The sequence below is a fragment of the Strongylocentrotus purpuratus genome, unplaced genomic scaffold, assembly GCF_000002235.5.
Source record: "Strongylocentrotus purpuratus isolate Spur 01 unplaced genomic scaffold, Spur_5.0 spur5_scaffold_10, whole genome shotgun sequence".
In the NCBI taxonomy this organism is placed as follows: Eukaryota; Metazoa; Echinodermata; class Echinoidea; order Camarodonta; family Strongylocentrotidae; genus Strongylocentrotus; species Strongylocentrotus purpuratus.
In genome coordinates this window covers 14,406,803-14,461,559 of record NW_022145595.1, presented here as the reverse complement: position 1 = coordinate 14,461,559, position 54,757 = coordinate 14,406,803, and the positions used below count along the sequence as shown (strand labels likewise).

The 54,757-nt window shown below is 39.3% G+C and overlaps 1 protein-coding gene across 2 annotated transcripts; it reads right to left on the bottom strand.

The window, feature by feature from the left end:
• Positions 1-27,568: 27,568 nt before the first annotated feature.
• Positions 27,569-47,204, bottom strand: LOC575665 (ubiquitin-conjugating enzyme E2 D1). 2 transcript variants are annotated; one of them, XM_003723486.3, is made up of 6 exons: positions 46,553-47,200; positions 39,919-39,979; positions 38,077-38,108; positions 36,023-36,100; positions 34,318-34,423; positions 27,569-31,104 (listed from the first exon to the last, which is right to left on the bottom strand). In XM_003723486.3, the coding sequence occupies exons 1-6, from the start codon at positions 46,583-46,585 to the stop codon at positions 30,956-30,958; spliced, it is 459 nt and encodes a 152-aa protein (XP_003723534.2). In that variant the 5' UTR covers positions 46,586-47,200; the 3' UTR covers positions 27,569-30,955. The 2 variants fall into 2 exon arrangements, with proteins under 2 accessions (XP_003723534.2, XP_030835437.1); XM_030979577.1 differs by lacking the exon at positions 39,919-39,979 and having other exon boundaries at positions 46,553-47,204.
• Positions 47,205-54,757: the final 7,553 nt, after the last annotated feature.

Below are 54,757 nucleotides of genomic sequence, written 5' to 3'. Positions count from 1 at the left end.
CAACATAAAAAAATACTCTGGACGGCCATGCATTATGGCTCAAGGCATGGGCACACAGAAGATTTTTTTATGTTGGGGACCGGGTAGAATGCAATAAATTATTGAAAATTTATTGCATTTTCTTTTCTTTTTTTAATTTATGGAAACTGCCCCCTACCCTAGCCCCCTGCGTACAGTCATGGTTCAGTGACAAAGCAATGGCCTCGTAACTGTGAGGCCCCAGGATCAACACCGTGTCGATGTGCTATATTAGTGCCCTTTTGTGAGGCATTAATCCTCATTACTGTCATTTATGACTTAAGGGCATAGGTCCCCTGGTTGATAAACATAGTAGCATAATATACATGCTTTAGCAGTCACGCAAAACACATATTGTCAAATTTATTCAATACAATCTGAGACTGTATACTATATATCTAGATCTAGTATTTTTAAATTATTTTTAAAATAATTCCATAAATTGGGATAAAAAAAAATATTCCACCGTTATGAGCAACTGTATATGCTTTAATTGATGCCGCACAATGCACAAACACGATGGTCCGGTACTTCATCAGTAGTATTTGCAAACATTTCTCGAGTGTATAAACTGTGTCGTTATCAGGGGCGTCGCTAGATCTTTGTCAATGGGGGAGTGGGGAGGGGAGTAGAGGCCACCAATTACCGACAAAACGAGCAACCAATTACCGACAAATATATTATAGCCAATATCCAAATGTCTACAAATTTAACCCTATAAACCCGGGGCCAGGAACTAAGTTATTTTTCTATCTCCCCCCTCCCGCGCGAAGCGCGGAAACTTTGACACTTCATTAAATATTAGAGAAAGAAGACGATCCGTTGTACCGTTCTCGACTCTTAATTCTTGTTTGGATCCAGTCCCCCCCCCCCTACCGCGCGAAGCGCGGTAGTTTTCACGTTTCAATAAATTATTACTCTTAATCCTTGTCTGAATTCATTTTCGCCCATCTCGCGCGAAGCGCGGAAGCTTTGACGTCTTAATAAATTATTACTCTTAATCCTTGTCTGAATTCATTTTCGCCCATCCCGCGCGAAGCGCGGAAGCTTCCACGTTTCATTAAATTATTAGAGAAAGAAGACGATTCGTTGTATCGTGTTATTATCTGAATTTAGTTTTCCCCTCCCGCGCGAATCGCGGAAGCTTAGACACTTCATTAAATTATTAGAGAAAGAAGACGATTCATTGTACCGGTTCCGACTCTTAATCCTTGTCTGAAATCATTTTCGCCCATCTCGCGCGAAGCGCGGAAGCTTTGACACTTCATTAAATTATTAGAGAAAGAAGACGATTCATTGTACCGGTTCCGACTCTTAATCCTTGTCTGAATTCATTTTCGCCCATCTCGCGTGAAGCGCGGAAACTCTAACGTTTCATTAAACTATTACTCTTAATCCTTGTCTGAATTCATTTTCGCCCATCTCGCGCGAAGCGCGGAAGCTTTGACGTCTTAATAAATTATTACTCTTAATCCTTGTCTGAATTCATCTTCGCCCATCCCGCGCAAAGCGCGGAAGCTTAGACACTTCATTAAATTATTAGAGAAAGAAGACGATTCATTGTACCGGTTCCGACTCTTAATCCTTGTCTGAATTCATTTTCGCCCATCTCGCGCGCAGCGCGGAAACTCTGACGTTTCATTAAACTATTACTCTTAATCCTTGTCTGAATTCATATTCGCCCATCCCGCGCGAAGCGCGGGAGCTTTCACGTTTCATTAAATTATCAGAGAAAGAAGACGATTCGTTGTATCGTGTTCTTGTCTGAATTCAGTCCCCCCCCCCAAAAAAGATTAAAAAAATAGGATAATAACGTAAAGTTAACCTTTTTTAAAACAAAAACAAAAGCGCCCCTCCCCCCCCCCAAAAAAAAAAATTATTCACTGACCGGCTGATTCGGTGCTAAATTTTTCCTCAAATACTCGATCAAAAAAAGAAAAAAAAGAAGCGCTCCCCCCCCCCCCCCGCTTATTCGCTGGCCGGCTGAGTCGGCGCTAAATTTTGTATTAAGATTTGGCTCCCCCTCCCCCACCCCCCCCCTTGTCGACGACTGGCTCCTCTGCAGGCGTGGATCCACGGAGGGGGGGGGGCTGACGGGTCAACAACATCAAAAAAGAGTTGCAACTAATATTTTCTCACGGATTGGGCCCCCCCCCCCCCTCTTCCCGCCGGCTAGATCCGCCACTGGGTACATGTGCAGTGTTACATGATGTAAGTATGGAACGCCCGGCAGTGCTTGTCACAGTTGCTTCTGGAAGGATTTTTTTTTTACTAGTGTTACTGTTAGTGGCCACGGCCCCTTAGTGTCTATAACAAAACATATGCTCTTCCTGGCCATTTGGGAATGTGTCAGTTTGCAACAGAATGTGATATCACGAACATTTATACATCACTTCTATATGGAATTGAAAATAAGTCATGATTCAATTTTATTAGGGGGGGCTGGCGCCCCCCCCCCTAGCCCCCCCACCAGTACGCCAGTGAGTTCAGGCTATAGAGAACAAGTAACCTTGTTTTTTGTTGTATAATAGCATTCGCGCATACAAGCCACACTTTACAAAGAAATGCCAGACTTTTGAGAGAGATGTGAAAGGTATGTCTTCAATTTATTGAGGTTCAATCTAGACTCCTCAAAAAGGCTGCTCTCTACATATAACATTGATAGTGATATAAACATGACAGTTGTAGACATATATAAACATTGTCCAAGGCTATTATGACATTAATTTTGTTGCCCATGATGACCATTAACGGATTAGGGTTGGTGTCAGCATGGAAATTAAACATCCAGTAAAATACCTGTTTACAAGCACTTGGCACTTTTCTTCAAGAAACAGACTGTTGGCATTTACCGAAATTGTTAACTCTTCTAAATCAAATGTTCCTTCTTTTTTCTTTTATTAAACAACAGGCGCGGATCCACGGGCCGATTCTACCGGCCCGGCCCCCCCCTAGCCTCCCAAACCGGTAACAATTAGGATAGTAACGTAAATTTTATCTTTAAAAAAAACAAAAAGAAAAACGCCCCCCCCCCCCGACCTGCCAGTGACACAAATGCGGCATCAAAATATTTGTGCTTCTCTGACCGTAATTAAATGCCTAAAACCCCTGAGCTTCCTGGGGCTCCGCCCCCTGAACACCCCACACCAATTTACGCTCGCTACCCTCTACCTGATCGTAAATACTTTAGCCCCCCCCCCCCCACTTTGATGTTCCGCGGGGCCTGTGTATATAATATATACGCATACAACACTGATATTTATGATGTCTTTAACGTGACATATCTTCTTCTCCCCTTGCAAACGAGAAAGAAAACAAGGTCATTAAAAGGGATTAAGCGACAAATAATTATTGTGATTCTGATGCGAATATTTTGCTTGAATAACTTAATTGCTATTCACCAGAATCTTCTTTGTAAAAACAACTTTTACAAATCTCAGCAATGCTTACTGAGTTGAGACGTTCCATTCAATTTAAAATACTCATTAAAGAATACACTTCTCCTAATATGAAAGTGATCTTACAACACAGTGGCAGAATTGCATGGCTGAGATTTGTAAAAGTCGTTTTTACAAAGAAGATTCTGGTGAAAAGCATTGCTTATACCATGGACCTATTACGTAATAGGTCCATGCTTATACAAAAAAAATCCTTGCATCAATTTGAATCACAATGATCATTTTGTCGCATGATCCTTTTATTAAATAACCTTGTTTTCTTTTTTATTGCAGGGGGAGAAGAAGCTATGTCACGTTAAGAAATCATAAAGATCAGTTGTATTATGCGTATATACATAATTATGATAACAGAACAAAATGTTGATTATCAGAATGTCATTTTGGAATACCTCTATACAAATACCCGATCTAAATGTGCCGATACCACATTGTCTTTAGCCCGTATCAGTATCAGTATCAGTATCTGTTCACATTATAGGTGTGATAAACATATTATTTTGGCACACACCTTGGCCCGAACTCACAAAAATTAATGAGGAAGCAAATTACTCCTGTTTTGCCATTGGGCAGTGTTGATAATAATGCATGCTTGTTGTATTTCTTTAATATATCACACGTGAGACAAGTAAACGCTATATTTTATGTTCCTTATCATTACATCCACTCAGTGGCGTACGCAGGATTTTTTCAAATCGGGCCGAAAATTTCGCAACGACTCAGCCAGCCGCTGAATAACCGGGGCGGGGAGGGGGGGGGGGGGGGGGGGGGGGGGGGTAAGAGGACACTTTTTTTTTTATAATAAAAAAAAAAAAAAAAAGGGGGGGGTTTAGGGGGTTTTCCTCAAAAATACACACATAAAATTACCAAAGGGGGGGGGGTTCAACCCCCTACCCCCCCCCCTGCGTACGCGCCTGCATCCACTGTGCTTTCATTAATACAATCTCAGATGCATTTCAACGCCTACAATTTAAATCGTATGTGTACAATCAGCATGCAAGTAACGATGAACACAGAAAAGTATAAATCTATACGTGTATTTAGACTTATATTCAATACAAAACTTGTTTTTCAAATTTAAGTACGCCTACTGCTCGTAAAATTTTATTCACTTTGATATTGCAGTTTGTTTCATGATTTGCAGATAATGGCTGCTTTGCACACAGTCCCTCCAGCTAAACAGGGTGTGGCATTCTATGCGTCATTTCAAGAAAGAAATGAAGCACTATAAATTCCTCATGGGGAAAACTCGGTGAGCTGTTTACATGATTTCTCAAAGTACATGCAGTGGCGGATCCAGGGGTGGGCCGAAACGGCCGCGGCCCCCCCTATTGGCGAAGCAAAAAAAATTGAGAAGGAAAAAAGAGAAAGAAAAAAAGAAGGGAAAAAAAGGGGGAAAAAGGAGAAGATAAAAGAAAAGAGAACAAAAAAGTAAAGAAAAGAGAGAGAGTTCAAAAAAGAGGAAAGAAAAAGAAGAGAGGAGCCGGGGAGAAAGAAAGACAACGAAATGGCACTAAAAAATAGTGACAGTAACGACGAATAAGGGAAAGACAAGGGAAGGGGGTGCGTGAAGGCGGATGCATTGAGGGGAGGGGGAGGGGGAAGGGGTGACTGGCCGTATTCTTATTTTTAGGTTATGCGAAACTGGGTCGAAATTATGCTTCTTTTCAAAACAATCTTAGCATGCTTGTTCATGTTAAGCCGGAGTGCATGAAAAGGTTAGTGTAGAAACACTTCTGAAAAGGCCGCGCCCGGCCCCTCCAAAGAACGGCAGAATGGTAATCTATAAATTATGGGGTCATTCTTGATGGCTTTGGAGTCGTTATTAAGGAGGGGGCCGGCCCAACTCAAATGGTAGTGACCGTAACGATGGATAAGGGAATAAGGAGGAAGGGATGCACATGCAGGCGCGTACGCAGGGGGGGGGGGGGGGGGGGGGGGAGGGGGGGGGGGGGAGGGGGGGGAGGGGGGGAGGGGAGGGGGGAGGGGGAGGGGAGGGGGAGGGGGGAGGGGGGTCGAACCTCCCTCACATTTTTGTCAAGTTGTCAAGTTGGTCCTGATGTGTATAATGCGTAGACCAGGGGTTCTCAAACTTTTTCTTTGACGGTCCAGAAGCGATTTCTATGAAAGCTGTAAGGTCCGAAATGACACTTGTTAAATGAGAATTGTTACAGTTTAAAAAAACAGAACCGCTAGTGCTTCCACTCGTTTAAATAGAGTTTCCTGAAAAAGAACACCCAATATCCTGGAATTTGAAAGAATTTTCTTAAAACTTTCAAAATGCCTCTTACTTGGATTTCTTATTTGGATGAATCGCTATGAGTCTCAACTCAGTAAGCATGACTGAGATTTGTAAAAGTTGTTTGTACAAAGAAGATTCGGGTGAATAGCAGTGCTTATTCAAAAAAATAATATTCGCATCAATTTGAATCACAATCATTATTTGTCGCTTAATCCCTTTTAATGACCTTGTTTTCTTTCTCGTTTGCAAGGGGAGAAGAAGATATGTCACGTTAAAGACATCATAAAGATCAGTGTTGTATGCGTATATATTATATACACAGGCCAGTAACAGCTATGTAGCTTGTAAATTTGTAAGAGGGAAAATGCTGATTGGAATGATAATGATGAAATAGCAAATAATTGAGGAGTATCATACATGTAGGTACCAATTCAATGGATATTTGTATAAAAAAGAGCCCCCGTCAGTACTAAAAGAGCCCCCGTGAGAAGGCTCACGGGGGCTCTTTTTTTTTGGGGGGGGAAGAGCCCCCGTGGACAAAAAATTAATTTGAGCCCTGGCTATGACGTTTTAATATATATCAATTATTGAGTAGGCTTATTTTGCTTTCTAATGGATCCATACAACATGGCAGAGCTTGAGGGGTCTGGCAGAGCCTTTTCAAGAGAGAAATTGTCTTTAGGAGAAAAAAGAGGTTATTTCTAAAATGAAATGAAAGGACTCTTGTCAAATAGCCCTTTCATTTCATTTTTTCTCTCGAAATAAACTCTCTTTCTCTCTTATAGACGATTTTATGAGATGGAATCTTCAATCTGAAGCCTTTTTGTGCTCTTTGAAAATGGCACACTGAATGGGGGCAGTGCAATTTAAATTTCAAGGGATGGATTAGAGTTTTTATTGAGAGTCAAATAGCCCTTTCATTTCATTTTAGAAATGAACTCTAATACATTCCTTGATATTTAAATTGCGCCGCCCCTATTGTGTCCTCTTTTTAAAGAGCACAACAGAGCCCTCAGATTAGGCAGCAAGTAGCAAAACAAACCCGTAACACTGGACACAACATTCAATGGGATGATGCCCATATCATTGAGTTTGAAACGCACTTCTGGTCAAGAATGGTAGAAGAAGCATCTGCATAAAAAGGATGAATCCTTCACTGAATAGGGATTCTTGCGATACACTTTTACCTTTGTGTAAATAATAAAAGGTCCACGGGCGTGGTTGTTAGAAGCTTAAACTACATAAAACTCTCTCCAATTTTGCAGGGAGAGCCTTTGTCGGGAGTCTTTAATAATAAAAGGGATAAATCCTTCACTGAATAGGGATTCTTGCTATATGTTACCTTTCTTCGCTCCAGTGATCTCGAGGCAGCAGACAGCAAGAAATTGTGTAAATAATTTGCTGTTGCCGGGAGTCTTGCATGGGGCGGAGCCCCAGGAAGTTCTTGAACTTTAAAAAAAATTAGGAAATTCCAAATAGTCGTCATGAGCGATAGAAATTGTAATTTCCTCCTTGAGAGTCACATAACCCCTTTCATTTCATTTTAGAATTTAACCTCTCTTTCTCTCTTAAAGACAATTTCATATAACTTCTGTTTTCGTATTGTTGTACTTTCGTCCGCAGACTACTTAAGCACATATCGAGCCAACTCAGTCGGAAATGTAATATGTAGGCCTAAGTGTAAAGTTAAGTTTCATGTTCTTCCTTTTTTCTTTCTTTCTTTCTTTCTCTCCCTCTCTCTGTCTCTCTCTTTTTTCTCTATCTTCTTAAAAAAAAAAATTATGCTTTCTTTTCTTCTCATTTTTCTGTGTGTGACATGCGTTACGCGTACGTCTATCAATGTCTTAATAGGGTAGATTTACATTTTGATGTTTCCCTTTGTAGGTGCACCTTATATTCCAGAAAGTGCCCTATTTTGATGGTGCCCCCCCCCCATGTATTGATCTCGATAAAAATAACTTTCTCATTAATTCTATTTCCAATATATCTAATGCTTGCACTAATCTCCAATTTAAAAAAAAATCGTCTACTTTCTCTCAAGACAACATTATATAAAGGATTCATTAATGCAAGGCTATCACGCGAGTAATCTCTCAATTTCTAACTTCCTGCTTTCCTCATCTCCCAGTCTCCCTTGCTTCAATATTCCTCGTTACTTCCTTCCAATTGAACTCCAACTTAATTGATGTTATACACTGTATCTATTCTTCAACTACAGGTAGATGCAAATGTTACTCAAAATCCATTATATAAATCACACTCAGGATACAGCCAATCGACGAGAATTGCTTCAATCTATATTTTACATGTATCATTAATATATGGTTTTACAATGGCTATGGTGATGAGTTGTCTAGGTAACATGTTCATGTGTTTGTTAAATGTATTACCATGGTGCACCTTCTTGGTTACAAAAAAATATGTGTATGTATTAACGTAAGTTCGTGCCTTTACATATCACAGTAGAAATCAATGTTTTATATTTGATGCAGAATAATATTAATATTTGGAGATTAGAAACACAAACAGTTTCCATAACCGTTCAAGTGTTTCAAGAAAAAGTTAAGCAAACTTTCTCCTGGATGTAAATTGGAATTTTAAGCGGTTTCATTGGAATTAATCGAGAAATTCCCCTCGCTAGCGTGTAAATAAAAAATACGCCGGCCGGTGTGACCGGGCCGTTTGTCCTACCAGTTTCGTTTGTCCGTCGGACATAATATGCGGTTTTCTGCTCGCACGGATCGTCCGAGGGACGATCCGTGCGGATTGCTATCCGCGCAGTCTGTCCCCCCATTGTTTTACGTGTATATTTGATAAAAAGGAAGAAACTCGGCAAATCAATGTATTTAGACTCATTGTAAATCATGTGGTTGGCATTTTTTCTAGAAATTACATAATAATAACTCTTTACAATTTTTTAAAGCAAATGGGCCAGTCCTTTTGAAAGTAGAAGTGAATATTTTCTTTAAAACATTTATTCTATGAAGGCATACTCGTGATATTGGCCCCACATTACTGTTGTAATCGATTGTACGTGGCTTCGTACTTACGGTCAGATGAGCATATTTTAATACCATATTCATGACACTGGCAGGTCACTAATTGGCGTATGGTCCAAGGGGCGGAGCCCCCGGAAGCGCAGGGGTTTTAGACATTACAATTAAGGTCAGATTAGCATCCAGGGGCCAGCCTTAGGGCCCAAGATGGGGTCCAGGGGGCAGAGCCTCCGGAATTAGCTCAGGGGTATGGGCATTTAATTACGGTTACATGAGCAAAAATTAGAAAAAAATAATCACTTTTAAAGTTTATATTGGTGGGGGGGGGGGGGGATAGGAACTGGCTGAATACTTACACCTATGGTGTCGAGGGGCTCTTTCTTCATTTTTTTTATTCGGTAATAAATAAGGTTAGTTGTGTGGGTGTCACTCAGGCGCGGATATACGGGGGCGATGGACCCGCCCCCCCCCTCTTTGAAAAAATAGGAAATGAAAGGAAAGAAAAAAGAAAGGAAAGGGAAAAGTAAAGAAAGAAGGGCTAAAAACACGTGTCAGAAGTAGACCCATCAGGGCACTCACTTATCCGTATCAGGAGGAAAAAAACACGGGGGCTCGGGGTGAATTAGCCCCCGAAATGCCAAAAAGAGCCCCCGAAAGTCATAAAAGTAACCCCCGAAATGTTTAAAGTATTTTTTCTCTGATCCGTATATATGAAAAGGCCCTGGGGCAGCTTGCCATACTCCGATATTTGGGTCGTTTTCCGATCAGAACTAGCCCTAACTATCATTCCAGGATTTTTTGTTTCAGAACCTAAAACAAAGTTACCCAATCCCTTTAAGTTTAAAAAATAGACTTCATTGAACTGTAATTACGCTTAGGAATCGGGGGGAGGGGGAGGGGGATTGGGGGGGGGGGGGGCGCAGAAAAAAAATATTGGGGGGGGGGGGGGCTCAGAGATCATTGAGCCCCCCCCCCCCCAATATTTTTGGCGGGGCTTAGAGATATCATTAATTGAGCCTCCAATCTTTTGGTGGGGCTTAGATATCATTGAGTCATGAACCCCCTCCTCCCCAATGATTATATTCTAGGCATGAAACTCATGTATACCTATAATCTACAGACGTACCATTCAAATATAAACATTTTATAAATATTTATTTAGGGAGGAGAGAGGGGGGGGGGGCTCAGACATCGGATCTCGCTTATCATTGACCCCAAAATATATTTGGTAGATCTCGGATATCATTTAAACCCCCAAATATTTTGGAGGGACTCTAATATCATTGAGCCCCCCCCCCTTATGTTGGTGGGGCTCAGATATCATAAGCCCCCCCCCTCAAGTATTTTTGGTGGGGCTCGGATAAAATCACGGAGCCCCCCGATATTTGTGTGGGGCTCGGATAACATCACGGAGCCCCCCGATATTTTTGAGGGGCCCGGATATCATTGAACCACCCCCCCCCAAAAAAAAAAAAAAAAAAAAAAAAAATATATATATATATATATATTTCAGCCGGGCTCGGTTATCATGAGCCCCCTCCCCAATATTTTGTTCGTGCTGATGAGTTGAGGGAAGTGTATGCCGGAGATATTGCCTTTGTAGCATTAACTCGGCAGCTAACAAGCCTCCAAGACGTGTGCGACGATGAGAGTAAACCTATCAAATATACATTAAAACAATCTGTGAGATTTTCAACAACAGTCCAATCTATCAGAGATCATTCTCAGAGGTGCACATCCTTCTTCTCATTTACCTTACAATCCCGGTTACAACGGCAACTTGCGAGAGAACATTCTCTGTCTTGAAACGGATCAAAACTTCTCTGATAAGTACAATGACCCAAAGAAATCTCAACCAAAGCTTAATATTACACGAAATCTCGTAAAGATAAACTGAACTTGAAAACTATTGCCCAAACTTTGTTTTCAGGAATACAAGAAGACAGAACTTCTTTGGCACATTTGTCTGAGGCTGCATGAAAAGAAGAAAAGTCTGAAATTTTTCGCCGCGATGACATAGACGAGGAACAAAGAATTTATTTTCAGGTGCAAATTAAAGACAAAGACAAAGTGCCACATTTCCGTTTTTAAATATGTCCGATTATAGGCATGTGTGACAATAAAAGTTTTGTTTTTCACGTTCCTGGGGTATTATTTTTTCCAAAGGTGTTAAATGTGTGTTTTGTCATACTTAATAAAATAAACTGAATATCTTATAATTCAACGATTTCTTCAAGTAGGCCTACTTTTATTAATTTCTTCAACTGCTTAAAAGTAAGGCTACAAATGCTTTGTTATTGTAGAGCTGTAGTGTGAACAGGCTACTTAGTAATTCACATGTATAGATTGGTGCACATCATTATGCTTGATCATCCTCTCCTATCTGTTTGTTTTCATTCCTCTGCTAGTCATCCTTTATTTGCTACCTATGATATTTGAATATTCATTATTTCCTTTTATTATATAAATGATCATGTAAATCCCTATATATGCAAAATAAACCCTGGAGGTTTAAAGTTGTAAAGCCCATGGCAGTTCAACACACGCAATCATGAAATAAAGGTGTCTTCATCGAAGTGTCTCTGTAAGTTTAGAACCACGCCCTGTGCCTACCCGCTCAGGCCACTCTACATTCAGGGGCGTCGCTAAAGGGGGAGAAACTGAATTCAGACAATTAGGCTTAAGAGTAGAGAACGGTATACAACAAATTGTTTTCTTTCTATAATAATTTAATGAAACGTCTAAGCCTCCGCGCTTCGTGTGGGATGGGGAAACTGAATTCAGACAAGGATTAAGAGTCGAGAACGGTACAACAAATCGTCTTCTTTTCATAATAATTTAATGGAACGTCTAAGCTACTGCGCTTCGCGTGGGATGCCTTTCACCCATCCCCTCCCCCCACCTAGGGAGCGCTTTGCGCACTCTTTAAGTGATTCGCTTGCTCAATACCGCCCCTCCCTGAAATAAGATCCTATAGCTACGCGCCTGCATTAAAATATATAGCTATGATGCTTACTAAGTTGACGAAATAATTTGTATATTGATGTCGTCGACGACAATGACCATTTGCGCATAACAATTTAGCCTTTGGCCCCGGGTTTATAGGGTTAAATTTGTAGATATTGGAACATTTGATTTTGTCGGTAATTAATTGGTGGCTTGTTTTGTCGGGAATCGTTGACCTCTATCCCCCCCCCCCCCCACTGAAAAAGGACTAGCGACGCCACTGACGACACATCAGGCCTATACTTGCGTTTTGTGAGAGGCTCAAGTATCCGGGCCAGCTATTTATAGTTGAGTAAGTTTTGAAGAAAAACAAAAACGAGTACTCGCTCTCCAATCGGGGAATTTCGAATGTCATCACATATATGTTTTTTTCCTTTTAACATAATAATTGTTTTGCGACTCAACTCAGGCCTGACTAAATATAAACTTTTTCGTAAGGCAACAGACAAGTAATTTAGTCATATACCTGATTAACATTTGAAGATTTCCTACACTAGTGCCTGGCCGTGCGTGTTCCATATTTGAACACCAAGTTGCACCTGAAATTGCAACATGTGCATTATAAGCTCCAAACGCTTTCTTTCAAACAAATACACCAACAAAAAATCCCCAAAGCTTGAATGCATACTATTTCACAAGATGTAATTAAACAATATGAATTATATTAATGATACACTGACATGTACATGCAAATACATGATAATTTTTGCGCTTCTTGCTCCCAGCAAGATAGTTTCCTTCTACATTTAATTTTGTTGCTGTTATGAGTTTATGAGTTTATATTCATATTTTGTTATCAAACAAGAATAAATAAATGAATATATAAATACATTTGTACAATGATAATTGTAAATTGATGCAGGCGCGGATCCAGGATTTATTAGGGGAGGGGGCCCAACTTTTTTCTTTTTTTGCTCCCGAAAATTTGAAAATCGCGCCGGCCTAAAAGTTGCTCAGTGGGGGGGGGGGGGGGGGGGGGGGGGGGGGGGGGGGGGGGGGGGGGGGGCACATTTTTTTTTTTCCTCCCGAAATTAATTCATTAATTAATAATAACAAGACACAGGCGCGGATCCAGGATTTATTAGGGGAAGGGGCCCAACTTTTTTCTTTTTTGTTCCCGAAAATTTGAAAAACGCGCCGGCCAAAAATTCGCTCAGTGGGGGGGGGGGGGGGGGGGGGGGTAGTGAGCACATTCTTTTTTTTGGATCGTCAAAAAAAAATTCGATTTGCACCCCCCCCCCCTTGAGCGCCAGGGGGGGGGGGGGCCCAACCCCCAAAAAAGGTAAAAATCACGTGATTTTACATGATTTTTTTCTCAAGGGGGGGGGGGCGGGCCCCCCCCCCCCCCCCTGGATCCGCCACTGAATTGATGATAGAAGAACCAATGAAAATCGCAACTGATCTTCCCTAATTCCTTTTCTTTTCTTCCTCTTTGTTTTCTGTCTCTTTCTCTCCTCTTTCCCTTTCACTTCCCTTACTTCTCTCTCTCTCTCTCTCATTTAAGTTTGCTGAGGGTGGCAGGGGCCCTTCGCCCCCTCCCCCCGATCCACGCGATTTTGGTGGGATTAATCGCAACTGATCTCTGCTTCTTTTCACCCTTTTTTTCTTCTTCCTCTTTTGTGTTTCATTTTAGCTCTCCTCTTTCCCTTTCCCTTCTTTCTCTCTTTTTTTTTGGCGGGGAGGGGGTGGGGTGGTCGGGGAGGGGAGGGGGCAGAGACAAAGGCCTTTCTCCGCGTTACACATCTTGTTTGCAGAAAAATTGCAACTGATATTCCTTCTTTTCTTTTCCTCTTTTGTTTCTTTCCCTTTCCTTCCTTCTCTCTTGTTTTGCGCGGGGGGGGGGGGGGGGGGGACAACAGCATGGGCGGCAAGGCCCTTCCGGCCCCCAATCTCCTTCTTTTCGCTTTTCTTCTTTCTTCTTCTTTTTCTCTTATTTCCCTTTCCCTTCTTTTCCTTCCTTCTCTCTCTCTCTTGCTAAGGGGGGGGGGGGGGGGGTATAAATCGGGACAAATTGCAACTGATCTCCCTACCTTTCTTCTTCCTCTTTTTTCCCCCTTTCCCTTCTCTTACTTCTCTCTCTCTCTCTCTCACACATTTTAGTTTGCTGAGGGAGGCAGGGGCCTTTCGCCCCCTCCCCCCGATCCACACGAATTTGGTGGGATTAATCGCAACTGATCTTTGCTTCTTTTCACCCTTTTCTTTCTTCTTCCTCTTTTGTATTCCATTTTAGCTCTCCTCTTTCCCAACTGATATCCTTCTTTTCTTTTCATCTTTTGTTTCTTACCCTTTCCTTCCTTCTCTCTTGTTTTGCGGGGGGGGGGGGGGGGGTGAGGCAACAGCATGGGCGGCAAGGCCCTTCCACCCTCCCCCCCCCGATCTCCTTCTTTTCCCCTTTTTCTTTTCTTCTTCCTTTCCTCTTCTCTCTTCTTCCCTTTCCCTTCTTTTCCTTCCTTCTCTCTCTCTCTCTTTGTTTGCCAGGGGAGGGCAGGCGAAGGCCTTTCGCCCCCGATCCACACCGCGTGATGGGAAAAACCACAATTGATCTCCCGTACCTTTCTTTTCTTTCCCTTTCCCTTCTCTTCCTTTCTCTCTCTTTTAAGTTTGCTGTAGAAGGGGGGGGGGGACAAGGGCCATTTGCCCTCCCCGATCCCCAACTTGTTGGCGGGAAAACTGCAACTGATATCCCCTTTTTTTCTTTCTTTCCCTTTATCTCCTCTTTTCCCTTTTTCTTTCCCTTCTCTTCCTTCTCTCTTTCTTTTTGCTTGGGGGGGGGGGGGGGGGGGCAACAACCTGGGAAGCAAAGCCCTTTCGGCGGCTCCCCGATCTCCTTCTTTCCCTTTTCTTTTCTTCTTCCTTTCCCTTTGTCTCTTCTTTCCTTTCCTTTATTTTTCCTTCCTTCTTTCTCTCTCTTTCTCTCTCTCTCTCTCTCTCTCTCTCTCTCTCTTTTGCTGAGGGGAGGGGGGGGGAGGGGGTGGCAAAGGCCTTTCGCCCCCGATCTCCTTCTTTTCCCCTTTTCTTTTCTTCTTCCTCTTCTTCCTTTCCCTTACTCTCCGCTTTACCTTCTCTCTCTCTCTGACTCTCTCTCTCTCTCTCTCTTCATTTTTTTGTTGGCGGTTTGGGGTCAAGACCCTCTCGCCCCGCGCCCCCCCCCCCCTCCCCATGGACCCGCGCCGGGAAGACCTGTAGTGTAGTCCCTAGCTAGCTGGCAAAGCTGAATATCGGTTATCCAGTCGTTTCATTCATTAAGTATAATTATACTTGTATTAGTGGGGGCTGTTAGGGATATTTTGGTGCAGATTCTTCTAAAAGCACCAAACTTGCCCCAGAGGTAGATTATACCATACTATTACGATTTCTGCCGGACGCCAAGAAGGGCGCTCTCTGGGACTGCCATCTTGGGCAAATCCAAAATGGCCACTATCTGAGTTAAAGGTCAAGCGTAGTTCCAAAAGGAAAAGCGCTTGTATGATTATAGTTTATATATTTATAGGGTTTTGGGGGTCAGAGAATCTGATTTTGATGTTCTTTCATTGATTTGAGGTCTCCTTGGGGCTGCCTTACTCGTCATATGGTCAAATCCAAAATGGCCGCCATCTGAGTTACAGGTCAAGTATAGTTATGAAAAGAAATGGGCTAGTATGATAAAAGTTGATGAATTCATTGGGTTTTCGGGGTCGGATAATCTGATTATGATGTTCTTTTATCCATAAGCGAGTTCGTAATTGCACACTCCGCATGCGCCAAAATCGGGAACGAACTTTTACAAAGATTACATGAACATAAAGAGAGCTGAGAGAGGAACTGTAATTTGTTTTTGTGTGCTGGCCTTTCCTTTGTGAATGATCACATCTGACACATCAGTCACCGAAAATCATTTCTGAATGTCGGAATTGGTTCTTTATAGTAAACTTACTTGGAATCTGGTCATCGGTAAAGTATTATCGGCATTATCGTGATCCAAGTCCCCAAGGACTCGACCTTTATGTCTAGACGTTGCATAATGCAATTCGTATTGGTATTTTATTCCATCTCAGAGTGATTATAGACGTTATTTTTTAAGGATAATAAAGATAAAGCTGTCTGGGTTTATAAATTGATATTTAAATTGCACTGCTCCTACTTCGTGCTTTGTTCACACTCTCCCTGTTCTATAAAGGGTGTTTTCTTTATTTGATCATCAACAGAAGCAAAATGCTAGGCCACGAACTTTTCGAAGCGTGACCAGATTATAAGTATGCTTAAATGGGGTATTGATGTATGTAGAAAAAACAGGATTAAGATCCCATGCAACGCTTCGAAATTTAAAAGAAGAATAAGAAAAATAAAGTTGAGATTTCACCTTTATGTCTAGACGTTGCACAATGCAATTCGTTTTGGTATTTTAATTCCATCTCAGAGTGATTATTTCTTAAATGAAGTGAAAGGACTCTTGAAAATAAAATAGCCCTTTCAGTTTCATTTCGCACCAGAAAGCACGATCACATCACTCCAGTCATCCGCACCCTACATTGGCTCTTAATTCCCCAACGTATCCAATTCAAGATTCTTCTTCTCACGTTCCACATCATCCATCAACACGCACCATCATACCTGATTGAACTGATCTCACCCAAACAGACTACCGGCATGAACCTTAGATCATCATCCAGACCCCAGCTCGCACTTGGTCCTCGCACCCACAACCGCTATGGTAACAGGGCCTTCTCAGTCTGTGCCCCACTCTTTGGAACATTCTCCCCGCCCATATCCAGGACTCACCCACCATTGACATTTTCAAAAAGAATCTAAAAACTCATCTATTCCAAAAGCAACCCAAATAACTCTAAAATAAGTTCGAATAAATATTACCATGCCTTCATTATGTCTTTTCAAATTATTACTATTACTGATATAATGTGTTAATTTCCAAGGAATTTACATGTTTTGTTAATTTCTTTAGTAATATTAGTAATGTTTGATCTTCTTGGTAATTTGAGTAATGTCAATTTGTTAAGTTATGATAGAAATATTTGATTTTCTTGTTAATATAAGTAATGATAATTAGTTGTTATGTAGGTAGTATTTTGTTTTTTGGTAATTTGAGTAATGTTAATTCCATTAGTAATATCGATTTTGTTTGAAGTAATTTTGATTTGTGTACATGTACAGCGCTTTGAAACTTTTGTCACAAGCGCTATATAAATTTGTCATATTATTATTATTATTATTATTTCATTTTAGAAATAAACTCTAATCCATCCTTTGATATTTAAACTGCACTACTCCTACTGTGTGCTTTTTCACACTCTCCCTGATCTATAAAGACTGCTTTCTTTATTTGATCATCAACAGAAGCGAAAGGCTAGGCCACGAACTTTTCGAAGCGTGACCAGATTCCAAGTATGCTTAAATGGGGGCATTAATGTATGTAGAAAAAAAAACAGGATTAAGATCCCATGCAACGCTTCGAAATTTAAAAGAAGAATAAGAAAAAATAAAGTTGAGATTCAACCTTTATGTCTAGACGTTGCATATGGCAATTCGTTTTGGTATTTTATTCCATCTCAGAGTGATTATAGAAGTTATTTTTAAGGATAATAAAGATAAAGCTGTCCGGGTTTTTAAAGATAATGCGTCAAAACAAATCGAACAAGCTGTTTATTTCTTTATTCATGGTCTGTTTCTACTGTTTATGTATTTTCATTGCCAACCCTCGAAAACGAATTTAGTATGCATTTCACAGAGGAAGTTTGCATAGGAGAACTATATATATATATATATATATATAATATATATATATATATATATATATACATAATACATACATACATACATACATACATACATACATACATACATACATATATATATATATATATATATATATATATATATATATATACAAATTATTTATTGGGCTTATTTTGCTTTCTAATGGATCCGTACACTATGGCACAGCTTTAGGGGCCTGGAAGAGCCCCTACCAGGGGTTCCAGGGCGGAGCCCTAGGATGCTCTCGAGTTTATTTGACTTTCAAGAGAAAGTGTCTCTAAGATATAAAGAGAGGTTATTTCTTCAATGAAGTGAAAGGACTCATGAAAATAAAATAGCCCTTTCATTTCATTTTAGAAATAAACTCTAATCCATCCCTTGATATTTAAATTGCACTGCTCCTACTTCGTGCTTTGTTCAAACTCTCCTTGATCTATAAAGGGTGCTTTCTCTATTTGATCATCAACAGAAGCAAAATGCTAGGCCACGAACTTTTCGAAGCGTGACCAGATTCAAAGCATGCTTAAATTAAGATTAAGGATTAAGATCCCATGTAACGCTTCGAAATGTAAAGAAGAATGAGAAAACTAAAGTTGAGATTCGACCGTTATGTCTAGACGTTGCTTAATGCATTTCGTATTGGTATTATCTCCCGTCTGACAGTGATTAGAGACGTTATTTATATGGATAATAAAGATAAAGCTGTCCGGGTCTTTGAATATAATGCTTCAAAACAAATCGAACAAGCTGTTCATTTCTTTATTCATGGTCTGTTTTTACTGTTTATCTTTTTCCTTGCCAATCCTCGAAAACGAATTTATTATGCATTTCACAGAGGAAAGTTTGCATATTGATGAAACATATGGGCGCAGGCCAAGATTTAAACCCACTCAAGTGTGAATTTGGCGCATCTTCACTCATCTTCTTCAACTAGGAAATGGACTTCATTGTAGCCTTAGGACAGGATGGTGAATTAAAATTGATAAAAGAACATCATAATCAGATTATCCGACCCCGGAAACCCCATGAATTCATCAACTTTTATCATACTGGTCCTTTTCCTTTTGAAACTACGCTTGACCTTTAACTCGGATGGCGGCCATTTTTTATTTGGCCAATATGGCCAGCATGACAGCCCCAAGGAGACCTGCAATAGTGATACAAGCAACATCAAAATCAGATTCTCTGACCCAGAAAACCCCCTTACTATATAATTTTTTTATCATTTTAGCTCTTTTCCTTTTGGAACTACTATTGATCTGGAACTATCAAATGGCGGCCATTTTGGATTTGACCAATATTACCAGTATGACCCGAGAGAGATCTCAAATCGATGAAAGAATATCATAATCAGATTCTCTGACCCCGAAAACCCCATAAATATATAAACTTTTATCATACTAGCCCATTTTCTTTCGTAACTACACTTGACCTGTAACTATCAGATGGCGGCCATTTTGGATTTGACCAATATGACCAGTATGGCAGCCCCAAGGAGATCTTAAATTGATGAAAGAATATCATAATCAGATTCTCTGACCCCCAAAACCCCATAAATATATAAACTATTATCATACAACCGCTTTTCCTTTTAAAACTACGCTTGACCTTTAACTCAGATGGCGGCCATTTTGAATTTGCCCAATATGGCATACCCAGAGGGTACCCTTCTTGGCGTCCGGAAGAAATCGTAAAAGTATGGTATAATCTACCTCTGGGCCAAATTTGGTGCTTTTAGAAGAATCTGCACCAAACAACCCCTATTTAGCCCTAACAGCCTCCACTATATTGACTATGTATATTATGTGTGGACTAGAGTACGGACATTCGGTGCGGCAGGCGGACCATTGGTGCGAGACCTCTTCCGCATGGATTGTCCGTCAGACATTTGAGGCGCGCACCGATCGTCCGCTCTCGATCGATCTCTAATAGTCGGACGATCGGTGCGGATTACATTCTACGCGGTCACACCGGCCATACGTAAATGGCAGTGACGGTAACGACGAATTAGGAGGAAGGGGTGCATACGTGAACTACAAGCGTATTGGGGATGATCATACTATCATTTTAGAGTGTGCAATCTGGTTTAGAATCCAGCATAATATATTTATTAAAAAAGAGGTTCACATAAAAGCACTCATGATAAAGCCGCGCCCGGCCCCTACAACATCATTTTGGATTTTCATATGATGGGGCGGGTGGCAGGGGTAGGGGGCAAAGTTCGCCCCACTCTTCAAGTACTCCCCCCCCCCCAAAGGGCCACTTTTACTATGTAAAGATGTGCCCCTTCCCCTTTTTAACTCGGATAAGCGCACATTTCATTAACACATGTGCCCCCTTTCCTATCTGATAAGGGCTATTTAGAAAAATGAGGCCCTTCATAAATAAAAAGTGTCCCTTTTCATCTCTGGTAAATGACCATTTTTATATATGAAGTTAATTCGTTTCACTTCAGTGCGCTCTTCACCTCCGATAATTGCCCCTATTCGAATCTGAGAGATGCTCATTTTACCTTGAAAAGTACCCCTTCCCCTTCTGATAAGTACTCTTTTCATCTATGATGGGTGCCCATTTTCACCTTTGCTAACTGCCCTTTAATTTTGAATCGTGCCCCTTTTCCTTTCTATATAGGGACCTATCCCCTTTTCATAAATGCCCCTTTTCACCTCTGATAAATCAATTTCTGATGGATGCCCCTTTTCCGTCGACAAATGCCCATTTCCCATACTCATAAGTGCCCTATCTCATTTCTGGTGAGTGCCTCCTTTCAGGTGTAAGAAGTGCCCAGTTTGAACCTTTGATAATTACTCTTTGTACCTTGACACATGCTCCTTTTCTTTTCTAATAAGTGTCTTTAACCCTTTCGATATGTGTCCCCTTAACCTCTCATCATCGGGGGGGGGGGGGGAGCACGTGCCCCCCTAATCTGCTCATCATTAGTCTTGCACCAAATTTAAAGCGACTAAGAGTAATTTCCCCTAAAGCTCGCTCGCTCGCTCGCATTTATAGATGATACAATTATATGTCACTTTAAAACAAATGGTTTTTTAGTCTTCCGTGATGCTTATAACCCCATCATGATTTTTTTTTTCCCCTCTTTATAAGATGTAATTTTTTTACTCTACGACCTCACAGATCTTACATTTTTTCTCGCTCGCTTTGCTCGCTCGCAAATGAATATTCAGACAATCACACTTAGCCGAAAGTGTGATGCTTAAGCAATAACTTGTATGATATATAAGGAAAAACAAATATTGAAATCGTCCCTGATAATGGGATCACACTGAAAGGGTATATACCAATGTCTAAAAAAATGTATATTTTCGCTTTGAGATTTCGCTTTGTAGGTGCCCTTTTTGTTGGTGCTTTCCACTTTGGAAATAGCTCCTCCGCCCCTGCTTACGCATTAGCGCCAGCGTTAATTTCACGCTGGCGCGCACAGGGTGTGTGTGTGTGTGTGGGGGGGGGGGGGGGGGGTTCCTCTCTAGCTCTGAAGCTGATTTTTTTTTATACCTAGATTCGTGCGATTCGGTTAATACTTTTAGAGGGAGTCTGATGGGTGATGTGCGCCCCTCTGAAGCTGACATTTTTTTGGATTTTTTGAAACTGGATTCGTGCGTTTTGGTTAACAATTTTTTGGGGAGTCTGATTTGATTTCAAAACACCTGCAGTTAATGCGTGATGGTGTTGCAGCCTCTCTTTCCCCGAAAATTTAAAAATTACCAATATGCATTTGTTATATCTTATCTCGTATATTTTGGTGACAATTAACACTTTTCACAACATACATAAGCTCAAATTTCCGCTCACTCGCTTCGCTCACTCGCCAAATTATTAAACCAGGAAATAGATATTCGGGCAAGAGGCTTCAGCCCCCACTGATGGAAATGTCAAAAAAATTGCGCGCGAGCATAACTTAAAAACGGGGAATGTTGATATCGGACAAGAGATGTGACGTGAGCATGTCCCCTTTCCAAAATAATTGTGCCCGTTTGTAGGTACCAATACACTATTAAAGTACAGTGCTTCTAATATGACCTTGTCAGTATTGGTAAGTTTATATAACGGTCTGCGCGAATTTCGAATTTCCGGCCCCCCCCCCCCCTATTGGAAAATCCTGGATCCGCGCCTGACATGCACTATAATTTTAAACGAAGCATAATTATTATTGTATACAGTATTGGGAATTTTTGAAAATTGATTAGACAATTTATTACTCTAGCTAGTTTTCTTAATGTCCATGTGGACTGATCATAAACAGAAGATAACTGAGGATTAAGCACCTAGAACTTTTCTGTTTTCGAGAAAACGGTTATAAAAAGGTATTGGGTCTCAATATCAATTTATAAATGGGCAAAATCAACATTTTCAGAGGTAAAATTGCCCTTCCTCTCTCTCTCTCTCTCTCACTCTCTCAGCGCTTAAAATACACGGGGGCGATAGGCGATTCGCCCCCGTGAGCTACATAATCGCCCCCGCCAAGTTGCTCACGGGGGCGATTGCAAAATTAAAAATCGCCCCCGTGGAATTATAAAATAAACATCATCTTTTCTGTTATAACTTTAACACAAAATTGAGTTTCAATTTTCAAACCTTAAACCAATGAAATGGAACTTAGATTAGCGTGCAAGATTTCTCGTTCTATGAGTATTATTACCGATTCAGCTCGCAGTGCAGTGCCGCCGTCAGCAGTACTAGTGGTTATAGGCCTACTGCGCCGTTAGTAACGGTACGTGTTCACGCTGCCGCCCCATATATCTGCTGGAGCTGGAGGCGATCGCGCAAGGGCAGAAACATGGTCATCGAGAATTTTTTCGTCGTGAAAAGCGTAAACGCGCTGAAATCTGGTGATTTCAAATGACCAGCAAATATATAGTGAACCTCGACCAGTAAATTAATATTAGGGACTTTTAGATTTGCACGACGAGAACGTGGACTGCAACGTACGTGTGACCTCCTTTTAAGGCACTGCCAGTGCTTAAAAGGACGTCACATGATTGTGACTGCCAGTGCCTTAAAAGGACGTAACACGTCCACGCCCACGCAAATCTAAAAGTCTCTATTGGGAAGAGAGGAGAGAGAGGAAGACCAAGATGTCGTTGAATGATATGGTAACATAGGCAGATCTACGGGGGGGGGGGGGGGTTAGGGGGTTTAACATTTTTGCGCTTTTTTTTTTTTTTATTTTTTTTATTTTTAACTCTCACTTTCACCTATCCCAATGCATGATTACAATAAATAGAGAGAGAGAGAGAGAGAGAGAGAGAGAGAACCACCATCATTATGCAATGGTTCAGGGTTTGTGTAATGTACGTTTGAAATCATTTCTTAGCGTCTCAACCCTAAACAAATAGCGAAACTATTTTTGAGGAAAAGCATTATACTGAACTGAATATAGAATAATAACTTTATATTGGCTCATACTAATACTGATACGGGATAAAGACAATGTGGTATCGGCACTGTAAGATCAGGTATTTGTATAGAGGTATTCCAAAATGACATTCTGATAATCAACATTTTGTTCTGTTATCAATGTATATACGCATAATACAACTGATCTTTGTGATTTCTTAACGTGACATAAAAAATTATAGCTTCTTCTCCCCCTGCAAACAAAAAAGAAAACAAGGTTATTTAATAAAAGGATCCTGGGACAAAATGATCATTGTGATTCAATTGATGCAAGGATTTTTTTGAATAAGCAATGCTTTTTACCAGAATCTTCTTTGTAAAAACGACTTTTAAAAATCTCAGCCATGCAATTCTGCCACTGTGTTGAAAGATCACTTTCACATTAGGAGAAGTGTATTCTTTAATGAGTATTTTAAATTGAATGGAACGTCTCAACTCAGTAAGCATGGCTGAGATTTGTAAAAGTTGTTTTTACAAAGAAGATTCTGGTGAATAGCAGTGCTTATTCAAACAAATATTCGCATCAATTTGAATCACAATCATTATTTGTCGCTTAATCCCTTTAAATGACCTTGTTTTCTTTCTCGTTTGCAAGGGGAGAAGAAGATATGTCATAGTGTGGTAAGGTATGTCACTGAAACAGCTCCCGTAGGACTTTTGTGCAATTTTTTTTTGCATTTTTGCATTTTTTTATTCATTGGGGTCCAAGCTATCAAAAATTGATGGGGTTCAAATTTTCCCGAATACACCAAATTTCTCTATTGCGCTCTATATAAGCCATTTTGGCGCCCAATATGGACCCCCCCAGGAAATGAAGGAGGGGTCTGAAAATTTGAACCCCATCATTTTTGGCCAATTGGGACCCTTTTGAAGCCAAAACAGCAAAAAATCAACTTTGGCAAAAAAAATCATACGGGATTACATACCATACCGCACTACATCATAAAGATCAGTGTTGTATGCGTATATTATATTATATACACAGGCCCCGCGGAACGTTTATCAAAGTGGGGGGGGGGGGGGGGGGCTAAAGTATTTACGATCAGGTAGAGGGTAGCGAGCGTAAATTGGTGTGGGGGGGTTCAGGGAGTGGAGCCCCCGGAAGCTCAGGGGTTTTAGGCATTTAATTACGGTCAGAGAAGCACATATATTTTGTTGCCGCATTTATGTCACTGGTAGGTCAAGGGGGGGGGGGCTTTTTTTTTAAAGGTTAAATTTACGTTATTATCCTATTTTGTACCGGTTTGGGAGGCTAGGGGGGGGGGGGCCCGGGGGGCGGGCCGTTAGAATCGGCCCTTGGCTCCGCGCCTGTACAAAAAAGCAACAAAAACAGAATCGCCTCGCCGCTACGCGGCTCAGTAAAGAAAGAATGTAAAGGTTGCTCCGAATAATGAGGAGGAAATAATGTGCACAACGGGAAGAAATCGAGAGAATGTCATCAGGGGATGAAAGTCAGTAACAGCTATGTATAGCTTGTTAATTTGTAAGAGGGAAAATGCTGATTAAAATGATATTGATGAAATAGCAAATAATTGAGGAGTATCATAGGTACCAATTCAATGGAAATTTGTATAAAAAAGAGCCCACGTGAGAAGGCTTACGGGGGCTCTTTTTTGAGGGGAAGAGCCCCCGTGGACAAAAAATTAATTTGAGCCCTGCTCTCTCTCTCTCTCTCTATATATAGAGAGAGAGAAAGAAAGTGAGAGAGAGAGAGAGAGAGAGAGAGAGAGAGAGAGAGAGAGAGAGAGTGAGTGAGAGAGAGAGAGAGAGAGAGAGAGAGAGCTAAAATTCCCCTATTTTGTTATGAAGTGCACCGTCGGGCGCAAAGTGCCATATTCAAGTTGGGCAAAGTGCCCTATAGAGTCAATTAATATTCCTCTTTAGTAACGGAAAGTGCCCCGTAAGGAGCAAAATTCTTACTTCATGGATGCAAAAGTGTTTTTTAGAGCTGGCATTGAATCAGCCAGTTGTAGCTATTGCATAACACAAAGTCATGTACGTGTATAAGCACAGGATGCTTGGGAAATGCGAGGAGTCCGGGTGTGTTGCGTCTTCTTCTTCTCTCTTTTTTTTTTTTTTTGCGTACCTTTTGTTGTGAGTGATGTGTTCAAGAGTAAGTGTTTTCTATATAATAGGATAAACCGATAAGAACTTTAATTTCAATTTGGAAAGGGCGATAAACACAACATAGAGTTATCAAGGGGCTAAGCCCCCGGAAGCTCAGGGGTTTTAGGTATTTAATTACGGTTATATGAGCATCCAGGGGCCCTCTTTAAGGCCATTGACGTGTTCCAGGGGGAGGGGGAGGGCCCCCGGAAGCTCAGGGGTTTTAGGTATTTAATTACGGTCAGATGAGCATCCAGGGACCCGCCTTAGGGCCCTTGGTGGGGTCCAGGGGGCAGAGCCCCGGAAGCTCAGGGGTTTTTAGGTATTTAATTACGGTCAGATGAGCATCCAGGGGCCCGCCTTAGGGCCCTTGATGGGGTCCAGGGGACAGAGCCCCCGGAAGCTCAGGGGTTTTAAGTATTTAATAGCGGTCAGATGAGCATCCAGGGGCCCGCCTTAGGGCCCTTGGTGGGGTCCAGGGGGCAGAGCCCCCGCAAGCTCAGGGGTTTTAAGTATTTAATAACGGTCAGATGAGCATCCAGGGTCCCGCCTTAGAGCCCTTGGTAGGGTCCAGGGGGCAGAGCCCCCGGAAGCTCAGGGGTTTTAAGTATTTTATAACGGTCAGATGAGCATCCAGGGGGCAGAGCCCCCGGAAGCTCAGGGGTTTTAGGTATTTAATTACGGTCAGATGAGCATCCATGGGGCAGAGCCCCCGGAAGGTCAGGGGTTTTAGGTATTTAATTACGGTCAAATGAGCATCCAGTGGACCGCCTTAGGGCCCCTTGTGGGGTCCGGGGGCGGAGCCCCCGTAAGCTCTGGGGTTTTAAGCATTTAATTACGGTCAGATGAGCATTTTTTATACCTTATTTGTGACATTGGCAGGTCACTTATTTTTTCTCTCTGGCTTTCTTTCTTTTTCTCTTTAACATACTTTTTCAAAAAGTGAGGGCGGGGGGGGGGGGGGGGGGGGGGGCTCGAGCCCAGCCACTTTGCAGATCATGACATAAAGGCTTCTAAATAAGCGTATTTTTTGCCAGACTGTAATTTGGGAATTTCTATTTTCCAACAAACCTATAAAAAGGTATGACTTACAAAAAAATGGAGAAAAATACCGGAAAATCATGTCATAACAGCAACATTTGCTATCACTGGTATCGAATAAGAAATACATCCCCTCCCCCCCCCTCATTATTATCGTTACAATCATCGTCATCATCATCTTCATCATCATCATCATCATCATCCTTCTTTGTCTTTATTTGTATCAGCACGATAGTGTTGTAAATGTGTAGAAAATATTGTAAATTTATGTGAACAATCATCAATGTACTTATGAATGCCCTATCTTACATGATTAAAACAAATATAATACAAGTTTTCTTGCAACTATTCGTGTGATTTGTCTCAGTATATTGTCATGATGGCGGCAAGAATCATTTTAATTGTAATATGTAATTGTACACCCTCAAAAGAAATGTTTTTACAGTTGGAATAAATGCCCTTTAATGATGATGCCAAATATTGTCGATATGTGTTATCTATTAATGTACTCATGGTTCATCAGCTGATCATTATTCCAATTTCTTTCATAAAATAAGTAAAGATACGTAAAATACCGGAAAATCATGTCATAACAGCAACATTTGCTATCACTGGTATCGAATAAGAAATACATCCCCTCCCCCCCCCCCTCATCAGTACGCCAGCGTTCAGGGGCTCATGTCTTCTCACCCATATAACAAAAAAATAGACACGCTTTCCCATTATCGCACAATATGTCCACGATATGCGCGTATCGCTATTATAAAGACCTCCATTGATACCGTATAGGTGGCATGCGCAATGTTTAGGAAATTTAATTCCTGTGAACTTTCCTTTTCTTTGAATGGAATTGTATATGTGATTTAATTCAGGTTTTTATTATTGTTATGTTCTTTTGGGTTAAAAATACAAACCATGTTTACTCCTTTACTGCTTTTTTTTTTTTTTTGGAGGGGGGGGGGGCGTTTTGGGGGGGCAAAAATGGGTATTGCCCCCCCACTTTTTGATTGGGGGGGGGGGGGGGGCAGCTGCCCCCCCCCCCCTGCCCCCCCCCACTTCCGGCGCCTATGATTACAATAATGTGAAACGGGAACATATTAAAAAGAAAAAGAGGCACTTATCTGAAGTAGAAGGGGGGCAGTTTGGGGTACTTGAAAAAATGGGAGTTTTTTGTTTCGATTTTATCTTCAAAATATTGCCTTTTTCGTAGAGTCCTCAAGGGTATTTTAAATATGATAACATCAACATTGCAAGCTTTCTTTCTCTCTTCCCCTCTCCCTCTCGATCTATCTCTCTCTCTCTCTCTATTTCACCCCTCTCTCTCTCTCCCCCTCTCTCTCTCTCTCTCTCTCTCCCTTGTCCCCTCTCTGTCCATTCCTGACATATAACTTTTAAATATTTTTGTATAGAATAGAATAAAGAACTAAGTATTAAAAAGGAACCATTTCAAAACAAAGCAGTCATTTTTCACACATCACGCGATTACGCTTAAATGCTTCCACTTTAAACACTCAAACTGTTAAAATATACAATAGAAGTTGATTTATGTATTAGATTTATTCTCACACAGTCATGGGATACAATATTTAATGAATACAAATATAATGTAATACAATTTTCAATTAATTTTAACCCCATCACCTGTTACATTTTTGGTTTACTTCAAAAGTTTCTAGGAATAGTAAGTAATGATTTGAGCCTCATCAGCGTGGTTATGACATTATCTTTTAAGTGGTTAGATTTTGATGCAATAAATGCACTTATACATAATCCAATTGGCTTTGAAATATTATATTTTGCCTCAGCAGCATGGTTATGGCGTTATTTTTTAAGTGGTTAGATTATGATGCAATAAATGCACTTGCATGATCCAATTGGCTTTGAAATCTTACATTTCGTACTACACTGTAATTTCTGTCTTTCCATTATCACATTTTAAACTAATATTTTATTCCAAATATAAACTTTGCATAACCATGCGATTTTCACAACAAAAATTTTGCGTTGAGTGATCAGAATTGAACATATTATATGTTGAGAAAAAAATGGACTGTGTAAAATTATTATTGTTGTCCTTCAACACACTGTATATTGAGAAGGAAAAAAAAAATCACTTATCTACATTTTATTTCTTTAACAAAATGTCACTACACTGTGAAAAATTTGGGCAATATTATTTCAACACTTTGCCCAACGTTGTGCCAATAGTCAACCCAACCATCTATCGGGCAATATTTTGCCCAGTGGTATTGGTAAACGTAAGTACCCTACTTCACACGTGCATAGTTCTTTCGTATTTTGACCAAAATTTGGGCAAAGATAATGACCCCTCAACTGTCCGACTACGGTAGCCCATTTGTTGGGAAAATCTTGACCAGCTGTTGGGAAAAATACGAAAATATTGCCCAATAGATGGTTGGGTTGACTATTGGCACAACGTTGGGCAAAGTGTTGAAAATGTTGCCCATTTTTTTCACAGTGTAGTGTTTGTGTTTCCGGCCGGGTTACCTGTCATCTAGAACGCTTTGGACCGACACCATATAGCTATAACGTCTTAAAAGACCCATGCAGAATTTAACAATGGGATTTAACGACTTTTAACTTTTCAATATAAGAATTTTACATATACATGCAGTGAACATAATGTAAGGACTCATTATTGTATTAACATTGCCAAAGAGGATTTTGCCTATCACAGGGCTCGACACCAACGAGAGTTCGGTAAAAATATTTTAATTCTGGACCCCAGATTATTGAAATCTCAACAGAGGACCTACGTATATAGAACCTAAATATTTCATTCCAGGGGGGGGGGGGGGGGTTCACAAAGATTCTTAATGGACTTAAAAATTATGGAGAGCCATTTGTAGCCTTAACATAAAATACATTCAAAAGGAAAAATTCAGGTATTTTAGACTTAACATAAATTCCACATCAAGAACAGGAAATCTCCTAGATACTATGAATGATTTGAATCAACTTTTTTATGCCTTTTGAAATAACTTTCATAAAATGTTTTTTAAGATGCTAACGACTTTCCATAATTGTTAAGTCCAACTTAGAGATAGGTTCAACTTAGGATCAGTGTGAAACACTCCCCCGACCTACTGTGAAAAATGTGTGTGTGGAACCCTTCATATCACATGAAGATAGATGGCTTTCTGGTAATCCTTCATTACAATATGCATTTCACAGTTCATGCAATGTACATTATTTAGTATATGTATACCCGTAATAATTTTAAGCTAAACAAACATATGTGTTTTCCCTTTTCATTTGACATATCTTATTGTACGCATACATGAAGTAACATCCAACAGAGTCGGTAAAAAAAAGATAATATCAATAATATTATATTAAAACTTATACAACAAAAATATATTACGGGTAGATAGTTTGAATCAAATACATCACAATGTAAAAAAAAAGTCATAATGTTTGTTTTTTTAAACTTCAGAGCAAAAATGTCAGCAAAAGAATAATTATCTGAGGTTTTCAAATAACTTTATTCATATAGATGTGATGTTCAAACATATAAAAAACAATTGGAAGCAAGAATCATTTTACATGTCGTACATGTAATCTGAAATATCATTCTCCCCATTTTTAACACTTATTTGCATTCTATAAATCCTATTCATAATTCACATTGAGTGCCATTACTCGTAAGGACCGCTATTCATAATACGACATCGGGGTCGCTATTCATAAACATGAAGAAGGGGCGCTATTCATAATTTATATTGGGGGTCATTACTCATGTGGACCGCTATTCATAATACGAAATGAAGGTCGCTATCCATAATACGAGATGAGGTGAATAGCGACCCTCTTCTCGTATTAAGTATAGGGACCCCTACGAATTATGACCCATATTTTGAATCATGAATAGCGACCCTCTTCTTCGACTATGAATAGCGGACCTTATGAGTAATGACCCTTAGGAATAATGACCTTTTTCTCAAATTATGAATAGCGGTCCTTACGACCCCGCTAGAATACATTTGCATGTGCTATCTTACTTATAGTTTCACTGTTTCAGTTATGTTTTCAGCCACTTTCCAGAGATCATTATTATTATTTATTCGGCATTTCAAAAGAAAAAAAAGTCGTTCAACATATAAAATCAATAACAAAACATTAGATTGATCATGATGCAAAACAGGTGAAGAGGTTTTAACAGAGCAGACGGAGCTGCCTGAGACAAGAAAAGGTGAACTGAATTACTATGACCCTCAAGTCTTCTGTCCCACACCCCGTCAACTCTCTATCCAAATATGTACATAACATTAGAAGGGAAAGACAGCGAAACTTTAGTTTCTAAAAGTGAGTCACATTGCAAAGGGTTAGGGCGATATATTGAAAGTTGACATGATATGACTGGAATTGTTAATTAAGATACAAAATTATATACGCATATAAGATGAATTTCTTATAAATGTTATTAGATATGCCAGTTTCATATACCTAAAAGTGGGTATTGATTACTGCCTAGTGAGATATTCAAAAATATTAAAGTTATGAGGAACAGTTTTCAAAATATACATATCACAACAATTAATGAGTTAATATTTATTTCACCTCCTATCATTCAATTTGCTTATATTTATTAATAAGATTACAATTTCACCTTCTCTTTGAGAAGTAAACAATTTTTAGTCACCTTGTTTATAGTTGAGCAGAATTTACCTAGTTACAAAGATCCTTACATTTACATTCTACAAAACAAAAAAGACACAACTCTAAATTCTTCTGTTACAAAATTTTATCACATCTGTTCAGAATGGCAGTACCTGATTATGCTCCACTCTACGTTGCAAGTTACACACAATTTTTTTTCTAATGTTACATTTGTGCATGATATATGTTTTGTAACGTAAATCACGGTAAGAATAGCCATTTTTTATACTTCCAGATTATTTAGATTATTTGGTATTGGCGGCATACTTTAGAGTCCATTCTTTGGCCTGATCGTTGAAAAAATCTTTGTCATTTTTGTATATTCGTGCAATATCTGGTACGAGGGGGTCATCCAAGTTAGGGTCAGTTAGCATCAAGCAGATTGCTTCGAAAACTATAAAGACAAAACCAAAAAAGTCATCAACTATTTTTGCATACAGTTGCACGTTAGCTCTGCAATATCATTGCTGAAACTTGATCAATGCATAATTAATTATATAGACCAGAGTAACAGCTACAGAAGTGTCAAAGAAATAAAGATATATTTATAAATGAAAAACAAAACACATTTACAATACCAATACTAGAAATGCAATCGTGTCACAACGATGTGCGTGCAATGACGCCGTGTTTCTACGTGTCAAACGAAAGAGCTTCTCTCGCCCTATCCAGAGCAATTTGTACGAAGTATGTAGCTTCTGTGATATTGGAGATAGGTAGGGCGAAAGAAAGACCTCAACAGTGACCTTGATGGGATGGTAGTGACTATGCCTACGAAGTTTGACAAAAATTGGGATAGGGGAAAGAACGTAGAAAGGGCTCGCAAGCACTGCGTGCAAAAACCAAGGGGATTTGGTGCATGTTCGTCATTGCAATCAAGATCGTTCTGGGGGTCAAAAGCGTGAACCCGATATGCCCCATAGACAATGCGTGTAATGCCTGAGCGGAAAACGTACAGGATCTGTATTATGACCGGAGTTAAATTGTTTTTTCTCTCTCTCTTGTCTCTTATGGGCCGTATTTGGTATCATTAGAAAGAAAATTTCATGATTGTTATTGTAAACCACTCTCTTTTTTTCTATGATAATCCTATCGAAACACGTGATGTAATATAGATTTATAGGACAAAATGGCGTCTTAAATGGCCCCCTTGACCAATTTCAAAAATCCGGCCAAGAGGTGCCCTGCGTATTGGAACTCGTCATGTCACTGCACATTTTCAAGGAAAAAAAAGGACGTTAAGGGGCGAAAAGTAGTCTGAAAAAATGACGTCATAGTCGATACGTGTTAGATTCGGGCGGAAACTCGGCGGAATTCGTGTAGTGACCTTTGTTCAAATGCGATTTATTCACAATTTTCTGTGTGAACATATACTATACTTGGTATCATTCGAAAGGGCACTTCATTGCGGTCAGTTTGACACCATTGTTATCTTCGCGCAATGTATTGCACGCATTTAACGCGCTATCACGCAATGCATAGTAAATACATCATTTTTTTAGATAACTTTGCGCTGACATAATCAAATTTTACCAAACTTTGCGGACAGTTGTCACGTATATAAATACATGTGTGTGCCAAGTTTTATTGACGTAGGTCAAAGGATCGTAATTTTAGAGCAAGTTGAAGTTATTTGGAATTTTCTTGAAAATGGCGAATTTGGAGGGCAATTTTCTCAAATTTGGTCAGTGATAGGGTATATAATTTGTATATGGCTGGAAAGGGCATATCTTCAAGTATCTAAATCCAAAAAAGGGTACGGGTTTGCCAAGCCATTATGGAGATACGGCCACAGAGAGAAAAGCCAATTCCCAGAACTTTAGAGGGCGCTATTTATGTTGTGCAAAGTCATTGGAGCGTGAAATTTGGCATGGCTATGTGCAATTATGAGATAAGGATACTGTGAGATTTAAATACAAAACGGAATTTATATGAGAAAGTTATGGCAGTTTTAGATTATTTAGGTGTCAATTTTTCAAGAATTTGAGAGATAGTTGACGGAGTCGGTTTCAGATTTGAATTTTGAGTATGAAGATGGCATTTTGAAGGGCAGGTTATACGTCGCAGATAAAAGAACATCTCTTAGACTATCTAGAGGAATTTGTTAGAAATGTGTAGGATCTAGGATAGTGGAGATAGGAAGGAAGAAAGAAAGGCCTTAAAATGGACCAGAAACGGACAAAATGGCGCCTGGACGGTTATGCATGAGTGATTTCGAAAATCGAAGAATGTAGTGACCTTGAAGGGATGTTAGAGACTATGCCTATGAAATGTGAAAGGAAAAGGACATGAGAAAAGCACCTAACTAGGAATAACAAACATTACGTGCAAAACGAATGCGATTTCCTGACGATAAGGATAAGGAAAAGGAAAAGGAGGAAAAGGAGAATATTAATGGGGCAGAATGTGAACGAAAACAAGGCAATGACGAAGGTCGTCATTGCAATGACAGACGGTAGACTTGGTTGGAAGGTAAAGGGACTGGTCCTACCTGACCGATAACGGAAATAATCGTCGGAGTATGAGAGTGCAAACTAGTCCACATTTTTAATTTTACAATCCTGTGCCGATAATCAATTTTTAGAAAGTAAATTCTTTGTTGATTATCTGTCTGGAGCAGGGGCGGCGGTCCCTGGAGGGGAGAGAGGGGGGACACGTCCCCCCTTAATTTTTATAGGGGGATTGCCCCCCCCCCTAAAATTTGAAAAAGTGCAACAACAAAAATGTATAGCAAATTCTGACTCAACACACTTTAAGGCCCAGGAGGGCCCAAGAGTGCAGCGTTTAGACAAATAAAATGCAAAAATCTTCTCACTCGGTAGCTACGCTCCCTCGCATAATATCCTTCAAAATGTACTACAAGTAAATATCGAAAAAGTGAAGTGTGAAAAAAGTATATTGCTTGTTTTTATACTATAGTTTTGCTAAGAAGTGTAATTTTTTAATACAGCAAAACTTCAAAAATCTGTGAGGGGGTAGTAACTTTCGTCACCTTCATCCCTCTTATTCACTATTGCTCCCTCGCACTTACGTCATGATAGGGGGGGGGGGGGCTCTGGGGACATTTCTCCCCCAATGAAATTCAAACGTGCTTTATTTCTAATTCGATACCAGTGATTTACAAAATGTTGCTAAAATGACATGATTTTCCCGCCAGCTTCCGGGGGCTCTGCCCCTGGACCCCAATAAGGGCCCCAAGGCGGGCCCCTGGTTGCTCATCTGACCGTAATTAAATGCATAAAACCCCTGAGTTTCATGTGGCTCCGCCCCTTGACACCTGCCCTGGACCCCACGCCAATTTACGCTGCACTTTGCTTTGCTTTACGTGATCTCAAATACTTTAGCCCCCCGGCCCCCCACACTTTGGAAAACGTCCCAGGGCCTGCGTAACATGTAAGAGTGGTGGTGATGCGGATTTTTTTCTTTCTCTCCCCCCCCCCCCCCCAAAAAAAAAAAAAAAAAATTATCATTATTATGATTATCAATTTCAAATCAATTCTTATCGGTTCCGAACCTCACCTACAATCAAATATCAAGTGTATTTGAAGGACTTCATGGACAAAATGAAACTTGCAATTCTAATCTGGGAGAGACCCATAATACATACCTTGTGCAATAGTGACAGTTGGTGACCACTCTGATATGAGGATATCTAGACAGATCTTGCCACTGCGGTGTATATTTGGATGGTAGACTTTTGTTGTGAAAACAACCTATGGGTAGGAAAGAGATTTTACCCAAAATTTGATAGTATGTTGCCTTGTAAATAATGTACTTACCTTCTTAAGTTCATACCTATAAAGACATTTCATGAATTGCTTAGACTAAGATTCATGTAACTATCAATTGTCGACTGCTTCTTAAAGCCTTTAAGGCCCCCCCCCCCCAACAAAAAAAAAAAAAAAACATGTTTAGCGTCCTGCCTTTTTGAAAAATAGGAAGGATGCGGCCCTTTTTTTTCTTCTTTTTTTTTTCCTTCAAAATGGCCGCTCAAAATGGCCGATCGGTACATTTTCCCTGACGGTCGGGCTATTTTTCAAGAGGCCGCCGGCATTTATTTATTTATTTTTAAAAATCAGAAATGATCCATTTTAGCAATGTTTTTCATGTTTTTTTTTCTTTAAAAAAAAATTAAATTTAAAATTTGAAAAAAAATGAGGCGGCCCCCAAAAATTAAGCGGGAGGGGACGCTAAACATGTATATTTAAAAAAAAAAATGTTTATTGCCTCTATAATAGTACAACATATTTTTTGATGAAAAAAAAAAAAAAAACTTTTTCTTACAAAGGTTGGTATTCATGAATACTGAGTAAGTTGCACTCATAAACCAGCTTTAGATTACATTCAGACCATTGATGTATGGATGTAGAAGTGGTGTAGCTGAACTGCCGAACCAAACGAAAGCAACATCGGGTACACATTCACAAAACGAGATCTCACAGATCAAATTTTAAAAAGGTGTTTATTTTGGTGAAAATCAACTCACTTCCATTTCAATGGCATTTCAAAGTTCTCCTAGACAGCCCAAAGAAGTAACGATGTTCATTAGATAAAGAAGAGTTTCATCATGAAAATCGACTCAAATTTATTATTTCCCTTTTCGAACTTGAAGTTCTTTGAGATTGCCAAAGAAGTTACAATGTTCATTAGATAAAGACGGATTGCATTGATTGCCTATCATCAGGAATAGAAAACCTCCTTTTTGCAGTGTGATCATTCAACCATGCCGCCCTCTATGCGCCATTTTGTAAAATCACATTATTCGGCTCACCATCAATTCATTTTCGATCCAAAATCCTTTAAGACGCCCAGAAGAAGTTGTTTGTTATAGATAAATAAGGGTTTCCTAATAAGAATCGACTCACCTTCGATTCATTTGCGTTCAAAAATTCTTCAAGATGGTCACAAGAAATCATGACATGTGGTTCGTAACGTAAGGGACAAAAATGGACTTTCCATTTAGTGAATTCTAAAGTCAGTGTGAATAATTCTGATATAATCTTCATCTTCAAATTTCACTTCACTGGAAGATACCACATGTACCATCAAATAAGAAATACATGTTACTGATTCTTTTTAAAATCATATCCAAACTTGGCCTTCAGACAAACATAACAACAGTTTCATATTGTGGACGTAGCCTACTTCACATCAACTGATATAAAACAGATTACCATCTCACTTTCAAAAAATATCTCATAAATGCATTAAATTTTACTTATCTTGTAATGCAGCATATTTTACCTTTACAGTTTAAAACCCATTTAAAATCTGTTAAATGTAAGAAATAATTGTTGTGCATTCATTTTTACCTTGGGAGGCATGATGGGGTAATCTTCAGGAAATTTTATTGAAAGGAAAAACACGCCACCCTTATATGGACTGCCAACCTGTATGGAAAAACATGGAGAAAAAAAAATGAAGAGAAAATTATTAAAGACAAATATGTTTTGCAAATAAATCTTACATCTGGAATATACTGGAATATATCATGAAAGACCTTATCAGAAGTGAAAAATGAAATAGATGAATTATATATCAACGAAAAGCTTATAAGCCATAGCTAACAATAATATCAATTACACCTGAGTGTATAGCTATTTCAGTGTCTGTCAGAGGAGTAACAGCTCGCTAATAACTCGAAATCTAATGATTTGAAAGTGGAGTACGCATATATCCGACCCCTGTTGACCCGTAATCTGGAGGGGAGCGAACAATGAGGTTTTAATTTGCTTTTGTGCAATACTAAAGGGGATAATATTTTCTTTTTGCTTTTATTTGTATTCTATGTTCATTCAGCTTTCCATTGATATAAGGTTTTATTTTCATCAGATAGGGTTTTTAAAACAATAACAAAAGTTGCAATACTTGGTAAGAGTATGAGTAACTTTAGTTGGCAAGTCCACTCCAAAAATAACTTACGTTCAATAGAAGCAGAAAAATCAGACAAACCAATCTAAAAAAGTTTGAGCAAAATCGGATAACTAATAAGAAAGATATGATTTTTTTAATGACATGAACAACCTTGAAAATCACAAGACAAATTGGCAACTCACTCATACGTCTGTGACGTCATTGCCTGATTATCCACTAATTGTTTTCTTTATATTGATGATATAAATTTCCAATGTCCCCCCTAAATTTTTTATTTCCTCACACCACTAAGCATCCAAGTTATATTGATATTAATATGTTTGTGTGTGGATGCACTAATATAGAGTAATTTTGTTCAGTTAAATCATGAAAAATGTGAATTTTGATAAACTATTTATATAAAAATCAATGATTATAAATGTACAATATTCAGAAAATAGTATCAAATCTTCAAAGTTCATAAAAGATTTTGTGAAATGTCATGCATGCAATATGATACATATCATAATTATAACCTGGGCAAAGGCATGGGAAATCAATTTTTTGGGATAAAAAGGGAAATCAATGGGATAACAAATATATAAAGCGATTGATAAATGGTAAGGCAATGACGTCACAAAGTGATAACCAAATTGGCAATTTGTGTAGTAATTTTCTAAGTTCCATAGTTTTTCATACTTTTAACAACATTCATAACTTCCTTATTAGTTATCCGATTTTACTCGAATTCTTTTGCTCTCTTTATTTTCTGCATCTATGAAAAGCAAATTATATTTTGGAGTGGACTTAGCCTTTAATACTGTACATGTATATCATTAATTGCACAATTCTGTTTAACTTCTGTGTAATACTTGATTGTTTCTACAAGAACTACAAGAACATAAGCTAGGACACCGAGGCTAAGAAGTGAAGCTCTTTCTAGCATAACTTCTTGAAGGTTAAATTATATTAGGTATATAGTCTTCATAGATTAATGTGTCCGGGCCAATCCAGGTAATAGATGACTATTTTTTAATTTGAATTCTCTTACAGGCAGTCCCAGTACTATTATAAACTTAAAGCTTATCAACACTAGTGAGGCTAGGAGGGATTAGACCACACAGCGATGTCACTGACAGGTGCCTATCTCATCAACTCAGCTCTCAAATAACATAAGAAATAGAGTATCATGGGGGACCAACAGGCACCGATTGGGGAAGTTTTCTATATAGAGGGAGCAAGTAGCTACAAGTAGGACAGTGGGGCTTTAAGGCTTGTACAATTCAAAACAATTCAAGGTATGTATTCACTCATTGTAGCCAAATGCTAAATTAAAAATGAATTTACAAAATTGAAAACATTAAAAACATCATACAAATTAACAAGAATCATACACAATATTCTGCATATACATTGTGATGCAGGAAACGGCAGCAGTTTATTTTTTAATGTTTGAGTGAATTGCAAGTCAAGATGAAAAAATATGTTTTTTGTGAAACATAAGCATACTTACTGGACCCATTATTGTTCCTTGCCAATGGGTCACTGCAAAGAAGAAACAAAACAATTTACTCACAATAACAATATCTTTCTTTTCGCTCATAAAGTAATAACATTACTTGAAATTGCCAGAACCAAAATAAACGCGAAATAGTACTGTTGACATTAGTTTGTAACGATGGTTCCCCAGCACCTTTAACAAAAATTAATCCAGCGCTCCATGGTCATTGCACGAAACAGAAAGGTTCTAACAAGGGATACTATCGGACCAACAAGAATATCAGGCAATCTTATAATACACGTGTTTTGTTGATGATTTTCCTGACCGTATTACAACATTTGTTTTATATCTTCATCTGCTAACAGTGTATGAATCATTAGGTGGTTTTTCTACTTGAGATTATAATGCCTAACAAGCGTATTGACCCGTAATGCACATCTCATTACCAAGTCGGTAATAATTATACTACTGAATATAGTAATTGATAATAACAACAATAATAATAATAATAATAATTTATGGATTTATTATCATTTTAAGATTTAGGCCTACTATGGAATAATCATATCAAATAATTTAGCTTCATATTTTGTAAAATGGAATCTGATATTATCTTTATAACCACCCTATATACCGTGGCTTACTCATTTATTACCTCATTCATTATGTTTATCATAATTGTTTATCACTGTCTCATGTTTCATGTATATATTTGATTGTATTACTCTGTAACCAGTGGAAACCAAATTTCTTGAAAAGGACAATAAATTATTATACTTATACTTATACTTATGAGAGGCGCGGCAAATCACGCCATTCATATCTGAACACTAACAAAATCAAAAACAATTGGGGGAAAGGGGGGGGGGGGGGTTGCCGCTTCATATTTGAACGGGCGTTAAGAGTGTAGATAAAGCATCTGAGGCTGGCCTTCTCTTTGTACATCTACATGTACACTGTTGGTCATAATGGTGGAATAATTATTTTTACCCCAATTTATTGAATGATTTTGACAATGATTTATTCCTAATAGATCTAGATATTAGTATACATCCTCAGATTTTATTGAATGACAATTGGGGAGTGTTTTTCTTTGCGTGACTGCTAAAGCATGTGTGTGCTACAATGCTAATCAACTAGGGGACCTATGTCCTTAAGTCATAACTGACAGAAATGGGGATTAATACCTCATAAAAGGGCACTAATATAGCACATCGACACGGTTTTGATCGTTGGGGCTCACAGTAACGAGGTCATTGCTTAGCCAATGAATCATGACTGCACGCAGCGGGCGCTAGGGTACGTCGACGCCCCCACAAAAAAAAAAAAAAAAAAAAAATGCAATAAATTTTCAATAATTCATTGCATTTTGCCCCGACCCCAACATAAAAAAAATCTTCTACGCGGGCATGCCTTGCACCATAATGCATGGCCCTACAGAGGAATTTTTTTCAATCGGGGACTGGGGGGAAATGCAATGAATTATTGATAATGTATTGCATTTTCTTTGTTTTTTTGTTTTTGTGGGGGCGTCCCCGTTGCTGTCAGTTATGACTTAAGGACGTATAGTCCCCTAGTTGATTAGCATAGTAGCACACATATGCTTTAGCAGTCACGCAAACCAAAAACACCCCAATTGTCATTCAATAAAATCTGAGAATGTATACTATTATCTAGATCTATGAGGAATAAATCATCGTCAACATATTCAATAAATTTGGGTAAAAATAATTATTCCACCATTATGACCAACAGTGTATAAACACAGACAATCCCACTTTCTTCTGTATTGGTATGCTCACTTCGCTGTGAGGAAATGGAATTAACTTGATTTTCAAAAGTAGGTCTACTTACTATCATCACCAACTGGACCAGCAGAGCAGTTATTTGGGGGTTTTTGCCAAGATTTTAGTTCCTAAAAATGGAAGGAAAAAAGTGAGCTTTTGTTGTATAGACTATTTGATCAATGTTATACTTATTTATGCTCCCTCCACTAGAGAAGGCACAATCAAACAAATAGCCCCTCTCTCTTGTTCACACAAGAAAAGTTGCGTGTTTTCTTCCATGAAACTTAGAGGGCATAATTATAGTTCAATTATTTCCTTCTGATTGCGCAATCATTTTCATCTGTCCCACTGGAAGGGTATAAATATGGATATTTTACAAGAAATTGAAGACTCCCGACTATGGATCTGGTTAATCTGCTTTTTCGCTGATAACCCAAGATCTGTTTGAACTCACCGTGTTTGGATTGTCTTGTTTGGCCGACTACAGAATCATGTAAAATTTTCAAATCCGAAAAAGCCATGCAGTGTAAAAAGCGCTTAGAGTGTAACTAAATGCATACCCCGCTGTCTAGCCACCGTGTCCTAATTGGAAAGAAAATCTACTACGGATAAGCTTTTAAAATACATGGTTGGCAAAAGCATGTCCAAGAATATAATTATACACAGTCTAAACTGTCTTTGTCAGTAGCAGCCTCTCAATTGAGGCCACCCAGTGGCGTAATGAGCAAAACTGTTTTTTTTTTTTTTTGGGGGGGGGGGGGAGGGGAGGGGGAGGGGCAGAAAAAGAATCCGCTTTACCACCACTCTTACATGTTACATGCTGGCCCCGCGGAACGTTTTTCAAAGTGTTTGGGGGGGGGGGGCTTAAGTATTAACGATCAGGTTAGAGCGTAAATTGGCGTGGGTCCACCATCCATGGGCAAAGCCCTGACGGGGGGTCACGGGGCGTCTGAGTCCCCCGAAGCTCAGGGGTTTTGTGCATTTAAGTAAAGGTAAAGACCAGTTATGGTCATGCGATTCCATTGTGAAAGAAACGTTGTGGAATCGATCAGAAAAGGTTGATCATCTAGCATATAAGTATTGGTGTGTACTAGCTGCAAGGTTCTGGAATCATAATTGCTGAATGAGATGGAATGTTCAATCTAAGGGCTTGTTGTGCTCTATGAAAGGAGCACACAATGGGGGCAGTGCAATTTACATTTCAAGGCATGGGCGTCAATCCTTACGTAATACCAATTGTTCAGGGGGGGGGGATGAATGAATAGATCATCCCCCCCCCTGAACAATAGGTATCAATTACAGATCTACGTTTCAAGGGGTGGATTAGCGTTTGTATCGCTAACGACGGCTATCCAGGGGCCCTAAGGCGGACCCCTGGACCCCATTATTAAAGATAGAAGTGGTTCCCAAGACAACCCGCTGTTGTTTACAATTGTCCTTAGGAGAGATTGAGTGTGAGTTTTAGGTAGTTTAAAGGGCCACTCTAACCCAACTAACATAGCCTTTCAAAACATGAATACACCTCTTCTTATTAATATTCCAGCCTCTGATTTTTCAGAAAATCTCTAAATTGACCAAAAAGAGATAATAGCCATCCATTTTACACAGTTCTCATGCTTGTTGGACTACACCCTTCGAAAAAAGGGTAATACGGTAACGTGGTTTGATGACGCATTTAACGTCATTGCGGGCATGTCCGATTTGATAATTTCATAATATCATAATTAGGAATGACGAAATTGCCAAAAACGTACTGGGATTATCAGGTGCATATTATTTTTTCGGATAAATGTCTTTTTTTTTCTTTAATAAATATCATAGTTAGCCGTTTTAAAGACATTTTAATGCCTACATCACCCTTCATTTCACCGGAGAGGCATCTGCAGTGACGTAAAATGCGGCATCACCGACACTGGGCTTTTTTCTGCGCGTTCTGAGTCGTCATTTTTAAAGCTAAATTCCAGAATTATTGATGTTTTCTAAGAAAAATCGTTGTCATGTTCGGAATCTCCCTCAAAAATTATACTACATGTCTTTTTTCCATTCATTTTAGCCCGTTTTGATTAGAGTGGCCCTTTAAGCTTCTAAAAACCACTCCTGTGGACTTTGTTTTTATCAGTTTACACAATAATTCTTGCTGTCTGCTGCCTCGAGATCATTTGAGCGACTTAGCGAAGAAAGGTAACAATGTATAGCAAGAGTCCCTATTCGGTGAAGGATAAATCCTATTTATCCAGACGGATAACTCAATAATGTCGGCATCATCCCATTGAATGTTGTGTCCAGTATTAAAGGAAGTGTATCATGGGAATTACTGGTTGACGCCATCTACGTCTTCTTTTAAACAACTGCACGTAAACGAATGTAGCTAGCCTATAGTCTGCAAGCACAAACCCTGGTCAGTCGTAAAAGTGAGTCTGCACTATAAGACTACCATAGGCCATGTACTGAAGCTGCTCCTGACACAACCTTCTTCTTCTTCTTGATTTGTTTTTGTTTGGCAATCAGTCACAGTTGACTATTTTTGCCACACACTATTTTATGAATTATTTATATATATACATATATGTACAATTTCATGTCATAAATGACTATTTTTAGGATTCTTTCTCCTTCCATCCTCTTTCCTTCCTCTTTTTTTCTTTTTAGACTCTATAACTTTTTTTAGAGAGAAAATTCAATAAATTAATAATTTTGGAAAGAGACGACGGCCTAGCAAGTTGTGAATAAAAAACGCCTATAAACCAGTAGGTAGCTGGGCTAGACTTCTCTCAAGGCACAATGATTTGTTGATAAAGTGTCAAATTAGGGTCTGTGCCTGCAGACTAGCTAGCCTACTTGATTAACTGGGTCAGCGCGCGCTAAACTGGGTTATGTTCGCGAAACAGACCGAAGTTCTCCTCACGCTTCGGTTTCACGTATGTTGAAAGGACGTGAATGCTGCGGTCGCATCGTCCGTAGTCGTATTATACCCGATTGGCCCCGAGTAGGGCCACAGGAAAGACACATAGTCTCGTCATGATATACTCCCTTTAAGGGCGTGGTTGTTTTGCTGAAGTAGATGGAATGTTCAATCTAAGGGCTTTTTGTGCTCTTTGAAAGAAGCACACAATGGTGGCAGTGCGATTAATTTCAAGGCAAGGATTAGAGTCTCTAGTCAGCAAAACAGACACACCCTTAAATACTCAGTATTTTCTATAGCATCACGATAACATTTTGCATAGGGGCTGATGCGAACGTAGTTTGCTGACAAGATAGGCATTAGGGACTTTTAGATTTGCGTGGCCTGATACGTGTGACGTCCATTCAAGGCAATGCATTAAAAGGACGTCGATCGTAGCAATCCACGTTGTCGTTGTGCAAATCTAAAAGTCCCTATTATCTTGGCTATCCAGAACGCCAGCCAAAAAAAAGGGGTGGAGGCACATACATGGATAGATTCTGTATAATTGTTTAGGCTTGCTATGATGCACACCATGTTATAACTTTAAGAGCGATTTGAAGGATATTCAGAGAATGAAGGGGATGCTGAGAACATTGGGTTTTTTTTTTTTTTTTTGTATTCAGAAAATCCAATTGTTCATTTAAATCAGCCAATGACCCAAATAAAACTTTGAAGAAAATGGAAAGAAGACCCTGCTTACAGGTCTTCCATGATTATGGGAACGATGTGGGTTTTTTTTCTCCAGACGAGTTAATGATGCACAATATTTTTCCTTTTTGAAAAAAACAGTTGGATATATCAAAAATACATGCAGGTTGGGGAAAGAGTCTTTTCCCTCATCATAAGTAGATTTTAATCACCAAGACACGATTATAATGCAATTTTTTTCCTAATTTTGAAGAAAAATTATGGATAAATGCAGCATTATGCATTTACTGTGGGGGTAAGTGTGGGAGAAATCTTGGAATGATTGAGTCCCTATATTTGGTAAAGTGTACATCCTGGCACATGCTGGATTGGTTTAAGAACGTTTCACCAACCCCCCGCCATCCCAATTTGAAAGTAAAAATTTGAGATTAAAAATTACCCAGACGTGTTTAAAACGCAAACTAGTTCTGAATTTTTGAATAAATTAAGGCATAAGACATGAAGACAATGTTTATTATGGAAATGGGTGTGGGATGAATGTTTGAGAATTGAATCACAATGTATGATGCACAATTATTATTTTTTTAAACAAAAGTTAAAGAATGCATTTGTGTACATTAGAAAATGAAAAAGTTATTCATACGATTGAATTTCATGACCAGATTCAAGAATATTCAATATGAAAAAAAGGAAAAATCGCTCATTTGAGTTTTGAAGTTTTTTTTCGTTAAATGCTAGGATAAAATGTTTATCAAACTTTTGAGTAGACGTGGTGTCAATAAACTGTATTCTAATGGTTGTAAGATAAGAAATTTTTCTTCCAACTTAGCAAATAATTTATTTTAATTTGAAAGAAGAAAGGTACCAGCTATATTAACGCAACTAAACACAAATTAAAGGAGGAACACCTTAGAGATCAGTCTTCAGGGGCAAATCTGATATGTAATATTATTCATTTCTATATGATTTTTCTTCAATAATGGAAAAGAAAATACATTTTTAGCTCAGACTTGATATCAGCATGTATTAAAAGGAATTTACACACGCTCCGGCATTCTGCCCCGGCCCCCCCCCCCCCCCACTCCGGGGTCGGAATGACCGCATGCGTGTTACCAAAATGTCCGGTAAAGGGGTACTTTTCGTGCGACAAAGTCCGGCCCGAGAATCGTAAAAAAAGGGGTGTATTAACTTTTCACCCGGAGATTTCTTTAAAAAGGGGATGTTTTTTCTTTTTTTCTCTCATTTATTTGGACACCTGAGAAATTATTCCGAATTTAGGGGGGTACATTGAGCATTTTTCAGGATTTAGGGGGGTCTCCAAGGCAGGAAAATCCCGCGAAAAGCCCGCGAAAGGGGGGTTCGGAAATGTTGGCAGTCCTCAGATAGGGGGTGCTTTCAAAAAGAGGGAACAAGCATATGCGTACCCTAAATAACACTGAGTGGGGGGCCGGGCATTCTGCATGGTATTCTGAAAAAATTACTTGAGGATTCACAAGACCGGTATGTCAGGTTTAATGGGCATTCTGACAATTTGCCTGAGGGTTCAAGAGACCTACATTGCTGGTTTCGTGGGCTGTCTATATAATCCCAGCTATTAAAATCACAATCAGGATTTGTTTAGTTATCTTTCTTTGATTATGCTGAAATACGCTAAAAATTTGTCTTTACCATGACAAGATTTTACTAAGCGGTCAGATGGAGGGGGTGCCAACGAATAGTGTGTGTGTGTGGGGGGGGGGGGGGGGGGGGAGGAGGCAACTACCAATGCCCATATTTCCTGAAACATCACATAGTACAGAAGGAGACTTATGAATTGCCTTCAGCATTCCAAATCATTTGAACTTTCTCCACTACTAATTAATGTCCAATCACTTTTGTCCAGTTAATAAACCGAGATACTGGTCAAATTAGAGGGGGAAAATATTTAAAACAAATTAAGCACCTTTTTGGCTCAAAATTGATATTTAACCCACTACATAACTCAATGAAATTGATATCAACTTGAAGGTATTTTAAGTATCCATCTTTTGACACCATATCCATGGGTGATTAGAGATTTTATTTAAAACTTATCTTTAAAACTCGATGTAAACACACCAAACACGTCCACAATACAATAATAAACGTAATATATGCATACAGTTAGTAAACATGGGGGCAAATTTTTTTTCTTTTTTTTTTTTCTTTCTTTCTGGAAATCAAACCAATAACTTTGAGTTGCTATAACTTTTCACTGAAAAGAGACATAGGCCTCTCCTGTGCAAAGGATATTGTCCTTGTACATGGGCAAATTCCTAGAAAGTTACCAAAAAGACACCTCTCCGATTATGACACAATTATGGAAAGTAACGGTTTTTGATAAAATACGATATTTCCAAAACAAATCACAAAAATATGGGTTTTTCTTTAATGTTCGATATCCATTAACCCATTTCTGTTTAAATTGGTATTAAAATATGGACAATTTAATTCTATTTCATGTGTCACCACATTAATGGTGGTTTAAGGTTTCCTTAAACTAATATTCACAAAATCCGATTTAGGGGTGTACGCTACAAAAAAAAAAAAAAAACCTCTGAAATATTGTGTATTATTATAAAATCTTTCGAATGACAAGGTGTGCTTAGTTTGTGTGGTAGCGGCAAGCAATTACAAAAACTAAGCATGATATTTGGCCCTTTTAATTCTTCAGATCTTCAGGATCTAATGAGGATTTCTTTATCAGAGGTCTAACTATGGCATTCTTAAAATTGAATGGAAAGGTACCAACTTCCAACGACAAATAAATTATATTTGTTATAACTGGAACCAAGAGATCAAGATTCTTCCCTATCAACCAAGTAGGTAACGGATCTAACTCACAGGACTTTGATGGCGATGACAAACTTCAGCGCATGATGCAGGCGAGAAATTTTCTAAAATTAACGTGTGCTCTGAGGGTTCAGAGACTGTCAGGTTACCAGGTTGTCCTCTTAAAGATCTAAGTGCTTCACAGATAATACATACTTTGGAAGGAAAATATTGACTTAATCTATAGTGGCTAGCACTATTTCACTGGCTCTTGTGAAATAGAGAGTTAATAATGTTGAAGAAGCTTCTTGATACTTACCTCTGCTATTCGTTTTGACCGTTCTGACGCCATATCGGAAGATCATGAACACAAAAGCGAGAACCTGATGTTTTCTGGATGCAATGAACAAAACCTCCGGATCTTTTGAGGAATAAATAGGCCTATAGCATATCCAAAGGTTTGGAGCTAAATGCTCATAATCGAAGAAATGTATCAGTCATGCTCTGTGCACACAAGATATTTAGTTCAGGCTATAGAGAACAAGTAACCTTGTTTTTTGTTGTATAATAGCATTCGCGCATACAAGCCACACTTTACAAAGAAATGCCAGACTTTTGAGAGAGATGTGAAAGGTATGTCTTCAATTTATTGAGGTTCAATCTAGACTCCTCAAAAAGGCTGCTCTCTACATATAACATTGATAGTGATATAAACATGACAGTTGTAGACATATATAAACATTGTCCAAGGCTATTATGACATTAATTTTGTTGCCCATGATGACCATTAACGTGGTGTCAGCATGGAAATTAAACATCCAGTAAAATACCTGTTTACAAGCACTTGGCACTTTTCTTCAAGAAACAAGACTGTTGGCATTTACCGAAATTGTTAACTCTTCTAAATCAAATGTTCCTTCTTTTTTCTTTTATTAAACAACAGGCGCGGATCCACGGGCCGATTCTACCGGCCCGGCCCCCCCCCCTAGCCTCCCAAACCGGTAACAATTAGGATAGTAACGTAAATTTTATCTTTAAAAAAAACAAAGAAAAACGCCCCCCCCCCGACCTGCCAGTGACACAAATGCGGCATCAAAATATTTGTGCTTCTCTGACCGTAATTAAATGCCTAAAACCCCTGAGCTTCCTGGGGCTCCGCCCCCTGAACACCCCACACCAATTTACGCTCGCTACCCTCTACCTGATCGTAAATACTTTAGCCCCCCCCCCCCCCACTTTGATGTTCCGCGGGGCCTGTGTATATAATATATACGCATACAACACTGATATTTATGATGTCTTTAACGTGACATATCTTCTTCTCCCCTTGCAAACGAGAAAGAAAACAAGGTCATTAAAAGGGATTAAGCGACAAATAATTATTGTGATTCTGATGCGAATATTTTGCTTGAATAACTTAATTGCTATTCACCAGAATCTTCTTTGTAAAAACAACTTTTACAAATCTCAGCAATGCTTACTGAGTTGAGACGTTCCATTCAATTTAAAATACTCATTAAAGAATACACTTCTCCTAATCTGAAAGTGATCTTACAACACAGTGGCAGAATTGCATGGCTGAGATTTGTAAAAGTCGTTTTTACAAAGAAGATTCTGGTGAAAAGCATTGCTTATACCATGGACCTATTACGTAATAGGTCCATGCTTATACAAAAAAAATCCTTGCATCAATTTGAATCACAATGATCATTTTGTCGCATGATCCTTTTATTAAATAACCTTGTTTTCTTTTTTATTGCAGGGGGAGAAGAAGCTATGTCACGTTAAGAAATCATAAAGATCAGTTGTATTATGCGTATATACATAATTATGATAACAGAACAAAATGTTGATTATCAGAATGTCATTTTGGAATACCTCTATACAAATACCCGATCTAAATGTGCCGATACCACATTGTCTTTAGCCCGTATCAGTATCAGTATCAGTATCTGTTCACATTATAGGTGTGATAAACATATTATTTTGGCACACACCTTGGCCCGAACTCACAAAAATTAATGAGGAAGCAAATTACTCCTGTTTTGCCATTGGGCAGTGTTGATAATAATGCATGCTTGTTGTATTTCTTTAATATATCACACGTGAGACAAGTAAACGCTATATTTTATGTTCCTTATCATTACATCCACTCAGTGGCGTACGCAGGATTTTTTCAAATCGGGCCGAAAATTTCGCAACGACTCAGCCAGCCGCTGAATAACCGGGGCGGGGAGGGGGGGGGGGGGTAAGAGGACACTTTTGTTTTTATAATAAAAAAAAAAAAAAAAGGGGGGGGGGGTTTAGGGGGGTTTTCCTCAAAAATACACACATAAAATTACCAAAGGGGGGGGGGGGGTTCAACCCCCTACCCCCCCCCCCCTGCGTACGCGCCTGCATCCACTGTGCTTTCATTAATACAATCTCAGATGCATTTCAACGCCTACAATTTAAATCGTATGTGTACAATCAGCATGCAAGTAACGATGAACACAGAAAAGTATAAATCTATACGTGTATTTAGACTTATATTCAATACAAAACTTGTTTTTCAAATTTAAGTACGCCTACTGCTCGTAAAATTTTATTCACTTTGATATTGCAGTTTGTTTCATGATTTGCAGACAGGGGCGTAGACAACGGGGGGGATGAGGGGGATGCATCCCCCCCCACCTCACAAGGTGGGGGGGATGGCATGTACAATCATCCCCCCCAGGTTTTGGGAAATGATATTTGCTTACTTAATAAGTCATAATGATGATGATAATAATAGTAATAATATTAATGATAACAATTATAATATTAATAATAATAATAATTATGATGATGATAATAATAATCCTCATCATTATTGTAATTGTGTTTATTGTTATTAGCCGCATTCACACGGTGAAAGCCAATTCAGACGGTAAAAAAAAGAAAAGAAAAAGGTTATCTTGTGGTTTGGAAACCACAAGATAACCACAAGATTAAACAGGCGCGGATCTACGGGGGGGGGGGGGAGGTTTAGGGGGTTTAAACCCCCCCCCCTTGGTCGGCCCAAAAAACAAACAAAAAAAAAAAAAAACAAAAAAAAAGAAAGAAAAAAGAACGCACGCTGGAGAGAAACCCTTTCAAGTGCAAATATTGTGAGAAGATATTCAACTCATCTGGTAACTTAACCAAACACATGATAACTCTGGATATAACTGTGTATTTAACTGTTACTTGATTTAAAAAGACGTTATCATGCACTGCTTTTTATGGTCTCCATTGTGTTAATAGATGCCAGGAAAACATCACTTACGGGGTTCAAATAAACACCCCCAAAAAAATCGGCTCGCCGCTTCGCGGCTCGTGGACGATGCTCCGCATCGTCATTATTTTGGTCAACCCCCCCCCTTAGCAAAAAGCTAGATCCGCCCCTGAGTCATCCCCCCCAGGTGTACGAACCTGTCTACGCCACTGTTTGCAGATAATGGCTGCTTTGCACACAGTCCCTCCAGCTAAACAGGGTGTGGCATTCTATGCGTCATTTCAAGAAAGAAATGAAGCACTATAAATTCCTCATGGGGAAAACTCGGTGAGCTGTTTACATGATTTCTCAAAGTACATGCAGTGGCGGATCCAGGGGTGGGCCGAAACGGCCGCGGCCCCCCCTATTGGCGAAGCAAAAAAAATTGAGAAGGAAAAAAGAGAAAGAAAAAAAGAAGGGAAAAAAAAGGGGGAAAAAGGAGAAGATAAAAGAAAAGAGAACAAAAAAGTAAAGAAAAGAGAGAGAGAGTTCAAAAAAGAGGAAAGAAAAAGAAGAGAGGAGCCGGGGAGAAAGAAAGACAACGAAATGGCACTAAAAAATAGTGACAGTAACGACGAATAAGGGAAAGACAAGGGGAAGGGGGTGCGTGAAGGCGGATGTATTGAGGGGAGGGGGAGGGGGAAGGGGTGACTGGCCGTATTCTTATTTTTAGGTTATGCGAAACTGGGTCGAAATTATGCTTCTTTTCAAAACAATCTTAGCATGCTTGTTTATGTTAAGCCGGAGTGCATGAAAAGGTTAGTGTAGAAACACTTCTGAAAAGGCCGCGCCCGGCCCCTCCAAAGAACGGCAGAATGGTAATCTATAAATTATGGGGTCATTCTTGATGGCTTTGGAGTCGTTATTAAGGAGGGGGCCGGCCCAACTCAAATGGTAGTGACCGTAACGATGGATAAGGGAATAAGGAGGAAGGGATGCACATGCAGGCGCGTACGCAGGGGGGGGGGAGGGGGGGGGGGAGGGGGAGGGGGGAGGGGGGGGGGGGAGGGGGGGGGGAGGGGGAGGGGGGAGGGGGGGAGGGGGGGGGTCGAACCTCCCTCACATTTTTGTCAAGTTGTCAAGTTGGTCCTGATGTGTATAATGCGTAGACCAGGGGTTCTCAAACTTTTTCTTTGACGGTCCAGAAGCGATTTCTATGAAAGCTGTAAGGTCCGAAATGACACTTGTTAAATGAGAATTGTTACAGTTTAAAAAAACAGAACCGCTAGTGCTTCCACTCGTTTAAATAGAGTTTCCTGAAAAAGAACACCCAATATCCTGGAATTTGAAAGAATTTTCTTAAAACTTTCAAAATGCCTCTTACTTGGATTTCTTATTTGGATGAATCGCTATGAGTCTCAACTCAGTAAGCATGACTGAGATTTGTAAAAGTTGTTTGTACAAAGAAGATTCGGGTGAATAGCAGTGCTTATTCAAACAAAATAATATTCGCATCAATTTGAATCACAATCATTATTTGTCGCTTAATCCCTTTTAATGACCTTGTTTTCTTTCTCGTTTGCAAGGGGAGAAGAAGATATGTCACGTTAAAGACATCATAAAGATCAGTGTTGTATGCGTATATATTATATACACAGGCCAGTAACAGCTATGTAGCTTGTAAATTTGTAAGAGGGAAAATGCTGATTGGAATGATAATGATGAAATAGCAAATAATTGAGGAGTATCATACATGTAGGTACCAATTCAATGGATATTTGTATAAAAAAGAGCCCCCGTCAGTACTAAAAGAGCCCCCGTGAGAAGGCTCACGGGGGCTCTTTTTTTTTGGGGGGGGAAGAGCCCCCGTGGACAAAAAATTAATTTGAGCCCTGGCTATGACGTTTTAATATATATCAATTATTGAGTAGGCTTATTTTGCTTTCTAATGGATCCATACAACATGGCAGAGCTTGAGGGGTCTGGCAGAGCCTTTTCAAGAGAGAAATTGTCTTTAGGAGAAAAAAGAGGTTATTTCTAAAATGAAATGAAAGGACTCTTGTCAAATAGCCCTTTCATTTCATTTTTTCTCTCGAAATAAACTCTCTTTCTCTCTTATAGACGATTTTATGAGATGGAATCTTCAATCTGAAGCCTTTTTGTGCTCTTTGAAAATGGCACACTGAATGGGGGCAGTGCAATTTAAATTTCAAGGGATGGATTAGAGTTTTTATTGAGAGTCAAATAGCCCTTTCATTTCATTTTAGAAATGAACTCTAATACATTCCTTGATATTTAAATTGCGCCGCCCCTATTGTGTCCTCTTTTTAAAGAGCACAACAGAGCCCTCAGATTAGGCAGCAAGTAGCAAAACAAACCCGTAACACTGGACACAACATTCAATGGGATGATGCCCATATCATTGAGTTTGAAACGCACTTCTGGTCAAGAATGGTAGAAGAAGCATCTGCATAAAAAGGATGAATCCTTCACTGAATAGGGATTCTTGCGATACACTTTTACCTTTGTGTAAATAATAAAAGGTCCACGGGCGTGGTTGTTAGAAGCTTAAACTACATAAAACTCTCTCCAATTTTGCAGGGAGAGCCTTTGTCGGGAGTCTTTAATAATAAAAGGGATAAATCCTTCACTGAATAGGGATTCTTGCTATATGTTACCTTTCTTCGCTCCAGTGATCTCGAGGCAGCAGACAGCAAGAAATTGTGTAAATAATTTGCTGTTGCCGGGAGTCTTGCATGGGGCGGAGCCCCAGGAAGTTCTTGAACTTTAAAAAAAATTAGGAAATTCCAAATAGTCGTCATGAGCGATAGAAATTGTAATTTCCTCCTTGAGAGTCACATAACCCCTTTCATTTCATTTTAGAATTTAACCTCTCTTTCTCTCTTAAAGACAATTTCATATAACTTCTGTTTTCGTATTGTTGTACTTTCGTCCGCAGACTACTTAAGCACATATCGAGCCAACTCAGTCGGAAATGTAATATGTAGGCCTAAGTGTAAAGTTAAGTTTCATGTTCTTCCTTTTTTCTTTCTTTCTTTCTTTCTCTCCCTCTCTCTGTCTCTCTCTTTTTCCTCTATCTTCTTAAAAAAAAAAATTATTCTTTCTTTTCTTCTCATTTTTCTGTGTGTGACATGCGTTACGCGTACGTCTATCAATGTCTTAATAGGGTAGATTTACATTTTGATGTTTCCCTTTGTAGGTGCACCTTATATTCCAGAAAGTGCCCTATTTTGATGGTGCCCCCCCCCCATGTATTGATCTCGATAAAAATAACTTTCTCATTAATTCTATTTCCAATATATCTAATGCTTGCACTAATCTCCAATTTAAAAAAAAATCGTCTACTTTCTCTCAAGACAACATTATATAAAGGATTCATTAATGCAAGGCTATCACGCGAGTAATCTCTCAATTTCTAACTTCCTGCTTTCCTCATCTCCCAGTCTCCCTTGCTTCAATATTCCTCGTTACTTCCTTCCAATTGAACTCCAACTTAATTGATGTTATACACTGTATCTATTCTTCAACTACAGGTAGATGCAAATGTTACTCAAAATCCATTATATAAATCACACTCAGGATACAGCCAATCGACGAGAATTGCTTCAATCTATATTTTACATGTATCATTAATATATGGTTTTACAATGGCTATGGTGATGAGTTGTCTAGGTAACATGTTCATGTGTTTGTTAAATGTATTACCATGGTGCACCTTCTTGGTTACAAAAAAAATATGTGTATGTATTAACGTAAGTTCGTGCCTTTACATATCACAGTAGAAATCAATGTTTTATATTTGATGCAGAATAATATTAATATTTGGAGATTAGAAACACAAACAGTTTCCATAACCGTTCAAGTGTTTCAAGAAAAAGTTAAGCAAACTTTCTCCTGGATGTAAATTGGAATTTTAAGCGGTTTCATTGGAATTAATCGAGAAATTCCCCTCGCTAGCGTGTAAATAAAAAATACGCCGGCCGGTGTGACCGGGCCGTTTGTCCTACCAGTTTCGTTTGTCCGTCGGACATAATATGCGGGTTTTCTGCTCGCACGGATCGTCCGAGGGACGATCCGTGCGGATTGCTATCCGCGCAGTCTGTCCCCCCATTGTTTTACGTGTATATTTGATAAAAAGGAAGAAACTCGGCAAATCAATGTATTTAGACTCATTGTAAATCATGTGGTTGGCATTTTTTCTAGAAATTACATAATAATAACTCTTTACAATTTTTTAAAGCAAATGGGCCAGTCCTTTTGAAAGTAGAAGTGAATATTTTCTTTAAAACATTTATTCTATGAAGGCATACTCGTGATATTGGCCCCACATTACTGTTGTAATCGATTGTACGTGGCTTCGTACTTACGGTCAGATGAGCATATTTTAATACCATATTCATGACACTGGCAGGTCACTAATTGGCGTATGGTCCAAGGGGCGGAGCCCCCGGAAGCGCAGGGGTTTTAGACATTACAATTAAGGTCAGATTAGCATCCAGGGGCCAGCCTTAGGGCCCAAGATGGGGTCCAGGGGGCAGAGCCTCCGGAATTAGCTCAGGGGTATGGGCATTTAATTACGGTTACATGAGCAAAAATTAGAAAAAAATAATCACTTTTAAAGTTTATATTGGTGGGGGGGGGGGATAGGAACTGGCTGAATACTTACACCTATGGTGTCGAGGGGCTCTTTCTTCATTTTTTTTATTCGGTAATAAATAAGGTTAGTTGTGTGGGTGTCACTCAGGCGCGGATATACGGGGGGCGATGGACCCGCCCCCCCCCCCCCTCTTTGAAAAAATAGGAAATGAAAGGAAAGAAAAAAGAAAGGAAAGGGAAAAGTAAAGAAAGAAGGGCTAAAAACACGAGTTAGAAGTAGACCCATCAGGGCACTCACTTATCCGTATCAGGAGGAAAAAAACACGGGGGCTCGGGGTGAATTAGCCCCCGAAATGCCAAAAAGAGCCCCCGAAAGTCATAAAAGTAACCCCCGAAATGTTTAAAGTATTTTTTCTCTGATCCGTATATATGAAAAGGCCCTGGGGCAGCTTGCCATACTCCGATATTTGGGTCGTTTTCCGATCAGAACTAGCCCTAACTATCATTCCAGGATTTTTTGTTTCAGAACCTAAAACAAAGTTAGCCAATCCCTTTAAGTTTAAAAAATAGACTTCATTGAACTGTAATTACGCTTAGGAATCGGGGGGAGGGGGATTGGGGGGGGGGGGGCGCAGAAAAAAAATATTGGGGGGGGGGGGCTCAGAGATCATTGAGCCCCCCCCCCCAATATTT

Coding starts and splice junctions, on each gene's coding strand:
- LOC575665 (XM_003723486.3), bottom strand. CDS start 46,585: ATGGCGTCAGAACGGTCAAAACGAATAGCAGAG. Junction 34,424..36,022: donor ACCCCATCATGCCTCCCAAG/GTAAAAATGAAT, acceptor TCCTACCCATAG/GTTGTTTTCACAACAAAAGT. Junction 31,105..34,317: donor AACTGTCACTATTGCACAAG/GTATGTATTATG, acceptor TTGTCTTTATAG/TTTTCGAAGCAATCTGCTTG.